This window comes from Periophthalmus magnuspinnatus, chromosome 14 (genome assembly GCF_009829125.3).
Source record: "Periophthalmus magnuspinnatus isolate fPerMag1 chromosome 14, fPerMag1.2.pri, whole genome shotgun sequence".
Taxonomy (NCBI): Eukaryota; Metazoa; Chordata; class Actinopteri; order Gobiiformes; family Gobiidae; genus Periophthalmus; species Periophthalmus magnuspinnatus.
In genome coordinates this window covers 29,531,122-29,600,580 of record NC_047139.1, presented here as the reverse complement: position 1 = coordinate 29,600,580, position 69,459 = coordinate 29,531,122, and the positions used below count along the sequence as shown (strand labels likewise).

Sequence of the window (69,459 nt, the reverse complement as noted above, 5' to 3'; positions counted from 1 at the left end):
CAGCAGTAGTGGTACAAACTGGGATTGAATCACTGGCATTTGGGTTGATGGATGAAATAAGAGTGTCTGATAACTATTTTTTGCGTTGTCATTATGATGGCCAGTGGTATCATCAGCTATTCACATGTGAATTTCAAAAAACGAATATGTACATATGCTCTGTGTTGTGACTTTGATTGTGATTTGTCTTTGTCTATTCAATGTTTGTGTATGGCACTTTGGCCAGCTGTGAAAATTTCAAAGCGCTAACATAAAGTAAATACATACAGGTATGTTCATTTGAGGACTGCCATTCTCACAGCGCGCTCCCTGTTAAAGTGAAGCCAGGAGTGTTTCACAGCTTGGTAGGCTCATGTTAGAGCTGGTCTGACTGACATCAACACTAAACCTCTTCTTATTGTGTCTCTTGTCCTGATATCTCCTTTAAGCGTATATACTCTTAGCTGTACTAAAGTTGTTAATGGCATAGCACCAATAATTATCACATCAAGAAGAATATATTTGTAGAACTTTACAGGCTCAAGTAGCCCATATATCCCTCCACCTACTGGTTGTGTGCAAAAATATTGAAATATTGATATATCGTATTGTTTCATTCAATGATACAGTATTGATACCGTGGGCTGCTGTCTCAATATATCACCAAGAGTTTTTTTTGTATATTTTACTAAATTATTCTATCACAGTGCTACATTTGTGTGGCTTGTTTAGAGAAACTTGTTTATGCAGAACATTTGACACTTGATGTTTGACTTTGATAATTAAAACAGAAATTTTGTATCACAGTTGTGGTTTAGTAAATATGTTGTGATTGTTCAGAGCCGTTAAACTGCACATGTCCCCATTACATGTAAATGTGGAGCTCATATATCACTGTATCGAGATGAGTATCGTATCGTGTCCTGTGTATCAAGGTTTGTATCGTGTCAGCAACTTCTCAATGATACCCAGCCCTAGTCATAAATTAATTCAAAATATGACGACAATAATAGATTTGTGAGATTAAGTGTGCTGCTCATATTTTCAGTGTGTACAGAGTGTAGTATTCCAGATTGACCTATGAAACTGTGAGAAGCACCTCTTCACCACTGCCATGGTAAAGGGCATAAGTAGGAAATGTTTAACTGTTACAGAAACATCCATTTAGACATTTGAATTTGCTAATTTGCTTATTTATTTAGAATGCAGGACCTGTGACCTCTGAAACAAGTCAAGATACACAGACACAGGTTAAGAAGGGGTTGGGTTCAGCCTGGAGGGTGATTTACTGCCAGCAGATAAACCTCCTCCTCCTCTTCTTCTTGTTCTTCTTGTCTACCGCGGCTTGGAGCTCCTCCACTATGACCTTTGTCTGCTGCAGCTGATCACCTGACTCCTTCAGAGACATCTGCAGCTCCTCACATCTGAGGAGGGCAGATGTCCTCTCCTCCTCGCTGTGGTTCAAAGCTGTGCTCAGCTCCTTGATGGTCTTCTGGTGGAGTGAGTTCTCCTCCACCATGGCCTTTTGGGTGGAGTGACATTGTTCCAGCACAACTGTAAAAGTCATCTTCTGTGAGTCCAAGTCCTTTTGGAGTATTTGAACTCTGTTGCGTCCAGTGTTCAGGCTCTCATCCAGCTTCTGTGACTTGTTCTGGGCTTCTTCAGCTGTTTGCCTCTGCTCAGTGAGAGCAGACTCCAGGGAGAGGACCTGTTTGTTCCAGGCCTCCTCAGCTGCCTGCCTCTCTGCTGCATGGGCAGACTCCAGGCTGAGAAGCTGCTTGTTCAGGACCTCTTTAGCAGCCTGCCGCTCTGTTGCAATGGTAGATTCAAGGGTGAGGACTTGTGCGTTCAGGGCCTCTTCAGCTGTTCGCCTCTGCTCAGTGAGGGCAGACTCCAGGATGGTGATTTTCCTCTGCAGAACCTGCTTCTCCTCCTGTTCCTTCTGGAGCTCCTGTTGGGTGCTGACCAGAAGCTTGTCCTTGCTCTGTGCCACCTCAGTGGTCTCATGTAGTGTGGACTCCAGAGCCCTTTTCTCTTCCTTATGCAGCTCTAGTTTCTGGGACATTTTCATCATGGTGGCTTTCTGTTTCCAGGAGAAGACCATGTGTCCTCCTGCTCAGGAGGTGTTTTTGGTTCAGGTCCAGGTGGGAAGTTGTCTCTGGTTTCAGATGTTGTCAGGTTACAGGTCTTGTAGTTAATGGAAAACAGTCTCTAAATGGTAACACCTGTTTTCACACAATTCAGTTTTGAAAAATAAACTAAATTTGTAATATTCCCCCTTTGACACATTTATATATGTGTATATATACATGTGTACATTGTGGCTTAGTTGTCTTCTGCTGCAAGAGAACACTTAAATTGCTGTTCTGAAAGAAAAATTTTGTGTAGCCCAAAACTGTTATTGGTTAGTTGTTAGTGTTGTTAGTGTGTGATTATTTCATAGGAACATGAAAAGAAAAAGAAGAGAAATTATGCAGCATCAGCATCTCCTGTAACAAAAAAAAACAAAAAAAAAAAAAACATTAACGAAATCGTAGGCACTTAGTTGTCAGGGATGGTCAAGTCAGTCAAGTCAGTTTGGATTTGTGATCACTACTAGCTTTGATTAGGCCTTCATTTTGTTTTTAAGAGAGCTCATTAAAATTTTTGGGGATTCGTGAAAGAATTCGGTTTCTTCTTTCCGATTACACTTGAGGAGGGTTTTTGGTTCCAGCTGGACTCTTCTCAGGACATGCATGTCATTAAATTCACTGCAATGATGAGGCAAAAATACAAAACAAATAAAACATCTACAAAAAGAAATATTTACATAAAAACAATTCAATCTAGAAATTGAGTGGATCTATTAAAACTGCATCTATTCATTTTCTTGGTGATTGTTTACAAAGGCTCAAATGTTAAATACATATTTTTCTGATAACGCACAATTTACCCCACACAGTTTGACTGATCAGGTCTAAGGACACACAAACGTACAGTTGACTTCTGGTGTCACACTCTGTACTTAACCTTTTTTTTTTCTTTCTTTTTTTTTTCTTTTTTCTTTTTTCTTCACACTTAACATTGTGAATGATTTAGAGCATAGTGTTGGCATTACATAAATTTACATTTGTCTGCATTTTGCAATTTAATAATATTTCCTTTCTTAGACCTGATGAAGGTGCACTGCTGAATTTACTCTCCCTCGTGAAAAAAAATTCAGCCGTCCTTGCGCTCAACTACACAGGGACTTTCACTCTTTTGCCTTTTACCAGTTAGTAGCCCTAGATAGGAGTTTCACCTAGTGACTATTCGCTTTATAGCAGGGACTTCCACCCGTTTGACTGTTTACTAGCTAGTTACAACTGGAAGGGAATTTCACCCATGACTGTTTGGTAGTTAACTGTAATGACTCCTAAACCTCACTCTGGAGAATAAATTCAAGTATGTCCCAATACTAGATATTATACAAAGCAAAAAGTAGCACAACTAAACCCGTGCACCTTTAAAATGCAGAGGGCTTGTGGCGTAGAGGGCACTCCCGTCTCCAATGTCCAGCTTGACAACAGATGAAGCAAGGTTCATTGGAAATCTTCTCTTGTTCTTTTGATGGCTTCTCCTCCCATATTTGCTCTGCTTACATGTTGGTTGATGAGTCTGTAGTTGTCTATGTAAGTGTGAATGCAGTCAGTGATTTTCATGTTGTTGGGTCTTATTGTACATAGTCACTGCTGCCATATGCAGCTCTTTCTGCATTCTTTCTTGCTTCATTATTTTCTTTCTGTTTAGCTGTTCATATGCATGTGTGGCGTGTCTTTTCAGTTCAGCCAATGCAGGGTTTCTTCATAGCTGAAGAAACGTCTGTTTTTAGTCCATTAATGAAATAGTTACACAAGTATGTTTCCCAAACATCACGAGTCACACCTATGTGATCAGGTCTTGTAAATCCACTGTGGGTGTTATATACTTCTGTTCAACGTGTGAGAAACTCTTCAGGGTCCTCAGTGTCTCTTTGTTTGCAGGATTGGATTTTGTCAGTATCGATAGAGGCAGGAAAGGCTTTTGTGATAGCTGTGCAGATGTTATTCACAGCTTCTCGATACAAAGCATTGGAGTCATGTTTCCAGTCAACATGATTGCATCACAGTTCAGTGTTTTGAAGTTGATCAGCTATTTTGTGCCATTCAGTAGGTTTCATTTTCAGGATCAATACTCTCCTTAGTTCACTCATAGTAGGTTTGAAATCTTGACAAAAAGTGATAAGTTCTTTAGCAAAAGTCTGACCTGATGCTGTAGCATTGGGCAGATGTTGAGATGCTGCAGATATTTCAGAAGAAATCCATGGACGGAAAACTAATGTTGAACCTTGTGGACCAGAGACTTTAACTATTGGCATAGTGTACATTGTGTCTTCCTCAGCACGGCTCACCTTGCTTGTTTCCATCTGTATTTTCACGTGTCCATTACTGTCCCGTGTTGTAGAGTTATTTCATGAAGGATCAGACAGACAGGTTGGATGGGGGTTGTTCAGATCTGGGTCAAACTTCAGTACAGTCAACTGTTGACACAAAGAGTTCTGCAAGTGGGGCGGTTTCAGTTCACACATTTGCATCTTCAAAGAGAAGAGGCTTGTGCATAGTTTTTCTGATTTTGACTTCAGCTTTGTCTTTTCACATTTTTAAACATTCCTTGTAATTTTCAATGTTTTCTATTTTTTTTTTTTTTTAATCAAAAATGTTACTTTTTTCTCATTTCAACTTCAATTTCACATAATTTGTTTTCCAGTACATGAACATTTTTTAAACTGAATGTACCAAATTCTGAAGACTTCTTATCTCCATGTTTTCTTCTAATAAAATCAACAATGGGGCGTCCTGGAGGGGAGTACCCCCTTGAAGTTTTGCTCCCCATTTTTGATGTTTTAGCACTCATAACTTCCAATAGTTCCAAGAGTGAGGAAAACAGGAGTGGTGGAGGGCCATTGTTGTTGGTACAGTATGAGCAGCATGTTGTTAGGGCAGCGTGGTGTACACACATGAGATTTTGGAGCCAAAAAGACTGAAAAGTTGTGAGATGAATCAAAAATTGTATAGGATCAGAACTATGGCTGTTAGGTATGTTTAGTTAAGCATTTTTCATTTCCAAAATACATTCTCCTTTGATTTACCAGTCTTTATAGATGAAGATTTCCTTTTCAAATGGAAAGAAGTCTGTATTGCAAAAGCTCACCAAGTAAACCTTGTTCGAATCTAGCGGTGGTGATCCAGGACAGAAACCAATGTCCATCCATGTTCTTCTTTGAAAGCTCCATGCATCAGGACAGAAACCAAAAGGAAGACAAAATTCTATCTTCACTGTGTTCTGGATGACAACCCGTGGATCCCACTCTTTTGACACCATTATTGTTGTGGAAAAATTACAATTCTGGATGAAAAGTAATTAATTTGCGAAGCTCAGTGAGGTAGTAGCTCCTAGAGGAGTCTGAGGCTGGTACGTACAGCTCCAGTCCTGGTTAACGACCAAACAAGATGACTGGACATAAGCGAACGCAGTCAGACAAAAACAAAAAGATCTAAACATAAAATAATAATTTCTCATCAAATGGCGCAAATGTTGAGCCAACATGCTCCACAAAACAAAGCTAGCACAAATGCAACAGCTGTTTCCTGTTAAAGATACACAGCACTTGCCTATTGACCTCATTCCATCCCGCCCACTTTTGCCATAAATGCAAATAAACTGCACTTTCTTTGTGGTGGAATTTCCGGTTAAGTGGGACTAATGTCAAATGTTCAATGTTTATGCAACAAGTCAAAAATGCATTGATTCTCTGGAAGGCTTTAAAACTGTCTTGTAGTCTGTGTTTCTTGCCAAGATCAGCAGCCCCATGCAAAGTAATAAAACCTGAAAAGCGTCTAATATGAGCCAACCCCAATACATTACATAAAGAGACACTAAAACATTGCGCAGAGGTGCTGAGAAATGAAATTCATGCAGGAAAAGTTGCAGATAAACAGAGAGTATTTGTGTCTTTACACAAATTTTAGCCTTGCCGTACAATGCAACAAATATGGAATTACTAAACATATTTTTGCGAATTGCTGAGATTGTCCATACAGTTGCGAGTATAATTCAGATTTGATTACATTTTTTAAGAAAACGTTACGTTTGGGTGACGTGAGCATGGAAAAGCACCAAACAGACCCACTGCAATGTGACCCCAAGTGAACCGTGCCAGTGGAAAAGAGGCTACAGATCCATGTACAAGATGTATGTGTAGTATATATTCCTCTTCTCATTTCCCTCCTCTCTGCTCCCTTGTTGGTGAGCTCTCCAGTCGTGTTTGCCAAGTGTGTGAGCGATGACTTCTGCCTCAGTGTATCACCAATATCCCTAGTCTCACTCTTCTCCAACAGCTCTGACCGCGTTTCAGACTCAGAGAGTGAGGTGCTTGCTCAAAAATATACACACCAAAAATATGCCCTACTTTTCCAGGTTTTACATTTAAAGACTACTAAAAGAATTCAATTTTCTGGGTGTTGCTAGATTAATTAAGACAATCTGAATCCAAACTAAAATGTAAGCATTCAAATTTTCAATTAAAAGTTTAGTTACATAAATAAAATCTTAATTACCATGTTCCAATCCCCATGTCCTCCACAGCCATGTGTCCTCCATTTGGTTAGTACATGGATAATTTACCATAGATGCATACCATTAAAATTAATATTATAGATCCATGATACATACATGTATCCTCTGCTGCCTTATTACCCATAATGCACCAAGAAAATAGTAGAGGATAAAAAGAGGAGCATGGATCTGTGTGACATTTGAATCAGCTTAAGCTTAACTGAAATAGCCTAAATATTATACTCATTACTAAAGTTTTATTGAAATAAATATTGCAATTATTATTTCAATTAAACTTAAGTTGATTTGAAAGCAATATAGAACCATGGCCTTATTTTCACTTTTAAATGTATTTCTGTGTGTGTGGTGTTTCTGCTCATTCCCTCTGGTTCTGGGCTGAGGCAGGACATGTGCCTTGGATTGGAATCTTCTTCCCACTCCTTTTTTAGCTTAAATTAAAATATATATATATAAAATTGTTAAATGTGTATTAAGTCTACTTGATACATGTGCTTGAAAATAAATAAATAAATGAAAATAAAAAAAAAAGACTGAGGAATTGACTTAGGAATCAAGGTAAGGTACTTTGCATTTGAGGAACAGCCTGTATGATGCTTTGGGGTGAGAGCTTTGGCTGTCCGAGGGCGGTCCGCTCTGCTTCATCTTTCTGTTTGAAAAAGCTGCTCTAAAGCTGCAGTGGCCGAATCATTCATGCATGTGCTAGTGAGGTTTGTGACAACTAGAGCTAGATTAAAAATCAACACAAAATGTACAAATTACCACCCCCCCAAAAAATGCTCAATTATAGTAACTTGAGTATTTATAATTAGCTGTTCTCCACCTCTGGTTATAATCATCACAGATATATTGGATGATAAATATTGGCCTTTTACATTTCAGGTGTGATGGAACAACTGCAGAATACACGCACCACCTACAGACACAGACACACCTTGGTTTTCTCTTTTTTAAAACCCATTACCATGCTTTATCATGCTCCATGGCCCCATTAAATGAGCTCATTAAATAGCTTTGGGATTACAAATCAAAGTAATTGCCAATTAGGATTTACCTAATTGTGTAAAGCTTCTTAGATCAGATGCTTTCTCTGTGAGTTTGTGAGGTCAAAGCTTGTGTTGTTTACCAGCTCAGCTCTGGATGATTGATGCAGACAGCCAGAACCAGACCACATCACAGTCTGATCAATCTCCAGTGGAAATGTGTGGAGCAAACTTTACAGAGAGAAGTCACAGGACAATACAGTAAAAGAGGTTTGGGCTCAAAAGTTTCATTGTGATACAGTAGTGTTTCCTGGTGTCTGGAGTCATTTAAAGGTGCACTGAAAAGCCTGTGCTATTGCTTTGCCTACAATGTATTCCACAGTTTCTATATTTAATGTATTCAATTAAAGGTGTTTTTGTTGTCAAATATAATTGGTTTAGGGGAGTCATCTGCTTGGCTCTTACACAGTGTCCCTTTAAAGACTGAATCAAGACACAAATGTGCTTTGAGATGCAAATTTAGAAGTCATTTATGCTAAACTAAACATCCAAATGAACCTAAACTAACTTATAAATAAAAGTGGTATGCAAAATTTGGTCATCTAAAAAATGAGCAATACACCTCACATGAACCCTGTGTGTAGAGCAGTGACTGCAGCAGACTGCTGGCACATGTACAGTCTTTAATTGCCGGAAGTGTAAAATGCTACTGTCCCTGTTCCTGATCTAGATTTAGCCCAGAAGCAGCTGTGAACACATAGAGCTGAAATATTCAGCCAGGAAGTACAATGGCTTTGTCCTAGATGCATTAAATTGTGCTAAACTCTTAATGCATAATCCATGTTGCTATAGCTGCATATGGACTCCATATTGGTGCCATACAAAAACTGCAAGTATGAAGTTCTCCTGCTAAGGGCACAGCTGAAGGTATTTGCATGTTGCCTCTGGGCCAAACAGATTGCATCCTGGTTATGAACAGAGTCAGTCGGCTTTAAAATGCTCTTAAAATGTTTGTCTATTGTGACACGTAACTCCGCCTCTCCCTGTGATCCTCTGTCCTGTCTCTCTTGATGCGCGGTGCTCTGGGTGCGGACAGACCGATGCTGCAGCAGTTAAGCAGCGCAAGTTTTGATCTAATAATATACAACAGACATGTTTGCACTCAAAAGGCACGTGTACGAAAGATAACCTTATTCATTCAATAGTTTAAGAATGGTAATTATTAAAAAAAAAAAAAAAAAAAAAGTAGAAACTGTGCTCATTTAATAAACAGCGGTTTCATAGTTCATAGTCTTTTTATGTTTAATCTGCTGTGCGTAATAGTGGTCCAGAGCAGCCTCCAGATTCACATCAAACTACAAGAGAAACCCTACGTGCGCTGGACTCGTGCATCTGCTCTCTGGAGATAAAACGGAATCAGCGAATGACGCGCGGGAATGACTTTGTATCACTGTTTTTCGCTTTCATATTTGCAGTGTATGTCTGACTGACCTGTGACACTCACTGGACAGCTGCGGATCAAGGGTTTGTGTGGACTTTACCGTTATAGTACACGGGGGTTGTTGTGCCAAACTGGACTTTTCTAATTATCCTGCCACAAAAAGACATACTGTGGATTTTTCTGTGACGCGGGCAATACAGCGCCCGCTGCTGTCAATGTGTGACCTGCTTTTGCTCATCTATTGGACACTTTTACACGAAAAGAAGGTCCCAGCACCTGCAGGGCTGCGGCTCATGGTGACTACAGTTTATGCACGTGCTGCTGTTGTGACTTAGCCGGTGCCGCCACTCCCGTTACGCGCATGACGCTCAAAACGCGGGTGCGTAGTGCGTCAGTCTCACAGTCTCCTCCCTTTACAGTCTCTTAACTAGCTCGAGGACTTGAGTGTGAGTCTGTGCTCTGTCCTCAGGGTGTTTGAGATGTGCACAGGCAGGACCACTGTAGGAGCCACAGTTTAAAAAGAGACAGACCAGGACTGGAGAGCACTTTTGACTCTACATTGAGTTACACAACCGACAAGGACGTGACTGTCTCTCTTTCCATAATTAGAACTTAAGCGATTTGTACAATAACAAGTTGCAAACTTGTTCGCACCTTTTGTATTGTATTTTTCATCAGAATTTAATATAAGAGGAGAGGGAGTCCTCTTAAACAAAAGACCACGCTGTAAACTTGCCCTGTCTCTTTAAGTTCATGCTTGATGTGTTTAACATGATACTGTAGAAGATTCTAGACAAAGCAGTAACACTGAAATAAGATGTTTGCTGCCCGTCTACATGTGTCAAACACGTGTCAAACTGGCATGTCGCTGTATGTGGCCGTGGGTCATTTAAAAGGTATGAGTGTGATAAAATGTGCGTTTATCAGGAGATACACTCTTACACAGCCATCACTTTACATCATGTATCTGATCTGCGTTCTACCTCTGATAAGTACAGTGTCAAGAATCACATCAAAAAGAAACATGAACATCGTAATTGTACGAGTCATTTACACAGCAACTGACGTTAATTTTGTTCTAAAAGTACTGAGTGTTGTCCTTTGAAAACAGCAGCGTCAGGCCCCGCTCTTGGGTGCCCTCCAGCTCCAGGCTTTACCATGGCAGTGGTAATAGAGCCATAAAGGGACTGGATGTGATGACAGAGTCATAACAGCAGATTTAGACTGTGGCAGAGCAGCCCCATAATGACTAATACAAATGCATGTCTGGGAGAGAGCAGATTAGGGGTCAATAATCAGGACTATTGTTTATCGCCATCATAATGTGCCAACAACACAGGATATTTATAACATTGATCATTGTGTGGACTCTGGATATATTTGTGTAAGAAGAACCAACACAAAAGAAAAGCCTACACAAGTAAATGTCTAAACAATACATGCATTCAGTAAATTCCAGGATGCATAAAATGTCAGATTATACAGATAAATTGGAGAGCCAGTTTATTTTCTAGAATTGTTCAATCGTACTTATTTTTCATGTGGATAATAAGATGCTAAGACTTAATTGACACTGTACCATAGACAGATATTTGAGCAAAAGTCCATATCAAGTCAATGATTGGGTAACAGGCTGTGTCTTTGGGAAACAGACTCTAGATGAATACTGTAATGGACAATAAGTAAAATAATAAAATACTATTGACAAACAAAGGCAAATGTGAATCATCTCTAGGACAAATATATTTAGTTAGTTTATTATCTTAGCAGGGGAGGGGTACGTTGTCTCGGGCCCAGGGTCTAAGGGGCCTCAAACTGGACCCTCTTCATATTCATTTATATTAGAGAGAGGCCATTGGTGGTTTCTTACCCCGAGCCCCAGAATTTCTGTCTGTGGTTGACTTTTTTTTTCGGCTCTCATCCTGCCCAAGTCTCTGCATAAGTGGGTGTGAAAAACTAAAAGATAAAAACATGCATACAGTAAAACAGCGATTTGTCTGTGTATAATGAGGACTGGTGTTTCATAAAAGCGTGAAAACCAGACTTAAATAAATGACTGGAATATTGCATACAGGCAGCAGTTACAACAACGGGAGAGTAACACATTTTATTGCATTTATTCATTTGTTTGTTTATTTCGAGCAATTTAATGAACACAAGAAGAAAGTAAATATACATGTACCGCCTATTTCACAATAATTTAATTGTCTAATTTAAGGTTAAAAAGTAGTGGGAAGACTTCAGCTCGCAACCTGTAGACTATAACAATGTCCATTGGGGTCTTCCAATCTTCCTCAGCTTCTTATTCATTTGTATTAAATTAAAATCTAGGCAACAAGACGCAACAAAATATTAATGCCAATTCCATCTCCAATGTCAGAACACTCAGTGGTTTTGTTGTTGGACAATGCTGCCATCTAGTGGTCATGTTTGACTTACTATTGGACAAAAGGTGGACTGTGTACAATATGTAGTTCAGAGCATTTGCACTATTGTTTAATCAAGCAGATAATGAGCAATAAAATTCAAGGCAGTCCATTATTATTATCTGAACTCATAAGCAAAGGGAATTCTGTGTAAATATTTATGCCCGGTAAACTAATCAATGCCCATTAAAAAGGTCAAGGGCGGATGATGATGGATGTAGGCTGCGGGTATCAATAAAATGAAACTACAGAAATGAATTACAAATGCACAAACACTCCCACTGACACAAGCGGAAAGCAGACAGCTAATGGCAAGGATTCATTCATTGATCATTCTTAATCTGTCATAATTAATTCCATAGGAACAAGATGTGAAGTGCAAGCCTCCATTAAACACATAAATTATTCAGCATGACGAATAGGTGGACCTGAGATAAATGAACACAGGAGACCAGTACCAGCAGACTTCAGTCCGTACCGCTAATTACAGTCTTTTCTTGGAAACTGTCAAAGGTTAATTTACAATAATTGCTATATAGATATACTACAGAACTGTAATTGTGGGCTGAGGTTAACAGAACAGTTGAAAAGAATTCACTTATTAAACGTTAATAAAGTAACTTAAGGTTGATAGCTCAGTTTTCTTTTAAGGCAACGCTGTCAATTTTTTACCAGCGTGGGTGATCCTGCTATTGATGACAAGTCTTACTGCTAATATCTCAAGGACATCAAAGGGCATTTTACAGTCCATGGCATTTCAAATACAGCATAGAATTCTAATGAGCCACTCATCTAATATGTTGCACATTAACCCTTTTAAAGTTAAGTTTTCAAGTTATTATGGCTAATTTGGCATTGGTAAACAAGTATGAGTTAAAACATTGACCTAGAGACACAGAAGTCACATCTGTATTTTATTCTTCTGAATTTAAAGCTTTTTTTTACAGACAAGTGATGTCATTACTCTTTCAGCTCTACTCTGATAAAATAGCACTGGGATTAAAAGAGCCACAAATGTATGACCCCTAACTGTACTGTAGTATAAAGGCATGTCATGAATCAGACAATAGCACGTTACACTCCTAAATATTAGGAACACATATTTGCATTTGAGCATTGAAATCATTGATATATTTTCACCGTTTTGGTTGATATGGCAATGTTCATTTATAGAATGAAAAGACTGGAATACAATAATGAAAAAACTAAGAAAGTCAAAATCATCTAAAACAATGTACACTCAGCTGAACAGTGAACAGCAGTGTGGTCATTAAATGTTCAGTTTAATTCAAATTAAAATCTTGCTTCATGGAGGTCAGACTCATGTACAGTGGTTTAGAAGAAGGTTTCTCTGCACAGGGGGCAGGTGGACTTGTTACTGGATGTGAACCATTTGTACTGTGGGCAGAGGAAAAGCAGTTCAACGTTAGCTCTTTGGTGCTATAGTACCAGTATGTGTCATATTGTGCATTACTATTCTCTCACCAGACAGGCTGAGTGGAACTTCTTTTTGCAGGTGCGGCAGGCCTTTTTGGGCAGAGAGTAGTTGGAGCCGTGGATGACAGAGAAGCAGATCATGCAGTCCTCTATTCCCTCAAAGCGTTTGTCCACATTATTCTTCCACAGCGCCAGCCCCTCCATTATACTGCCATTCTGAAAGACATGCATTTACACTTGACTAAACTGCCGCACTCTGGCTTTTCCATTTCAATCCCTGAAGCGAAGTCTGTACTCTTCTCAAAATTCAAATCTGTTGTTTCAACCCTTTGGTCTGCAGCCATGGAGCTAGCTCGATAATATAGATTTACCATAGACAGATGACTTCCCTCAGCGCATCAGCCTACAAGTATTGTGCATAAACAGTGCAGTGTTGTTGTTTACCTGGTGTGTAAGGTAAGTGCTGAGTTGCAGCATCCAGTTCCTCCACTGCTGCACAGATACGCCCACGCGCTTCCCACTCTCCACAGTGATGGAGCCCAGAGGGTAGTTCTGTGGGAGCTGAATCACCAGCTCAATGCAGATATCGTCCACCGAATAGGTAGCAATCACCTCCCGCGCAGCCGAGCGAGCTTTAACCTGCAGCCATCAAACTATAAAAACACTGCCCAACCATTCATCGAGTGTTCCACATTCAGACCTACAAAGAAATCCCTGAAAGGCTGCCATTAAAATGTGGCATTGTAGTGACACCTAGTGGAAAATGTGCACCTCAAATTTTTAGAGCTTTGTGTGTAAACCAAGACATTTAAAAACACCACCAGAAATTGTGCTGTGCAGAATCTGTGATAATGAACATTAAATCAGATACTTACGGTCATGTTATCAAATAACTGAGTACTGGAGTGCACAGAGGAGATCTCTTGAGCTGACAGAACTGGACTGACATATTTAATGGTGAACTTTTCCACTGCTGCGCTCACTCTCTTCTCCTGACTGTTCCACCATAGCCGCACCATAGCAGGTAAGTCCTGTAATGTGCTGTAGTACACGTTGCAAGCCAGATGGGGGAGCTCCCACTCAGAAATGTGGCTTTCTGCCAATAAAATACCAGAGTGTAGTAATGTGTTTACACTTCACATTAGCTGGCATAAACACAGTACTCACTGTCCACAGCCAGAGAGAGACTCTCTGTGAAGAAGGTTCTCGCCTCTCTGGTCTCGCCCCCCGACCCCCCCGGGTAGACAGGGCTCTCAGGCATCAGTTTGAAAAGGTGCCAAAGAAGTTTACTCAGTGAGGAGCTTTGTTTCAGAAACTGGGCGTAATGTGCTCGCAGCTGTGAGGATACAATATATAACAGTTTAACTTTCTGCATTACTTGCCATCACAGTTTAAGAAGTGCATTTCAGTTGCCTGCTTACATGGGAAGGTGCAGATCTAAAAAACGTCAGAAGCAGTTTCCAGGCCAGCAGGTATCCAAGGATACAAGAGTACTCCACACTCAGAGGCTGAACCACAGCAAACTCCCCCACCTGAACTCCTGTCAGGATGTTTTCACAGAGGTCCTCACATGCCGAGAGGATGGCCATCAGTGATGCTGGAGGAGATCTAAATGTAAAATATAGACAGAATAACCAGTCTGAACCAGTGTAGGAAAACATGCATGTATGTTTTTGCTGTACTAACAGACAGGGCTCATCTTTGCCATCATCAGCTTTGCTGTTGTCTCCTTCTCCATCACATTCAGGTAGGTTTGGCATAATCCTGCAGTGACAGGGCATTTTAAGCTCTCCTCTAAAACATAAAAAAGTATAGTTTCTGCCTTACACAAAAAACTCCAACTTACTTATCTAACAAGTAGTAGACCGTGATCTGCAAGGGCCTGGCTTTGAACAACAGCAGAGGACAGAGTGTGTTGAGAAGCGTCTGGAGGTTTTCAGGCAGATTTGTCTTTTGGTCAGCAATGAATCGAGGCTGGAGAGAATTATCAGTGAGTTGTTTTAGGGGCACAAATGTTAGAGCTTCCCCAATGGACTGAAAAACCTGCAGTGGAAACACAGAGTCCTCTGGCTCAGGGAAAGAATCTGCAGCAAGAAGACATAAAAGTCACTGCTACTGGAGAGATGTGTGATTTATAAAGATAAGCTTATTCCTATTCCTAAAAATGCTAAAATGCCAATTGATGCATTTATTTGCTAAATCTCTCTATCCAGGCTCTGACATTACATCCATTGGTTGCCATACCATCTAGAGATAGTAGTCTGAATACTGCGCTTTTATCTGGGATACAGCCATTGTCAGTATTCAAACAAAACTAAATCCTACGCAACCAACGAGTGCTTAACTGGTAAGAGAAAGACTTGCACACCTGTGATTTTGGTGGGCAGAGGCAGCAGCAGACTGTATAATCCATCTACAAAGAAGTCTGTCCATTCATTTGTTAGCTCCTTTGGCAGCTCCGTCTCGATCCCCGGTGGAGGGGAGGTAAAGAACTGGTTCAGTTTCACTATGAGCACAGCATTCTCACACACAAACAGCTGCACCCAAGGGTTCCACAAATGAGCCACGTTTTCACTGGCCGCCTGGGAGCGAGAACATTGTTAAAGTCATCCATAGTTGAGTTTTATAGATGGTGTATAATAATGAATCTCACCTCTAACCAGGCTAGCATTGAGCAGAGTATGAAATCCCACTGGCTGCCTTTGAGAACAGATGGGAAGTGTGCGACTACCCATGAAAGGAAACGCATTATCTCTACTGTCAGGTTCAATTCCTCTGATGAAACTTTGGAAAATTCACTAGGGAGATATTTGAACGTTACTTTAGGTTAACTTTTTACTTAGACAGCTTATCCCACTTGTGATACAATTTCAACAGTTTACCTGTGAAAGAGGAACCAATCCTCCTTACAGTTTCTCCACTGCATTAAAATGTCCAGAATTTGGAGCACAATCTCATTGTCTACTGGAGTCTGAGCTTTAAGACAATACAGCAACACTGCCATACACCCAGACACATCTGCAACTGTTTCATTCATAAATTGATGTTTGTTGTTAAAGGTTTATATTTGTGTTTACTGGCCTTCTACTCACGCCTACTCTCCTGCCAGCTGATGAGTCCTGCAGTTGCAAGAGCTACAAGAGAATCTCTGTCTTCTATGGTCATATATTGAGTAATTACTTGTAGAGTGCTCAGTTTAGCATCAGATAAAGGGAATAAACTATAACAAACACAAAATCGTAAACGTAAGTTGAGACAATAAGCAAGACTATTACTACATTTGCGACAATAAATGACCAACCATTCTGCAGTATTGTAAAGCTTCTTCAGAAGTGAACTTTGATTTGTTGCAATATTTCCAATTAGGATATAATTTTCTAAAACCAAAGACCACAGCCCTCCTTCTTCTATTGATCTAAAAATGAAATATTGTAAAGACAGAATTAAACATTTAAAAAGTACCTCTACAATGGAAATGGGTCAAAACATCACCACATGACTAAATGCTAGGTGTATCTTACCTGTGGTAGAGAGTTTGAAGCATCTCGTTTCCAGGGATCATACAATTAAGTCCTTCTAATAACCCATATTCCACCAGTAAACTGTGATATACAGTCACTATAGCGGGACTGTACTCTACCTCTTTACACCACTGAAGAGCATAAAGCAGTTCCGCAGCTACAAAAACAAACTATATTAGCAAGCATAATAAAATCGGTGTTTTACTAATGAACATTTAATTCCAAACATACTACCTGCAGGCTGAAGAGTTGGAAAAGATAAGTTTTCTTTTCCACTTTGGTTTAAAGACTTAGCCACCTTTCCTAACAAGGCACAGACACAAAGGTGGGCTGGTAGTTTGGTCAAACCTCTGAACTTCCACATGTCCACTGAGGGCTTCTCACAAATGGCTCGCAGGTGACCAGACAGTAATGGCAACTTAACCCACTGTAAGGGACAGGAAAACATTCAAATTAGACAAGATTGATGATGTAATTCATATTGTATTTGACAACTGTTGTACAGGTGTCACAGAGCCATGGGTGCCTTCTTTGGAAACTTTACATATGTAATTTGGACTTCTCCCTGGTCCTGGTCCAATGCTTGAGTTTAGTTTCACACCTGGCTTTATCCATGTCATTTATTTATGAATTTAGCAACACACATTAACACAGGGTCGGTCATTCTTAGGTGGTCGGCAATGTGCAATATGTTGATACATGCACACGTTTGCATAGAAAGAGCTTGGCTACCTGGGGAGGCAAGGCTTGGCGTATTCTTGTCCAGTCATTCTCACTGGGAGACAGCAGATTGAAGATTTGGATAAAGAGAGCAGTGTCTTGGTTGGAGTCTATGATCATTGCTTCCACCAGGCCTTGCATAGCCACAATAAGAACCTGCAAACTGAAGATATGAAAACAGAAACAATTTAGTTAAGACATAAACAAATCAACAAACTACTTATGATCCTTGTAAGTGCAATTTCTTTCAAACCTTTTATTGTCCAAGTTGACTGTGAGTAATTGGTTCTTCACCCAAAGTATAGCACTCCGCAAGAAGCCATTTTCCCTGATCTCATGTTTAGAGAACTGGACCAATGATTGAACACCAGCGACACAGACTTTTTTGAGTTTAGCTACAGAAGAGTCTATCAAAGCAAAACATTCATTCTTTGAATTACTGTATAATGTAAAATGTGTAAGTATTTGTTGAAAGAAAACCCACCAGAAAGATGAGTATGAGTTTGATCTTGAGCAGTTAGCTTAAAGACCGTGAATAGAAGTTCTTCTGCTGACTCGAGCAGGAGACAGTCTTGTACAGAAGAGAAAAACGTTGAGGCCACGTCACAAACAAATGAAATCAGTGGCTCCATGTTGCCGGCATCGGAAAGACTCTTGGTTTCAGACAGAGTGTTGTGCAACCTCTCAAGAATCTTTTCCATGTACACCTCTCCAATCAAGGGAACTGGGAATGAAAAGACAAGAGTGCTATTCATAATCAAGTAAAAAGCAAAAATGAAAGAGTCAAATATGTCTCATATTACCATTGTTGTGGTGCTGCGATAGGACCAGGCTGATCAGAGTCCAACTATGGCTGCTGGGTGAAGTATTTGATGGTGTGGGTTGAACGTTGCAGAGTTCCTCAGTCAACCCTAAAAGAGTGTCACCCAGCACTGAGCCTTTGAGCCACTCATTACAGTCTTTAAGTGTTTCTGAATCTGCACAAGCCTGTACAAAACAGAAGAGAAGTTTAAAATAAAGAACTTAATGTAAAAATAAGATTATATCAGAGATGTAGGATTCAGAATCTGGACTCAAACATCCTCATGACCCATGATTCAGGCAGGAATATGATTGTGGATCAAGGATATGGACATGGACTTAACTAGTTATAGCTCTCAATTATGGTTTACATTCAAATATAGGTTAACTATGACAATTCGTAATAGAACCCAGTGAGTGATCACTGTCAGTAAAATAATAATTAAAAAATGGAGTGGACTTGAGACTAGAGTCCAAGTTGGGTCATTATTATTTAAAATCAACTACAATCCTGGATTACAATCCATAGATCTTACCCTCTGTATAAATTGAAGAGTAATACCCCACGGTAAATTCATCTAAGAAACACATGAAAACAAAAACATGTGAGTTATATAAACATTATACACATGAGGCAGGGGGACATAGAACATTACCATTGTGATGTTGTTGAGAATGCGAGTAGTCTCTTGCTGACTGCAGCACTGAAGTGAACTGAAAACCATTTCCACAAGATGCTCAGTATCTGCCCGACCCTCCTCTGACAGCCACACCACCACCCGCTCTAACAGGAAATGCATGGCTGGGTTCTTTATGTTCACTGAGTGCTTGGTCTCATTATCATCTTGTACTTTTTGCTTGTCTAATTCAAGCAATGTCTGGAAATATACATCCAAGTATTAAAAAGTGTGTCTGAAGTGGCATTCTATCCAAAATAAGTGAACAATATGTAACAACGCAGTATAAAGCTTCAGTGTTCTGTCAAACAACGTGACAACTCACAGTAAAGACTTTGGGTGTGTGGAAGGACCGCAGAAGCCGTGATAAAAAAACAAGATGTCTCTCAGAGTGTTTTTCATTGACATGTACCAGGCACAGTTGAGCCAGTTGGCACACCACATCCTCAAAATACTGTGTCTGCAGGGGTTCACATGACTTGTCACTGCAGTGTGCTGGTCCTGTCTTCACACTTCCCTCAGAATCATCTCCCTCGACAGTTTTATCTTCCTCTTCTGAACTGGAGAAACAAATCTTGACAGATTTCTTCTTCTGTGTCTGCTTTCTGCACATTTTTTCAGGATGCCGCATTACCTTCAGAGGTGCAACAGTTTATTTTCACTTTTGTTCGAAGGGGAGTTACATTATCAGCTCCAAGTTTGTCTGAACTGTTAGCTGTACTTACCTGCAACAAAGTGGCCATTCCTTCAAAGGCCCCTGGGCTGGTTTCCTCACTGTCAACATAACGCACAAAGAGCAAGGCCAGTCCCTCCCAGAAGTCAGTCACAAGTTCTTTAAAGACATCACTGTTGTCGTGAGATTCAATGATGCCGTGTAGTCCTGCTCTCTTTTCCCAGGAGACAAGCATTTCAGTGACTAAAAGGAAAAGAGGGCCCTTCTGAAGGGATGGACTTGCAAGAGCAGTCTCCAACAATGGCAGAAGCTGAAAAGGAAAACAATAGATGTCAAAATCAGTGAGCCGTTTTATTTATTTGTATTTATTGTGAAAAAGTCTAACCTGCTGTGATATAAGCATGGTCACAAGATTTTTCTTGTGCTCATCTTCTTGTGCATTCTGTAAAATGCAGTATCTCAAACATTCCACAGCAGAGGTAACTATTACTGCACTTTCCGACAGACTGGAAGCGGCACGCTCACTGGAGAGACTGAAACAAGTTACTGGAATGATTCAAATGTTCTATTTCCATAGGATTTGTGTAAAAATGCATATTTAATTATACCCATTGAGGAGTGATGTAAAAAAGGTGTTTAAAAAGTCAATTTGTGGGTCAGTAATGTGTTCAGGGAGTTTACTTAGAAGTGGCATCAGATTGGGATGAAGTGCTTTAGCTAAGCCTTTGCCACCATCTTTTAACAGAGTCCACAATTTAGGCAAGAAGCCCTTCTTTGCATTTACATGTGTCCAGCAGTCCTGGCATAGAACAGAAAACACAATAAATGTAACCATGTTCCTATATACATTACCATAACATGCATGCAATTTTACTGTGCTCTTACAGGAATGGTAGACACCACATGGAGAACTGCCTCCCACACAGGAGCGAGCACTAAAGGATCTGCATCATCAATGTTCAAGAGTACAGCAGGACATAGGCGGGCAGCTTCAGCCTGGGCCAGGGCAGGGGTCAACTCACACAGGGCACAAACCAGCTCAAAAAAGGCTCCTCGCACCTGTATGTGATAACAATCAACATATTTTCAATATAATGAATCAGTTTATGCACTTTTGTTTCATTTTAATTACCTGGGGTGTTTTGTGTTTGCTGTACTTCCAGAATTTCCCAGAACTAATCAAATCTGCTAGCTTAGTTTCTAGAGCTGTTCGGTCAGCTTGAGGTAATAGAGACAAGAGTCTCTTCACACCAAGAAGAGAACTGGTCAACATGCGCACATATTTAGCTTCCCTTTCTTCCTCAGTCACAGCTCTGGAAAAAATAATTTATTATTGTCAATTTAAAATCTAGTACAAAAGAGAAAACCAGAACTATGAGTCCAGGGGTTACTTACTGTGGGTCACTTAAAGTGTTTGCAGTCTCCTTTAACAGAATGTCTTGAAGTACCTAAAATGGTAAAACAAAGAAACAGCTTAGGGATTTCACTTTTCCAGTGGCATTATCATCTCATGCTCTTACATTGAGAATCTCATCCTTGCAAAAGCTTAGGGCCTCGGGTTGTTTTGTAGGTGAGAATGCAGCTTCGAAAGCCCGCCAAGCTGCTGATGCTGCAGGTGTATATGTGTCACATTGAGACAAAATCCAATGTCCCATCAAACTCTTCAAAAATGGAGCCAAGTTACGTCGTACTTTCAACACCAGTTGCTCAAAGGCTATCTGAGTTGCTTCTCTTATTCGCCGATCATAATCCTGACAAAATGCGAGTAAACATTATTTTTTGGACGTTAGAGGGGTATGAGTGAGATGTTGTGCATCTTACCACTGATATTTTGCAGTAAATTCTCGGCCAATATGGCAAAACCCCTTTAACATCCTCAGCCTCACGTTCCTGACACATGGCCCCGAAGTCTTGTACCGCCTGAGACAAAATCCCCCCGTTAAGTTTTCATCAATGATCATTTCTTGATCAAAACAAAGATGCATTTTGTGTAATGTGGATAATTTGCACACCTTTAATCTTGTAACATTGTCTCTTTTGGAGAGTTTGCGAAGCACCAGGCGAAAATCAGCATCCACCAGATTGTCGATCTCCTCAGCCCCGTGCACAGCTGGGACATAACTCAGCTCAGAGGTGACTGTGGCGTCAAAGCCTACAAACCCGGGAATGACGCCACCTTCACGGGCAAGGACCTCGGCAGCACGGCCGCTGCTAGACGGCTGATGGAAAATGAAAATGTGCCGTAAATCTTCTGTACATTTGGAAATAAGTACTACATTTTTACAGGTATTGAACATCTGTGTAGATTCAAACTGTAGGCACACTTTAGCAGCAGCGCATGTTAGCATCAAAGAGAGCCAATTACTCCAGCTTTATTACTATAAACTGTCTCAATTATACTTACCCGAACATTTCCTTTAGTTCGCTGTTTATTCTTACCCCCCATTATAAAGACTGTACATGTAAAAACTGTGCGTTACTCTAATGTTAAAAACAGGTGACACAAGAGTTTGTGGTCAGTAAACAGGACCTTCTACTTCCTTGTTCCTGTAACGGTCTTTCAAAATAATTTTAAGTAATTTACATTTGGCACATTTTATCACTATTTGTGGAACACTACGCATTTCATAATCTAATTAATATGTATAACTTATTGTTGACAGCAACAAGCAGATGCCAGTTACGGCTGCAGGCCAGTGGAGGATATGAAATACTTTTACTTTGAAATGTTGAAACTTAGATTAAGAAAAAACAGGAAGAAAATCACTGAATAGCCATATCAATTAGTAATCAAAAATGTTTAATACAACATTTAATAGACATCCTTTGACAGTATGTGTGGATATTAACATCACATTTTAGGGTAGTATCATACACGGTTTATGAGTAATATAATGTATAATGTATAATAAATACACTGCATTTACAACAATGGCTTCTGGTATGGAGGTAAAGTGTGTCTAAAGCTGAAAATATTCTGTTGATTTACTGTAAACAAATTATCCATACATAATTCAGGTGAGATATGTGTAAACATATTTAGTGATTTAGCCATAACTGGAATGAACACACCATCTGAACTACACCTGAATTAGGCATTATATCTATTAGAGAATAACTGCTGTTAATGATTACAACTGAAATATAATAGAAATAAGCAAAAACACATGTATGCACTTCTTTTGTCCACTATGTAGAACATCTAAACCATTTGAGTAGAGATATTAAGTTCAGTGTTCCCAAATATTGCACTCTTAACTCTTTTATCCTTATTTAGTAATTCAGAAGTCTTTTCAGTCATAGTTTATGCAACCTTATGAAGTACTTCAGAATTTGAAACATTAACTGTAATTCCTAAGGTAATAAACAGTTACAAATAAAATGTCTAGCAAATTAAGAGCCAATAGAAAAGAAAACACCCTTTCCCCATATTTAAGTTTGGTCATTATGTCTATTCTAAGACCTCAAATTTATCAACTGAATTTGTAATTTGTATTATACTTTTTACCCACAGACATATGGTGATAACTATTATATAACTTTATTGTCTATTAAAATAAAAAAAAAAAAAAAATCAGAAATGCCAACAATTTTAACACTTGAGGTTTTTGTCATAGTCTATTAATCTCCCAAATTAATGCTAGTGTTTATTTTAGAAATGCTACATTATCCAAGTACAAGTGTTACACTGGATTTTTTGCTTTAAGCAGTCTTGGACTTTTACCACAATTCCTAAAATATATATTCACACTGACAAAATGTTTAGTGAGTAATTTGAAACCAAGCTGTCAGGTTTAAGAAAAACTGAAAAGGTAGGTTCCTCGTCATCCCAGCTGAATGTCGTCTCCTGGGGGAAGTAATTGGCTGGGGATGGTGGTGTACCTTGGGTCCAATTTGGGAACAAAACCTTTAAAGTCTTGGGAAGCTTGAGTCCCAAACACATCCAACACTTGGCGGTTCATCAAAGCAAACCTAGAAGCAATCACCCATGTCAATAATTATATACAATAACAAATAACAGTTATACAAATACATGTCACTCATACCTCCCTTTTGTCAAACGAAGCAGAAACTTCCAGTACGATGGCCTGAGGTTCTGTACTTCCATAACAGCCTTTAATAAGAAGATAATTAGTTAACATATATAGAAAGGTCAATTTGACCAATAATGTATTTCTTACAGCTTGGAAACAGATGGCTGTGGAGATGGCGTACAAGACTGTATCTGCATGAGGGAAGTAAGGGAACTGGCCTGCCTCAATGCCCTTGAAGTACATGGTCTGGTGGCAGGAAAGGATATGATTTATGGGTAATGCAGACTTGATCCATTGTTTAAATATTTAAAATGTTAATATTAAGTATTTCTTTTACCTCGACCAGCTTTGAGAAGAGGTACATTGATATTGTTGTGCTCTTGTAAAAGAACATAGACATTCCAGCCAAAAAGCCTGAAGGGCAGAAAAATAAATATTATATATTATATATACACATAATTTCAGTGATTGTAAGTTAGTCAAGTTGACCTTACCTGCTATAAGGGCATGAAGCTCATCGTCAATATTACGTAACCAGCGTAATAGGCAGCTTGTTCCCTGAAAGTGGGCAAAAGGATATGATAAAAATATTCATACATCACACAAAATGTTGATCAGAAATTAAAACTTAAATAAGATTTGAAGATAAAAGATACCTTGTAAATACTAACAAAAGAGCCCAGAAAAGCTCCAAGCTGAAAGTTTTCCTTGTTGTAGAAAAGAGATGGTAGACGTGATGGTTTGGAGAACAACTGTCTGAAGGCGGAGGGCACTTTTAAACAACATTGAATCAAATATCCAACGCTGAACATCCTAATGAAACCCTTGGGTGGCATAGAAAAAAATACATCACATATTTTTTGTTTTCAATCAAATGTGATATTTGTAACCTTACTTTGACACAATAGGAGATGCAGTTATCATGGTGATGCCTGCAACATCTGTGTCTTGGGCCCTGTTTGCATCTGTAGAAGCCCAATCACAATACAGTCTTTAAGTCCTAAATAATTATACCATTTTACCAGGGTGTGTCTTCATACATTAAATCTAGCAGTTCCCTTGTGTAGGCAACCAGACTTCTCCTCCTGGAGATGGCTCTTTGTGCTGACGGCTGTGGATCCACTGCTTCTATGGCAGCTGGTCTTTCCTGTGGTCTTGGGTGACTATGGTCACCTGTGGCTGGGTTTGATGGGATCTCCTCCTTCCCAATGATGAATCTATCAAATAAACACTTTTGTTTTCTTTGGCATCTATTAACATTCATCTCATATTCAAGGGGATAGTTTTTAATGGGTTGATAAATAAAATAGCGCAAGTCTTTGGTTAGACTTTATGTTACATAAAACTACATTGGAGACTGCATATGAACTAAGTGGGAAACAAACTGTGATGAAATAAAGTGTAATTGAACATTTTTAAGAAAATATGGGAACATGTGGCACTACAAAAAGTGTCATTACATATTTGATTATATTAATGCTTTTATATATAGATTTAGATTAACTCACTTTAATGCTGAAAAAGCGAAGCCTTTAAGACCGTCTTTCCTCCTATAAACACAAAATATATCTAGTGATTATTTGTAGATAACTAAAAAGAGTATATGCTGAACATTTTTCTGTTCCTGACCTGAAGAAGAACATATACAGAGATGCCGTTAAGCAGAACAAAAGCACCTAAGCAAACAAACATAGGTCTTCAAAATAAGTGAATTTTGTCTTTTTATCAAGTAGGGCTTTTGCACTTACTTCTCCATGTTTGATGGGTTTCACAATGCCTCTAGTTACTGCCATACGAAACAGTGCCTCTGTGGCCTGGTAATAAGAAAACAGTTATATTCTGCAGACCAATTTTAGGGGGGAAAAAACAACCAGAAAGTGCTTACAAGATTTGCCATGTATATTGTCAGAAGCCCTCTCCTTAAAAGGAAAGAATAAAAAAAAAATTTATGAAAAGTAGAAACAGGTTATTTAAAAAATGTGTGTGTGTGGGGGTGTGTGTGTGTGTGTGTGTGTGTGTGTGTGTAAAACAAGGATGTTACCTGCTCTTGCGTTCTAGGAGAATGGCAATGTATGAGGCAGGTAGAGCTGAGCCAAAACCAGCTGACCATGAGTAAAAACCACCCAACAACTTCCTAAAGTTAAGCAAGGACAGATATTTTCTATTGACCTTAAATTAGATTAGTTTTGTGAAATTAAGTGTTTAAAAGGCAACATTGGACTTTGACCATCTGCAAAATCTGCATTGTATTTGGAGTTAATAATGATGCAATAACTCTTACCTGAGGACACAAAAGAAGACTATGTAGAGACCACCATTGGCAGTGAGGAAAGAGGTAGACTGCAGTATCTCTGGAATAAGTCTTTTAAAATAGTAATCCTTTTTCCTTCTCCTCAACACAGCTGCTGCCTGCAAAACAATCACAAGTATCTACGATATTTGCAACAAGCAGATAGTTGAACACTGGGCACATTATGTGAGCCCACATGTGTCAGAGACAATACATTATTACATTAATACAGGACTGTGTCAGTAACATGAACGGCCTGAGTCAATTTGAACCTGTAGGCCTGTCCTAAATGAAACTTATCGACTGATCAGCTAATCTTTAACGTACCAAGGGTTGTTGAAGTAGGTGTCCTGGTGAGTTAGCTCGCTGTGCTAACCACATGAGTTACTCATTAAATGTAAAACTTACCAAGTAAAGCGGGGCGTAGATCTTAAAGGACACTTCCAGCGCTCCTCTAGTCACATCCACCGCAGAACGCACACAGGACGGCTCCCAAGTGTGGCCGATTTCATAGCAGTTATGAGGAATCTTACTGAAGGCAGCCATGACTGAAAGAGAGGCGGGGGCGCGCCTGCGTGCGCCTGCGTGCGCGCTCACGTACAAGGGGGGGACCAACCGTCTCCAGACAGTGTCCAAACTGTGTCCAAACTGCTCACGTACAGAGAGGGGACGACAGTCTCCTGACGGTGTCCAAACTGCGTCCAAACTGCTCACGTACAGAGAGGGGACGACAGTCTCCTGACGGTGTCCAAACTGCTCACGTACAGAGAGGGGACGACAGTCTCCAGACGGTGTCCAAACTGCGTCCAAACTGTGTCCAAACTGTACCCAAACTGTGTCCAAACTGTACCCAAACAGTGTCCGAACTGTGGCCAAACTGTGTCCAAACTGTACCCAAACAGTGTCCAAACTGTGTCCAAGCTGTATCCAAGCCAACTGAGCCAAAAGCATATTTATGGTAATTTATTTTTCCCCATTTTGATTAGGCTGGGCAGTTTAAGGAATACTTAACCTACAGTCCTACACCTTTTCATTTGATTTCCACAAAAGTGAATTAGGTTTGTTAGTTATTATGATAAATGTCTTGCAGCATATCCATTGATTAAAAACACAAAATAACCCTGGTATAGGCAGATGTTAGTCTAATCCTTCTAACGACCACGGGGGTCAAATGAGCATCCATGACACGAAGCCTTTCAGTCAGGTTTGTCTAACACTGATAGATGGGTTGAAGCTTAAAAGATATGTTTCTGTCTTACTGTTAACACACTGCTGTGCTGGTGGGCAATCATCCTTGTCCCTGGAGACAAACGAGCAACAATTAAAGGTGCTACCTTTTTTTTTTTTTTTTTTTTTTTTTAAAAGGGACAACGATTACTTTAATTTCCCATGGGGCATTTCAGAAACATGTCCTACAACAATTGGCACGGGTGGATTGAGCGGTCATTATCCCTTCTCGTCTGGTTCCACAGGAGGCGGTAGTCACTGTGAATGGGCCGACTGTTTTGCTTAGTTTCATAAGTGCCGTGGGTTGCCTTTTTGTCGTTACGCGCAGCCCTTCTCCATTTACGCATGGGGAAGTTCACGGGAGGTGTTGTGTTTGGTTGTTTTTCTTGAGTGTGGTCATCTCGGAGCACATTCCTCTGAAATATGGCAGTGACAGTGATGGTCTTGCGGACGTGTTTGCTGTTTCAGCTCGTGTGCGCAGCGGCCGGGCACAGCAGCAGGCAGAGGGTGTACTATGTGGGGATCGTGGAGGACTATTGGGATTATGCTCCAAGTGGAAGAAACCTGCTCAATGGCCAGACCATCGACAGGGATGAGTAAGTGGTGATTGACTTTTATTTGGTTGCCTCAACTTGAACTTCCTACCAAAATAAATATTTTTTAGGTTGTTTATGTTATAGATCACCTCAAATCACCTAGACCTCTGACCATTTTTGGATTTCTGGCAGACTCGAGTACAATCCTGGGAAGCTACATTTAAGCAATATACAGCATAAACTGATCAGTACTTTTTACACAGTTTATTGAGACCAAAGTTGCAATTGAACTTTGAGACTTTTACAATTTGTCTTGACTGGTTTAATGACTCATCTGTAAAACTTTTATTTCTGGAACACAAACATGACCACACTAAATACACATATTATATTTTGTAATAATGAAGAAAAATAGATGATAATCTCAGCATGCTTTCATGTTAGATATGCTGTGGTACTTGTCCTTGTCTTGCCTGCCTGGACTGAATGAACTGCACTGCCTCTTCCAGTCTCTGACACTTCAGCACTTTGCTCCAGTAGCAGGTCATTAGTGAACACAGCCTGTAATCTGTTGTCTAATTGTCACACAGCATCAACATGATGCAATTTGTTTTACACCTTCAGTATATAATTACAAAGACCATTATACAACCACATTTCCCAAAAAGTAAACAAACATCTAAAATATGGTCAAATAAAATAATACAACAGTATATGTTTAAAGTGACAACTGGAAGTATTCTTCATCCATGTAAAGATTTGAGTGTAGAATAACATTACAGGATAGTAATAATAGTGCTATTCAAATGTAGCAGCTATGAGGCATTGCAGATGTGGAGAACAAAAATATATGTTTTAAAGTGAATTTTATTGTTCTTTATTTGCAATATGTGACAGGATACTGTCTTACATCTTTTTGTGTTTTAGGTTTGCATCCGTGTTTCTCACAGCAGCTCCTGATCGTATTGGCAGAGTTTATAAGAAAGCTATGTACAGAGAGTTCACAGACGGCACATTTAAGCAGCTCGCTCCTCGTCCTCGATGGCTGGGCTATCTGGGTCCTGTACTCAGAGCTGAAGTGGGTGACGTGATGGTGGTGCATCTGAAGAACTTTGCAACAAGGAGCTACTCAATCCACCCACATGGAGTCTTCTACGAGAAAGATGCAGAAGGTGTATGTTTTTATTTTATTACACGCATATTTACTACTGCAGTAAGTGGCACAGAAGTGAGTCAGTAAAACTGACCTAATCATGTAAATAACATTCTTCTGAGCAATACATGCATTTTTTGTGAGCAATACTTTTAACCGCACCAGTTCTTAAATTTACAAAAATAAAAGGTTTTCTACTTTATTTTACAAACACCCTTAGGCAATATTAGGCTTTACACAATTTTACAAGGGATTTTCCAAAGTTTTAGCCAAGACAGGAAAGAACTGTGTGTGAGTATGTCTCTGTGGAACAAAGGTCTTGTGCAACGTCCGGAAGTCTTATCAGAGAATTAAGGTTGCATAGAAGCTAGGGATAGTAAGAAATACCGGTAGATAGAATTGTCATTATTTGCAGTCAGAATTTTATATGCAAATATATAAAGTTGCCCGTCACCTGATTATTATTGTGGGGGTTGTGATTTAAAAAGGTTGAGAACCACTGGTATACTGGACACACTTTATTTCAGTTGGTTTAAAAAAATATACTTTATGTGACAGATTTACATTTTGCATTACAATTGTAGTAATAACTAGTGATATGTTTTTCAGGAGCATTGTATCCAGATGGTTCTTCAGGAAGGTTGAAGCAGGATGACATGGTGCAGCCTGGAGGCAATTACACATATCGCTGGGAGGTCAGACCTGAGTTTGCACCTACAGATGAAGATGCTAACTGCCTGACTTGGGTTTACCACTCCCACATAGATGCTCCCAAAGAAATTAACTCAGGGTTGATTGGAGCTCTTCTCACCTGCAAGAAAGGTATGATGCAATGATATAGGAGACTTCCATAACTGACTAGTAATAACATTGCAAACTTTCTTCAATCTTACAGGAATCTTAAAAGATGGTATGTCCCGGAGTGATGTCGACCAGGATGTTATTTTAATGTTCCATATTGTGGATGAAAATAATAGCTGGTACCTGAAGAGCAACATGCTCAATCTAACCGAACCACCAGATGTAAAGGATAAAGACTTTATTGAGTCAAATTTGATGCATGGTGAGCATTGTACTTATGGGGTTTAACTTAAATAGAGCTTAATAAGTGAATAAATATTTTCAATATATTTAAATTAAGGCTGTAATCCCCTTGTCTTTTAGTTGATTAATCAGTCACTGGTGTCTTAGTTGAGCAAAATTTGTATTAGTCGAATTTAGATTATATGGATTTATATGGGAAAACAGTACGAAGAAGAAATGAGTAAATTAGCTGAACATTTGGTATTTTTTGTATTTATCAGTAAAATGGCAGATTAAACAGGTTAAATTTAGTCTGTCTTTATATTGCTTCCTAGTACTTTCCTCTGTGTAAATAGTTGTTTTTACAGGTGTGGTGTTGTGAGTGCAGTTTGGGTCAGATACATAGAGATACATAATAGTTTTGAAAGCTTTTGCCACGCCTCCTTTTAGTCGACTCACCGATTTGCAGGACATGTGTTCAGTCAACCAAGAATTTACAGCCCTAATTTAAATATATTTTTTAAGTACTGCTGTGTAGAAATATGTGGCTTCTGCTTGACCATCACTTATCTCTTTCTCCCATCTCAGCTATTAATGGTTATATGTTTGGTAACTTGCCCACTATCGATTTGTGCCAACACCGGACTGTGGCTTGGCATCTTTTTGGGATGGGCAACGAGAATGACATCCACTCTGTCTTCTTCCATGGCAACACAATCATGGACCGTGGACATCGGACAGATGTCCTCAGTCTGTTTCCTGCCACTTTTGCAACAGCTGAGATGGTCCCTAAGGCCGAAGGAAAATGGCTTCTGGCTTGCCAGGTCAATGACCACTTGCAGGGTAGGGCATATCACCTTTGACCTTAATGTGACCTCTGAATTCTTCACTAGGTGGTTGGTCTATTTGTTCTTAGAAGCTGAAACTGTTGTGCTGAGTTGTTAAAAGGGAAGTATGCATTTTTTTTTCCCCACAGTTTACCGTGTTTCCTGAACACATCACAACTTGTAATTTCTGTTCAAAGTTCACACTGGACACTGTTCTTGATAATTCATGCTGACTTTTGAAATTCTTTTGTCATATGGTACATTTAGACACTTTTAGAAATTTCAGCAAAAATACAATACCATTTTTAATACTATTTGGGTATATTCAACTTCAACAGCTAAAGGTATTGTAGATAAAGCAAATAACCTACAACTTTATGGGAAAAATAAATAGATTAAATGGTAAAAGAATATTTGTTGTTGATATCATTCTACTCAGAAAAATCCAAACAACTCATAATCACCATCGATCTAAACCTTGGTGTTAACCTGGACTACATTAATATGTCGTTTTTGCTACAACTGTAACTATACTGTACACTATATATATATATATATATATATATATATATATATATATATATATATATATATATATATATATATATATATATATATATATATATATATATATATATATATATATATATTCTTTTTCTAATCATTTTACTCATTGGTGCAGAGAATCTGTTATCTAGTAAATGTCAATTTTTCCCTCTGTTTCAGCTGGAATGCAGGGCTTTTATGAGGTGAAGTCTTGTGGCAGTGATGTGAGATCCACTCCAAACACTGGGGTGGTGCGGACATATTACCTGGCTGCAGAGAAGGAGCTTTGGAATTATGGGCCCTCAGGAAGAGATGTCATCACTGATGTCTCTTTGACTGAATCTGATAGGTACGAATTTATTTCATGCAATACCAAAGGTAGAAAAATAGAAGAGGTCATGTGAATTGAATTAAGTTAAAATACAGGACAAATTACTATGTCTGTATTTACTGTATGTGTGGACCAGTGCTTCATGTATGCACCAGTGCATCATTGTAAAGCAGTTAGCAAGGCTATGACATTGATTCTCTGGCAATTGCACGCCCACTCTCTTATTTATTTGTCTTACCTTTGTTACCAGGCGAGACATGACGTGGTGATGAATTATTTTTTCTCCACAGTAAAATTATTTTTTGCATCTAAGTTCATAGTTTCCAGAGTTTGCACTAGTGGTCAGTGTCTGGAGAAAGTCATTGGTTTGTGGTAACTCTGAGTGAGAATAAACAGTGACATGATTCAATTGTTGCTGTGTTTTTGTTTTGTCTGAAGAGAACTTTCTGCTTTATTTTATTATTCATCATTTCAAATCTTTTTACTTTTCAGTGACTGTGAGGTGTTCTTTGGCAGAGGAGAGGGTAGAATTGGTGGACAGTACATTAAGGTGCTATACAAAGAATACACAGATGACAGCTTCACCACGAAAAAAACACAATCTTCTGGACACAGACATTTGGGAATCCTGGGTAAGCATGTTATTTCTGTTGGTTTGCTGTGAGTTAGCCACTACTATTTGCTCATCTTAATGTGTGCCTTGGTTCAGGTCCTGTTCTGAGAGCCGAAGAAGGAGACACACTTGAAGTTGTATTCAAGAATAAGGCTGATAGAAATTACAGCATCCAACCTCACGGCCTCCACTATAACAAACGCTTTCAAGGCGCTAGCTACATAGATGGTAAAACACACAACTAGAGGTGGGAGATATGTAAAAAAATGAATAATATAGCAATTGTTGTTGTGGAGATATGCAAACTTGAATATTGAGTATATGGTCTATAATTACAAATGAGAAATGACAGCAAAAAGAGCAAATCAAAAATAAACTAGTCAGAAACATCTAGTGTAATCTTCCAAACAAGGGTATAAAGTCATATTTCTGCCCTTTTGTGATCCATTCACATTTAATGTTTCTTGAACTCTGCTAAGATACACAGGCAGATAGACGGGCACAGTTTAGAACATGAATATCATTATCGAGATGTGAAAAAATATACGTATTGAGATTTTCAAAGACTGACAGGGAAGTTGCAAGCAATTTCAAATAGAAATGTCTAAATTGCATAGAATAGACAATATGGGGGAACAAACATGGCAGTGTGTTTCTTCTATAATGATTAAGTGCATTTCTCTACTGAAGGAGTGGACAAGCCTGGTTCTCACGTTAGTCCAGGGGAGAGTTTCACCTACACTTGGCAGGTTTTGGAAGGTCCCTCAGTGTCAGACCCTCCATGTATCCCATATCTGTATTACTCTGCAACGGACCCATCCAGAGACACCAGCTCTGGGCTTGTGGGACCTCTGCTTGTGTGTAGGAAAGGCGCCCTGACAGAAAGTGGAACCCAGGTGAACTTTTTAAAATGTATTTTTCTAATTAAATGTGAACTCGAAAAATACACATTATTATACATACATTAAATACATGCCAAAAAAGAGCCAATATGTTATTAAAGTAAGCATGTTGCATGGGACATAAGCATTAAGTTGTATGTAAAAGCCTATTCTTTACTGTTTACACTGTTTGGTGTGGATACTTGTGACTGATTTGATGTTTTGTATAATTTTTGCCTTAAGTAGTGGAATAGACATGTTTTGGGTTTGTAACATATTCTTTCCTTAACAGGTGGGCGTGGACAAGGAGTTCTTTTTTCTCTTCTCTGTCATGGATGAAAACATGAGCTGGTATTTGAATGAAAATATAGAGCGTTATGGCAACAGACAGACTAATCCTGACGATGAGGATTTTGTTGAAAGCAATAAAATGCATGGTAACTTTTATTTTGGGGATTTTCATGTTTTGGGTAAATTGTTGTTGACTATAATAATGGTATTATTTCATACAGTTTTTTGACACAGTTATTGCATGTGTGTCATATTGTATTACTCTACATTTCATTTGTAATTGTTTACCATATATTCAATTTTCTTTTTGATATGCAGCTATAAATGGACGGATGTATGGGAATCTGCAAGGTGTGGAAATGTGCGCTGGGGACAGGGTCAGATGGTACACATTTGGCCTGGGCACAGAGGTGGATCTCCATGGAGTTTATTTTGAAGGGAACACTTTTGAGAAGCAGAGCACCACTCGAGACACTGTGAGCCTATTTCCTCATACCACCACAACCGTCGACATGCAACCAACCAGCCCTGGTCAGTACAGTTATGCAAGCATGCACCCACACAATCACAGGTCAGACATATTTCATAAATTGTTTGAAAGAAGGTCTGAAAATGTCACCCAGATAACCCTGTAAGGCACACAACAGGAAACAGATCAAGGTCAGAGCTTATGTTATTTACAGTGACTTTAGACATATTTATAAGATTTATGAGAACTGTTTCAAGAGGATAGTGTAGGAGTTGATGCCTTAATAGTTGATGATCTTAAATAACAAGGCAACATACTGTACATATTTGAAAGTTTACATTATTTTAAAATAGTATTCAATTTTTAAAAATCTATTAATTGGTTTCAGTTTTCTATTTATAGTCACCATTTTGATAACTTTTGACCATTCAGACCATACACACTGGTTTGATTGTAAATTGCCATGCCCAAGTTTTTTTTTATCACTCTTGAACCTATGAATAGAAAATGGGAAAACATAACTTTCCAATAGATTCTAAGATGTGGCATAATAGCCTTAGCAATATACATATATACTACCTCTACTTTGAATATTCCAGGTGTTTTTGAAATGAGCTGCAGAGTAACGGACCACTACTCGGCTGGGATGAGGCAGCAGTATGAAGTCAAACAGTGCAGTGGACACAACTTCAGTGCTACTGAGGATAAACCAAAGAAAACTGTGGAATATTTTATCAGTGCAGAAGAAATGGTGTGGAACTACTCTCCAAAGAGACAATGGGAGCTGGAGAAACATGGCACAGGAAAAAACAGGTGCATAACAACAAGTAGGAGCATTAGAAGTGGGGAGAGTACACATATAGAGCCTGATAAACTGGATAGTAGAATTTAAAAGTGGACAGTTAACATAAATTCTAGTTGGATTGAAAACCACCAACCCATTGGTCAGAGAACAACCAGTTTATCATCTAGTATCAAATAGCAAATGGAAGTAAGAAAACTGAAGTTACTTTCTACCCACTTGTGAGCAGCTTATGTAAATTGTGAAATATAATTTATTGTTCAACAAAAAACTGCATATAACTTGTTTGTGTTAATGCCTAGCCCTAGTAATATATTTGTGGAACAAGGGAAGAACATGATTGGTTCCCGCTACAAGAAGGTGGTTTACAGAGAGTACACCGATGAGACTTTTCATTTCAAGAAGAGCAGGTCCCCCAGCCAAAAGCACCTGGAAATACTGGGTGAGATGCATTCATTTTAGTTCACTTTGTTTATATAGTGCATACATTTAGTTATGCTGGAAAGGCTAAAGTGATAAAACATGTTCATGGGTCATTTTTTGTTTTAACTAGGCCCCATTATCAAAGCTGAAGTTGGTGAACAAATTATTGTTACGTTCAAGAATAAAGCCACAAGACCCTATTCACTAACAGCACAGGGGATCAGATCAAGTGGGTCCCATGTCCATGTACAACCAGGTAAATGTCAACAATTCAGAATCTGAAGGACTTAACACATTCTGAGACCCACCAATCTTATGTATAATGAAGAAATCGATAGCTAGCAACTCAGAACAATTATTGTAAGTTTAAAATCTCTGCTAGGTGCATATCACTTAATATCAAGGAATCATTCACCTCTTCTATTCTACTTTATTCTGCCTTTGCAATAGTGAATGCAGATTGAATGCAAAGTAGACTCAACATGAGTATGCATTAGTGGGAGCTGGACTGAACTAACAACCTTTCTGTTAGTGGGCGGACATTCTTCAAACTGAGCCACGGCCACTCCAAGTTGTTGTGTTTCTCTCACAGGGTATGTCCTTCAGCTGACCTGGGACATTCCTCCAAGTGCTGGTCCAGGAGATTCTGATCCTGATTGTATCACTTATGCCTACTATTCAACTGTAGATTTTATTAAGGTAACTATTACTATTTTATTAAGGTAACTAATAAGGTCACTAAAATCAGGGACATATTCAGGATAGAGGTGTTTAAGTGAACATTTCAATAAACTCAGATTTGAAGTGAAAGACTCTAATGACCCATGGGAAGTAATGTGAAACTTTAGTTGTACTTTTGGAAAACTGAACTCCAGAAATTAGAGAAAGCAAACCTCTATAATCGTGTTATTTTATGTTTCTTTTTAGGACATGTACAGTGGTCTCCTGGGACCCCTGGTGGTGTGTCGTCCTGGGACGCTAACATCAGACAGAAAGATTGTGAATGTGGACAAAGAATTTGCTCTTCTATTTATGGTTTATGACGAAAACCAATCCTGGTATTTGGATGAAAACATCAGAACGTACCTGGGAGTTGACCCTGACAACGTCACAGATGATGCAGATTTTATGGAGAGCAACATGATGCACGGTAAGAGCTTTGAAGAAAGGAGAGACAGGCACAGAGGGGGTTAATATCTGATCTACCCTGGAATGTTACATTCACTGATCCTTGTGAGAAAAGTGGACTTAGGAGAGAAAAGCACTTGAGCTAATCCTTAAGTGGTCAACAGAAACATAAATATCAAGGGATCAAGATAAACAAAATGGCCATTTCTATTAACTTTATACTGTTTTATATATAATCATCTACTAAATCAGTACATATCAGGCCATTTTGGTGAGTGTTACAGGAATTCATGAGACTTTTTCTGCCTAATTATATCAGTTACTATGTAAACTCATAATCCACTTGGTCAACTTTTTGTTAAAGTCAGATATTTGCATTGTTCCAAATCATTTGGTATACATACTGTGTTTTTAACACATGAAATAGTACTTTTACAAAACCTTTTTTGTTATTGAAATATGTTTTACATTTTGCACATTTTTACAGAGCTACACTTAAACATTTAGACAGTTGCAGAAATATGAACAAAACTGCTCCCAAAACTCCAAAACGTAACAATTGAACTGGATATTGTTGTGCTCATTCAGCTGGCATTGCACTGTATAATAAAACAGACTTTGCATGTTTTAAAGGGATCAATGGTAAAGTGTATGGGAACCTCCAGGGCCTGGTGATGACCGAGGGCCAGAGGGTCAACTGGTATCTGCTGGGAATGGGCAATGAGGTGGACATGCACACAGTCCACTTCCACGCTCAGACATTCACATACAGGGTAAACCCAACAAGACAATCATAATGTCTTTTCAGAATGTGAAACATATATTTAGAGACAATACTGAAACTAACCCAGGAATTAACCCAGGACTAAAGTGGACGAAAGCAGGATTAAATCACATTTAAAATAAGAACAAGATTTTAACTGAGCTAAGAGTAAACTTTGGTGTGTTTGCACTTGGAATAGTAACTAAAGTGGTACTAAACCTGGAACTAAACCTGGATTTAATCTGGACTGGACCAGGACCATACCAGTTCTACATCAGGACTAAACTGGGCTCAAACTCAGACTAAACCAGGGCAATGCATAGATGCAAAATGTATATGTGAAAATCTAAATCAGAATAGGACTGTACAATCAGATTAGGGCAAAACTACCAAAAATCAGAATAGTTTGAGAACCACTTCTGTAATCTATTTTAACATCTTCTGGACATTCTTAACTCACAGCTTCCTGTTCTCTGTACTTTTTGGCCAGACCGACCGTGTGCACCGTGCTGATGTGTTTGACCTCTTTCCGGGGACCTTTCAGACAATAGAGATGGTGGCACAGAGCCCAGGCACATGGCTACTGCACTGTCATGTAAGCGACCATATACACGCAGGCATGGAGACCGTCTATACTATTCAAGGTATTTTTCATCTAACACAATGTATGTATTATTTAGTTGTACATATAATTATTTCAAGTGTTTCTCTGTTTCTTACAGAGCTCTCCTCGCAAGGTAAGATAACAAAATATTAAATAATAAACCCCATATATTACCAAGCATTTTCTAAGTCTAAATATATAAATAACATATTGAGTACTGGTGCACAGCTTTACTTTACTGAGCATTGTCATTTTTGTAATTTGTAATAGTTACTCAGAAAGTAGGTGTGATGTTTACATTAGTTCATTTATTTTGGGCATTACTTCCCTTAACTTTTTAACTAACTTTTCCTGTGTCTTATGTAGCCCCGGGCACAGGATGCAGTTTGGATGGCTGTGTGGTGACGCTGCTGTTGGGGCTAGGACTTCTGAGTGTATCCAGACTTTACTAAATAAGGGGAAAACCACAATGAGCCACTATTAATGCACTCAAGCCTAAAGAGTCACACATGTTGCTTTTTTGGCTTTATCAAATACGTGTCTATAATGTGTGATTTTTTTATTTTTATTATTTTGTACCTATGAACTGCTGCTTTGAATTTGTGCATTGTAATGTATTTATATGGCCCTAAAAACAAAGTATCTGACCAAATATCAAGTTGCAGAATGTGCAATAAAATGTGTTTTTGTGTTGTAGACAATGGCTTTTGTTCAAAACATTTTGTCCACACGGGGGCGTGTTTTTACACAAAATTACCAACGTAATCAGACACTCTGAGGTGGATAAGTAAAATGGTACAACATTTTTATAGTCAGCTATCTTCACTCTTCGTTCAACAACGGTCAACAACAGCCGAATAAAAAGTCATGAGCAGGGTAAATGTTTGGATAGGCTCCTGTAACGCGTTTGATCAATAAATGTTTGGATAGGCTCCTGTAACGCGTTTGATTAATAAATGTTTCGATAGTGGACTGAGTTGTCTGCGTTTGTTTGAATTTGTATAATTCACCATCAGTATCTTTCTCTATCTTGCACTATCTGAGTTAATCAATTGTGTTTCCATAACAAACAGGCGGTATGTCACTGATCACAGCGCACATCTCCATATGATGGAGTTCAGATGGCACCAGTGATGTCTCTAATTGATTTGCATATTGATAATAAAGCCTATGACTAACCTGCAGCAGCATTCCTCTGTAGTGTCAGTGTGTCTCACTTCTGTTAAATGAACTTTTACAAACCAGGTCAGCCTTCCTCTTTGTAAACAATCAATAAATGGTGTTGTTTTCCAGGCACAGTCCTGCGCTGCTAAAATAATTATTGCAGTTGGAATTCTCCCGCAAAAATAGTATGTTTTATTTAGTTGTTTAGTAGTGTAAATTTACATTACATTCACACGTGACTGAAGGCCATAGAGAGCTCAGAGCGAGTCATCTTTATTCAGTGTTTACATTATTATCAGTCTTTTCAAAGTGTCTATAATAGGCTTTACTCTTGGTGTTTATCTAGTAATGTATGACTTTCTATATGTTTGATCAAAATTAACAATCATTTGATTTCACTTAACCGTTTTAAACTATTTGATTTAGTAGTTACAGTGTCATGCAATAGTGTGGATTGTCAGCAGATGGCGCTCTGTCGTCTCATGACTGACCCAACTCATGGGTATATAAATGTGGCCCTTTTGCAGAAAAGTGCCCATTTACTGACATCAAGAGGAGCCCACGCTGTTGGACACAATCTGGAGGTCAGATAACATGTTATTTTAATACAATGTAGGTGCTGTGCTTTTCTGCTGAATTTGTCCAGACTGCATTGTCTCCAAAATGATATTCATAGACTGTGTTATAATAAATGTGTATACGTTAGATGTGTTTTTATTGTATTTAAATGTTAGCAGGGTAATGTTGATGGGTTGTTGTTTGGTTAGATACACCAGAGAAGTGATGAGTTGCGCTTGGATGACTCTATTTGGATCTGGAGGGGTTGTGGGACATAGACAGTTCAGAGAGGGAGAGAAAGAGGGGCATCCATGTGAGAGGAAGAGCCCCATTTTCACAGTCCAGTTCAGACCAGTTTGATTTAGACATCAAACAACAGAAACCCTTACATCACAGATTAATGTACCTATTATGTAATTTCATATTAGTCAAAGTTGAGTTGGGAATTGTTCAGGTTGAAGAGGTTTGAAGTTTTTTTTTTTTTTTTTTTTTTTTTTTTTATTCTTACAACTATTCAGTCAGCTAGCTAGTTATCTTAGGTTCAAAGTTAATCATGTTTATCTCACAAAGCTGAACCTTCCTGCAGTCATGTGACCTGAATGGTAGGTGTAGCTATAAAACCACTGATTGCACTCGCTTCTTTCTCTTTGCAGAGGTGGCCATAGCAGCATCACCTAGGGCAGGCCTGCATCTAACACCCAAGCCCTCATTCTTTTCCTGCTCATTTGACTGTTCTTGGGTTAGACCATGGCACCTACTCTGACCACAGCGTTCGCCAGGCGGTGGTGGATGGCTGTCACTGCCATCATTGAAAACCTGCTGTTCTCTGCAGTGCTGCTGGGGTGGGGGTCCCTGCTCATCATGCTGAAGTCTGAGGGCTTCTACTCATACCTTTGCACTGATGAGGGTAAGTAGATGTAGACATACATTTTATGGTTTACTTGTCCTCCTAACTCCTTCTTGCAGTAACCCATTACTTAACAATATTGAGGGACTAGTGACTATGTCACTTGTGAATTTGATAAACAACATAACTGATCAAAGTAAAACATGTTTTAGATTAACATATGTCTAGGTATCTTGCTTATATTGTCAGCCTTCTTCCTTATCTGACTGATAATGTGTGTAGGAGGGAAAGAGCACCAGATCAGCTTTTTGTAGACTGTGATATGAAACACAGACATTGACAGTGGCTTTATTACTGCCATTGTGGATGTTGAAAGTCCACTGATTGATTGTAAATGACAGAGTGTGATAGTAAGTGATAGCAAAACTAGAAAACAAAAAAAAAACTTGTCAAAATTAAACAGATGATGGTCCACTGTTAGTTCTGCTAATTCAGCAGAAATAACGCCATAGTCATAGTCTACAAGGTTTTGCAGAAGCAGCTGTTTTTATAGAATAATCTCAACAGCATGTGGTTTGTTAAACTGGACGAGTTTGGACTTAAACTGAAATGTCATCAATTAGATAAACCACAATTGGACATGTCATGCTTGACAAAAAAAACTGTACATGCTGTATGTATATTGCTTCTGCTAGAGTTTTTATTTACTTTGCATGCAAAATAAAAAGCCTATTTACTCATATTCACTCAGATAATCTCCTTACACATAATGGTGGGAAATAATGCCAAAAATGACCCATGAAAAGTATCACAATAAAAATATTCAGACAATATTAAGCCAGTCTAACAGAAATATGTAGCTAAAATGCATTAGTTGTTTAAGAATCAGACAGATTTAGCACAAAATGGCTACTGCAGTTTGTTATCAAGGTACAATACAAATGTTTTACACAGTAATATTTTTACATACAGGAAACCACACCAGCTCTACAAACCTGTCCCTGCCCACCCCGTCCACTGATGAGTATGCAGACTACTATATGATGCTTGAGAGTGAGACGGGTGTGGTGGGCTTGGGGGATGGGGTGGAGATGAAACCTCTACTGCCCCCCAATGGCCCTCTGAAAATGAACGGCTGGCTCATCTGTAAGGAGCAGGACGAGATGCTCAACTTGGCCTTCACAGTGGGTTCTTTCCTGCTTTCAGCCATCACTTTGCCACTGGGGATCGTCATGGACAAATACGGGCCACGCAAGCTCCGACTTTTGGGAAGGTAAAGAGAATATCATAGGTTTAGTCACTTTATCCAGGCTTGGAACCATCACAAATTAATTCTTAAAGATGTCATGTCTTTGGCTGGTGTAAATCTAAATAAACAAGAAGCCAGCACATGGTCTTAGTGCTGTCAGCTAAGATATGCTATATGGCTAAATTGTTTTCCAAGTGCAAAACACAAATCTGCTGTAGGAATATATACATATGTATAAATATATATATATACACAAACACATACATTTTCTTATTCCTTGCAGCACCTGCTTTGGACTGTCCTGTCTAATGATTGCATATGGAGCTTATAAACCAAATGGTAAGTCCACATACTTATATTCCTGTCATTTGCTACAACCATCCATCTACTTCTATTTATATCGCCAACCTCTTATATCACATCAGCTCACTTTCCTCTTTCACTGCATTTAAAAATCTTCCTGGCTAAAGTGGTGAATGATATGCTAAAAATATTATAATCAATATATAATACATAACGTCATCTACTGCTTCTAAGACCTGATTGTGACTAGTTATATCCACCTGTCACTCACTCGGAGCATAACAGAGCTTGACCAATAAGAGGAGTGGGTAGGGAAAAAACTATGAGTACAGGTCTGCATTAAATTAAATTTCTATAATTAAATAGACTGAACCACGATATGATGATTTCACTAAAATAGCACATTGTCAGCGATATCACCACCTAGCTGCCACCAAGCCAAACTCAAACTGAGGTGGATTGGACCTAGGTCCAAATCCATCTCAGTCTGACCTTTTTCCCTTATTTAAGAACAAAATATCTAACATCAGCTATCCCTATAACATGCTGACCCATTATAACATTTACCATAATGACGCCACAAAAGTTCCTTCACATTTTCAGCAAGCAACTTCCAGCAATACAACAAGTCTTCTCCTTGGCCTCTTTGTACTTCATTATGTGTGTCCTCCACAGAACTCTCTGTCCTCATCTTCATCGCCCTCACATTTAATGGCTTTGGGGGCATGTGTATGACCTTCACCTCTCTCACAGTAAGTTTGTTTGTCCAGATGTAAATGTTCTAGTATTTCAAGAGTTCCCCCATTGATTCATTATAGTTTGTGTGTAATAACCCTGGAGCGCCCTCCCCCTTTGTCCTGGCATTCCTGACTGTCTCTCATTTGCCGTGTTTTGGCTTTGGCAACACTGAGCTCTGTGTTTTTGAGGACAACAGCTTTAATTAGTAAGATGCATCTTTCTGTACTGAGGGGATATTTGACCACAGAGTTGTCCATGAATCCAACCATATGCAACAAACTAAATTGTTCATGGAAAGCATTATACACACTTCCAACTTATAGCTGTAAAAGTGACCCAACGTGAGTTTGACAAAAGAAAGGGAAAGGCCAGAGGGTAACTGTTACTCATTATATACAACAATTCTAAAACTGTTAGGCTTTCAGGTGTTTTTATTGCTATGGGCAGTTCTTTCAGCATACTTTGGACTTTGAAGCAACTATTATAAAGCTACAATAAATCCAGAATTTCAATTAACAAAAAGCAACAACAACCACAAGGTGCTTTCTCCATTGTACATGCTAAAACCCATAAACAATATGTTCTAATGGGGGTATAAACAGAAACACTGAGTTCAAAGAGCACCCTTATATCATTCCTTCTCCTTCACTCCCCTGCAGTTCATCAGACTACAATTCCTCCCCAAATTCTCTGAGCAGAGTGCAACCCTGCTCCATGGTAATGCAGTTCCTCGAAAGGGCCTCGAGGCATCAATCTTACAATAAAATGTCTTAATTCTAAGCCTCCATTGGCAATCTTTTTACTTTTTAAGAATGTGTGACTCAATCCTACCTTATATCACCACCAGCAGCAGCCTTAGCTTTAATGTTAGTGCTTATTTAAGGTAAGTTTTAACTCAAGGGGTTATCAGAGTGTGTGTATAAAAACATGTTTTCCATCTTTGCTTGTGGACCTTTATTTTGTTGCTGGGTTAATCATTGACCAGAGCAGTCTCCTTGATCATGACTTTTTCCAGGCGTTTTACTTTCCAAAGCTATAAAGGAACTCTCAGATCACCATGGCTTCTTTTTGAAGGCTCGGCACTTTCCTAAGCACCACTAGTGTGACCCCAATTTGTCTCCAGTGTACCACATAATAAATACTTATTTTCACATAAAATGTACTTATAAAACACGCATTGTATCAAGTATAACATTAATATGGACACTTTCCTTTTAGGTGATGTTAACGTCATTTGCCTTTTGCAGACTAGCACATCCCAACAGAACCTTGTCCTTAAATGTGTCCTGACCTAACTCACCATTACCTCACAGCTGTATGAGTCAGTTTTTTTTCAGATTTTATCTGAAATCATGTTTGTTTGTTGCCAAACTGTCTTCACCTTAGATCCTCAAACATTATTTAAGTTGTAATCTCATACGAGTTCTTGTATTTAATGTTTGGACATGATTTATTTTATTTTATTTATTTTTTCTTCAGCTACCTAATATGTTTGGGGACCTTCGCTCCACATTTATTGCCCTCATGATTGGTTCTTACGCCTCCTCAGCTGTCACCTTCCCAGGAGTCAAGGTACTAACAACAAACCAGTACATCAGTACATCAGTCCATCAGCATCAACAAACACAAATACCACTGCTGCTTCTGTAAATTTAATTATGGTCATATTCAGGTTTATGACAATTGTTTTGGTGACCACAGGTGATTTACGATTTGAACATATCTTTCATCACCATCTTGGTTGTCTGGGCAGCCTGTGCTGGTCTGGTTTTTCTCAACTGCTTCTTCAACTGGCCCCTTGAGCCCTTTCCTGGGCCAGAGGATATGGACTACTCGTGAGTGTCTCATGTTGTGTAAACTGCATCAATCTACAATGTAAAATAGTTTTAAAAAGAAAAAGAAAAGGATCTTGTAGAATGTATAGTTAAGCCAAGGTGCTGGTCCTACGGTAAAGATACAGGGCCCACCTGGACAACCATATTTTATGTCTGTATTATCTATCATCTGTATTTTCATATTCCCTTAGTGTGAAGATTAAGTTCAGTTGGATGGGCTTTGACCACAAAATTACCGGAAAGCAGTTTTATCGCCAAGTGACCACCATTGGGCGCCGTCTCAGTGTGGGAACAAGCCTGAAGACTGATGATATGCCCACCAAAGAGGGCCAAAAGCTCTGCCTGTCCACCACAGACCTGGAGATGGAGTCTAAGGCACAAGTAGAGAGTAAGACATTACAGCGCTACAGCACTCTATGAGCTCACAGGCTGAAGATGATGGAGCATGACATGACCCCACAGCAATGTGCAAAAATAATTAAACCACTGAAAAGCTCAGATTTAATATTAAGTAAATTATTCTATACACATTTTTTTATGATGTTATTTAAATTTACAAGTGACATTTTACAGTAGAGTGGAAATATGATATGATGTGGATGATGTGTTGGAAAAAGACATATTTATGATTTTTTAAGCTAAAGAAATTTTGTATAATTTTCCATATTGTAATATAACATATAACATAACATTATTCATGTTTTGTCCTGTCACTGCAGCCCAGTCATTCTTGAAGAGTGTGGTCAGCCCCATCTTTCTGCTCAGTGCGGTCACTATGTCGGTCACTCAGCTGCGTCTGCTCTTTTACATGGGAGCCATGAACAGTGTGCTGGAGTCACTCACTGATGACCTCAACACAGGTCAGCAACTTTATCCCCAACAAACACATTTAATATACATTTGTTTGTATTTACATGCTGCATTATCTATTTGATACTGTTTCAGTACCCATAACTTTGATTAAATACGTTAAAACAGCTGAACTTACAAATATCCATGGGCTTTTCAGTTGAGAGAATGGAAGTCGGTAAGATTAGCACAATCTGTAGATTACTTAACCTAAATTTTGACTTTAACAATAACCTTAAAACCACACAATCATTAACTCAATAGCAACACCATTAGAAGTAGTAAATACACCTTTTACTGTGTGGAAAAAAATGTATTATTTTCCTGCTGATGCATAATAGTACAATACTGATTCAAGCATGTTTAGTAGAAAAGTATATTAGAAAACTACTATCTGTAGAGCCATGTGTAGTGATACTTTTGAATAGGCCTACCTGTTGATGCATGCAGTTTCCTCCAACACACCAGTTAATGATTACCTGCCCCAATGTATTGTAGTAGTTATTAACAAGTACAAGGTCACTCTAGTCTTGTCCTTTATAGATGTACTATGTAACTTTTTGAGTGGAAAATCCACCACCTGTTGGTCTCTGTCTAGAATGTACCGCAACATGGCATTAAACTTATCTATCTTGCATTTATTCAATTATAGACTCAAAAATATCCTGAAAGATGAGGGCGTCTTTCCACAGATCTGACCTTTAACTTGCACTAGAGGTGTCATCTGCTTGTCTATATGGAAATAGATATAATTACTGCCATTTTGTAGGACTTTCAAAAACAGAGCCAAAAACATCTCTGTGGAGGCAAGCGAGTGGCAGACATTTCAGCAGAAAGTTACATAGTGCGCATTTAAATTGTAATTTATTTGATTATTCCTCACAGTGAGTTTGTATTCGTCCATCTTTGGCGTGCTGCAGCTGCTCTGTCTGATGACCACCCCAGTGATTGGTCAGATCATGGACTGGAAGTTGAAAGAGTGTGACGATGGAGATGGGGAGAAACAGATCTCCAGCACGTATGTCTTTACCTTTCGGTTTTGTGCTTATTTGTTAAAATACTAACATTAACTTTATTTTGTCGTGACGTTGTGTCCACAGAGGAGAGAAGAAGAAACGCAGGGACAGAAAGACACAGAAAGTGACCAATGCCTTGAGAGCATTTGTGCTCACAAACGTCCTGCTGGTGGGATTTGGTATTACATGCATAATCCCTAATTTGCACCTTCAGGTAAGTGGTGGAAGATATTCAAAAGATATAATATTTAGTTTTGCATTGTTAATTGCTATGGCAACTGTCCAAAGTTTTGGTCATTCTGAAACCCAGTTATATGGATGAAAAACTGATTTTCTTTTACAACAGGGACATTAAGCCTGAGCCTGAACAATGTTAGTTGCATAGTTACAGGAGATTGTACTGCACTGTCCATTTCTGAAGCATTAACCTTTAATCTTGTGTTTGCACAGATTGTGTCATTTGTTTTACACACTGTGGTCAGAGGGTTCATCCACTCAGCTGTTGGTGGTCTGTATGCTGCTGTGTAAGTACTATAAAATCATAAACCAGTACAAACTATCTAGTCATAGAGTCTGTTGTCTATGGTAACTGCTGAAGATAAAACTCAAATGGCATTAATAGCTGTCACAATAATTACCCTATCTACTGCCTTCAATAAATGAAAGATGGAACAATCATTTATAGGGTCAGTATTTATTGTCAGTAACTTATATTCCCTGAGTCACTTTAGAAAGAGTCTAACTTAAGTCTTTCATTCTGCCATGTATTTATTGCAGCTCATGTTTTATTGTACATTTATATTGTTTATAATTAAAATTTTCAAAATTTGTTATTATGATAGGCCTAATGATTTTTTTTTCTCTGCAAATCATCTGTAATATTAAGTCCTAACCTGCTTCCTGTTGTGCAGGTATCCCTCGTCCCAGTTCGGCAGTCTGACAGGGATGCAGTCTCTGATCAGTGCAGTGTTTGCTCTCCTGCAGCAGCCTCTGTTTTTGGCCATGATGGGTCCACTACAGGGAGATCCATTTTGGGTATGTATACAAACAATTATTCACTCCAACATGTGTTTACAGGGCAGGGGTAAATATGACTTTGTCCTTCAGGTGAACATCGGACTGCTGGTTCTCAGTATGCTGGGATTTCTCCTTCCTCTCTATCTGATCTGCTACAGACGAGTACTCAACAAGGAACAAATGGAGAGAGAAGAGAACGCCAAGATCTACATCAAAATCAACGGCTCTGACATCCCAGAAGCACTAGTTTAATAAACTGTGAAAAATCATCAACACAACATTCACTGACTGAAAGGACACCTTAGCAGATTTCAAAGATAGATATAAAAAATATTATATCTGGATGAGATCTGACCTCATCCACACATCAAACTGTTGGACCACGACAGGACAAGGAGGAAGAGGAAAAGGGGATGAAGAAGCAGTGAGAGGAAAGACTGTGAAAGGAGGAGGTTCTGACCTCTGTATCCCCCAAAACCTCTCAGCCTCATTTTCTCCTGCTTTAGTCATGTTATATTTAATGTATGAGTGGAACATTTAACACAGCCACAGTTATGTATTATAATCTGTGATATTAGTATATTTTTTATTTTTGTTATTAAATCATTTACCATTAAAAAATAGCTCTTTATTTTACATGTGTCATATAAAGAAGTAAATGCTACACCATTCTTCTGTAGTTTTAGATATATTTTTGACATATCATTAAGTATAATCTAGTTTTATATATTCTCCATCTGAAAGGGAATAAAAACTGTCATTTGTAATACATTTAGTATTTTTATTACCTTCTATTTGCTCTTGTACGTTATTTATCCCATAGCTTGCCTCTAGCTGTGCCTAATGTGCTTTATGCATATGTGCAAAAGTGGATTTAGACAATTTAGATAATAAATAGACATTTTCCACCTGCATTTTCAGCACTTTATCCACATATATTCAGCTCGCCATTGTCAGCCCCTGGGATAAACTAATTATAATTCCAAGAGTGTGTGTTCTAGATGTGGCATATGTTAATATTGTGCTAAATAAAGATGTTTCAGTCATGATTCCAATGCTGGTTTGTAGCTGTAATAAAATTGTCACAGATTAAGTCAGACCTAACAACTCAGCCTTCCCATCTCTTCTCTGTAGAGGTCGCTAAACTCTATATTTTAATGCACTCAATCTAGGCCTATACATACATGTGTAATAAAGCCATCTATCCAAAATATGCACATGTAAACCATGAAGCAAAAACACAAATAAAAAGCATTTGTCTTAAACTTGTCTGTAGTGTCGGTTACAGACACTTATGTACATAGATCACTGATTGTTATAGACAAGATAGCCCTATAATAAAAGATGATAAAAGTGCCTGTTCGCCATCTTTCCCGTGAGCCTTCTCTCCCCACTCTTGGTTCAGCAGTCTGCTCTGATACTCTGCTCGTGTGTCTGATACTTGACTCTCACAGATGGCTATCACTTGACACTCTGCTTCTCGTCACCAGAGAGATGAGAGAGAGGTCGGTGTGCTGTGACCAACACTGAGGGCTCAGGGTAGCACTGTACCAGGTCCATCCAGGCACCCATGGCACCAGTGACAGAGGTCAAATGTTTCTTAAGGTCACGTGTAATAACTCAGGCCTGATACCTCACGTGTTACATCTAACGGGGCTCGCAGTGGTCACGGAAAAATATCTTGTTCAATATTTGTGGATTTTATAGTCTAAAGGTTAAATGACCTACAAAACAATCACCTAAAACTCAGCTGTGAAGTATGTCAGCCTTTACACTCCACTGCACTCTGTGAAATAGTCATACAAACAAATTAAATGAACTTGATAAATGACTTTATGAGAGCCAAAATGTAAACTCTATGGGACTGGCACGCACAAGCACTGGCTCACAGACCTGAGCTGTGACAGTGGGATAAGCGATCTGATGCTGGCAGGCAGATGCACTAAAAATACAGCAACAGAACGACATTACATAATTTCAGACACGGTCTCGCGCGCGCGCACGAAGTTGCAATCTCCGAGATGTGGCGCGATGAGGCTGGATTAGGACCTGCGCCTTTCGTCATCACATCACGTGCAGCTCAGATTGAGAGGGTATAGTGTAGAAGTAGTCCTTGGAAATATGTGACTTTTTCCACTGGTGGCGTTAACAATCAGACAGGAAGCGTCACGATTTGGAGACGGCGAGTTCCTGTGATTCTCCAGAGATGTGCGGGCGCAGCTGAAGGGGCTTAAGTGAAACAGATGACGTAGAGTGCGCCTGTGCCACGAGTGGTGGTCCCCGCATCATTCCCATAGATACTGCCACGGAGAATAACCACGCTTCTACGTCATCACGACTGGGATGACGCAGAGCTCGCGCCAGAGGGAACGCTTCAGAGATTTGAAAGAGAATTAATTTAACTGCCACAACGACTACTGGTCCACTACACGTATGTATTTGGTAATTGTTTGTGTAGTCCTGTTATGATGTACTCTTTATATGTAGGTTTGGTTATTTCGTTCATTTTAAATGAAATGTCAAATTTACTATATGAATCGTTAAAATGCTAAATCTGAGCACATTTTGAGGAACATACATTTGAATGGGATGGTTACAGTAGACCATATGAGCTGTGAGTCCTTGCTTTCCTCCGCACAGGCCTCGCTCCCTTCTGCGCGCAACAGCAACGCCTCGCCGCGGCCCCGATCAGGAAGTGAATGTGAAGGAAATAAGCCACCGTGTGGAGGTAGAATGACATAGAGGGAAGAGGTGGGAGAGCAGCGCGCGGAGAAAAGAAGAGACTATACCGGTGGAGCGAGCCTGTTTCGGGGAGCTGTACTTCGGCGGTTCGCTCATCTGGGTCATAGGCAATCTACAAAGCTGCTGCACCGCCAAACATGCTCATAAAGGAATTGTAAGTAGCAGTGTATGCGCGTGCTGTGAACTCGTTTCATCGTTGACATTGTGGCCAGTATCTCGGGGTTTCAGGCATGTTATTGCAAGAGTCGCTGTCCATAAGTGGTGCTGATCTGTCCTATCCATCGCTCACGCCCGTCATTATGATATTGTAGCGAGAGCGCATCATCTCTCCACTCTGCATCTGACAGGAGAGGCAGGCTCGAGTTGCATCCGCAGCAGCCGGATAGCATGGCTGTGCCCTTCACACAGTAGACACCGCTAGGAAGTGCAAACCAAGGGGCGGAATAGAGGAATTATCTCCCTGGGTGTAAAATAAAAATGGTGTAGCAACGCAAGAGCAATAGGCTGTGTTTAAGCCCCATCTGGTAGAAAGCTCTGCGGCTTCTGTGGCCATGTTATTGATGCGCGGTGAAGGTGAAACGGTTGCTGGTGGCGGTGCGCTCCGGCATTCAAGTCCGTAGGAATGGAGCGAGGTGCAGCCATGGACAGGCACGGTCAAGGTGGGGGATGCGCTGGAGATGAATGAATTATAACGTGCCCTGTAGAGGATGTGGGCTCAACTGCAAAATGTCAAAAGAATCAAGGCTTGAATTAATAGTTTGGTGATTCAAGATGGTCACCTGATAAATGCATGTTGAATGTAGGTTAACCACTGTATGGCTGTGGCTAGCTGCTGAGTTACTTAGCTTTAGGCCTAGAAATGGTCTAGTGCATTGAAACTAGTGGAGATGAATGGTCCATAATATATGGTTTTGATGTTTTGAAATAAGCCCGCTCAATATACTCTCTCTGTAGAAATAAGAAAAGTGATATAGGCCTGCTGATATTATAATGTCAAAAATATTACTATGTCCATTTGAAGAATTACACCAGCGACCTCAGCAACCTTTGTAAAGCTATATGCTCGCACTGGGTGAATGTAATGTAAAAATGCCAAATTGTGCCAAGAGTCTGTATAAATAATAGACAAATATCAGTGCATTGCTTTCAGTTGTGGCTCACATAGCACTATAAATACTAGCACCTAAAAATAGCCTCTGCTCTTGAATACCACATGTATCAGCTGGATTTCCCTAACATGATTTAATCAATAAATGCCCTGGGAAGAGGGTGAATGCACAGCCAAAGTGATTAGGGAGAGTTTGCAGCTTTAATTAAACTACCTAGACTATGATTAAACATTACATGCTGCAGACAGCCTGTACTAATACATTGAAATGGTATCAATTCATTTTATCAAGCAAGAAATCAACACCATCGTAAAGTAGGTCAAGTCTAAAAAATCAGAAAAAGTAAATAATACTTACAATACTGGTACTTCATCTCCAACAGCACTGCTATTATTCATTACAGCTTGTACCATTACTGCTATTATTACTACTTCAACTATGTGTACTTGTTAAAGAGAGCTGCATCCTGGGTTGACATTTGGGTGTTTGGGATCACAGGTGTCTATAGATGTGAGAGAATACATAGTACAAAGGGTTTGGATGAGAAGACAAGAGGGGCAGGGATGTGATGGGATTTGTGTTCCCAAGTATAACTAAAATGAATGCATTTCTTCCCAAGGATTTCTCAATTCTCATGTTTGAAATGTATAGAAGACGCTATCTACATTATACATACAATATCCTGCTATCTGATGCCTGCCCTCAAAAGAAAAGGAGAGGAGAGCATTGTGTGGGAGGTGAAGGATTATGTGAATTTGAGTGTTCTGTATAAGAGCTGTTTTATCAGAGTGAAAATGATACAAACACTATACAATTAAGATATTTATCCAAAATACCCAATACACCTATGGTCAACAAATATCTCTTTACAAAATGTAGGCTGTAGGAGGCTTTCCAGATTTGTGATACATTAAATACATGTCAATAATGAATGCAACAAAGTCACTATGCAAAAAATGTATGACAAAATTGACTCTTGTTGGAATGCTGTTACCTTCCCAAAACATACCTCGAGTTGTGTTTTGTTTCATTCACACATTTTTCAGTAAACCTTTATTATTAGTCTGTCTACATCTCCAAAGCTCAAAATGCTCTGTTCCACCTTGTGATGTCATGAAGCGGTAGTTTTCACGTTAAGAGTTACCATTTACCCTTTGTTCAGTAGAGATTGGAAATTTCAGGGCTGAAATTATCCAAATGATTGTAGTGACGCTATATAGAGTTAAAAATCACAAAGTGGAACTGACTGCTTTCTGTTGGAGAGAAGAACTCAGCCTACATGTGCATGGTTTGTGTGTTAAACATGTGTGAATGAAACAAAACACACCTCCAGGTCTGTTTGTGACGAGGAAACAACATTATAACATAGATATGGGCTCTTTAAAGAAACATTGCAAGAAAGTACAGTTCACACCGTCTCAGTACGATCTAACTCACAAATTCACCAAAGTCATGTGTCTGAAGCCCATGAACAGTAGGACAGACTGTTCTGGTATAAATGCTATCGTTCCAAAGTAACTTCCTTTTTCTTCTCTTCCAGTCGAGTGATTCTTCCCATATCAGTGGAAGAGGTAAGCTACATTTAGTTGTATTTCTGTTTCTGTTCACAAAATTGCTGATGTTTCTCATTCAGTGTGTCATCAATGGCTATCTTCTGTCATTGATAGCCGGGGCGACAGTGGCTCAGTGGTTAGAGTGTTGGTCCCCCAACCCGAAGGTCGGAGGAGGCCGATGGCGCAGATTGGCAGCCTCGCTTCCATCAGTCTGCCCCAGGGCAGCTGTGGCTACAGTAGTAGCTTACCATCACCAAGTGTGGAAATGAATGAATAATGTGGAAATGAATGAATACTGACTATAGTGTAGCGCTTTGAGAGCGCTACACTATATATATATATGTATATATATATATATATATATACATTTACAAGCGTAAGCCATTATTATTGATAGTACAGCGTATAAGTCACGGCATAGCATGATTATATGAGCAATGAACATGTTTTGTTGAAGAAAAAAACTGAGAAAAATGTGCATTTTTCTAAATTACAATAGACTGGAATGATACTGTGTTGCATGCATTCTTATGGTGCAGCAGTGTCCATGGCCAGAGTCAGTGTCACTATTACACATAAGACATTAGCAGAGGAGAGGGACTCTGATGTGACCCACAGAAAAGGCCTGCAGACAGTTGAGTAATGGTGGCTGTCAGGGGAAGTACACAGCCTCCTCTGCCCTTGACTGCATGGCCCTCCAGAGTAGTACAACTATATATGGAGCTTCAGTATATCAGAGTGTCTCATGTTGTGGTAAGTAGACTACTAGAGTATGGGATTATTCCAGTGATTTTTAGAAACATGGTGAAAACTACTGCTTTGTTTGGCTTTGTATAGATGCATGTTGCTATTTAGTTGTTTCTTCTGGTGTTGATTGATTGGGGAAAATATTTAATGTAACTTTGTGAAGGACTTTTGAGGCTTTGTTGTTTCATACCTTTTCACCTGCAGTTGTAACTTATTTGCTTTTTCTAACATAATTTTATTGTAATTTTGCCATGTCTTAGGAGGCTGAATGACCTTTTTTAATTCACACAAAAGTCTAAATGTCAAATGTTTTGAGGGCATGTCCTAACCCTGGATAGTCACCAGTGAACTCATGACATTAACCTGCAGTAGCGTACTATAAATACTATTGTGTGAAGCTAAACAGGAAAGAAAGTGTTTGGAAAGATCTCTTCATTTTAAACTATGTTTATACTTACTGTAAACTAGGTGGAAAAGCCATGTTTCTATACCTGCCTCAAAATAAGAGTAGTACCATCCATAATACAATCACACACTGGTAACGGTTGATGAGTTCGACTATTATACCAACTATTGTGCTAGAGGTGCTTAAAATAAAAGTACATTATGTTTGTGACCTTTGGTTATATTTTGTGTTACAGTATCAGGTGGGCCAGCTGTACTCAGTAGCTGAGGCCAGTAAGAATGAGACAGGAGGTGGAGAGGGAGTGGAGGTGTTAAAAAACGAGCCCTACGAGAAAGACGGAGAGAAGGGACAGTACACACACAAAATATACCATTTGCAGAGGTAAGCAACATGTTCTTCTACCATTACTGCAGTTTTGAGTGTAAGGTTGCACAAAATATTACAATCTACTTTAAATTACATTATGGGTTTACACATTATCACAAATGTTGCATTTATTTAGATAATCGAATGTCCTCTGCAAAGAACAATGTTTTTGTTTTGTTTTAATGTATTTAGTAATTTAGACCTTGACAAACATGTTCTGTAAACCATGGGATTTACCAGTTCATCTTTCAGTCTTTGCTCGAATGTTAAAATTCCTGCAGTTGCTTACAACGTGCACTTTGAATAGAATCTTACTTTTTAAACATATATCACAAATGAAAGTGGTGTGGTTTGTGACATTACCAGAATCACCTGCCAATATCACCAGCTGCAGTCTATAAATCTGACTTTACTGAATGAATCCCAGTGCTATTTAGTTTCTGTCTGTTATAGCGTTGTAAAACTGTATATTTCAAAAGTATGTTTGATATATATTCAAGCAGTATTTTAATGTGATTTTTCATGTAGTAAAGTGCCATCATTTGTCCGAATGTTGGCTCCTGCATCGGCTCTCAACATTCATGAGAAAGCCTGGAACGCATACCCGTACTGTCGCACAGGTAAACAAACCCCACTGCTCATGTATTACTTATTTACAGTAACTATTATTTATTTTAATCAAAAGCATTTATACATATATTTTAATACTGCTCTTCTGGATATGCCAAAGCCATTCGCAAATCAATAGTATATGTGTGAAATATGTACTTTTTGTATTGATAAAATACTGACATGAAACTAGCAAAAACAAGCGTTTTATCACACATTTTGCCTCTCTCGGAGTGTTTCTGCCTCCCTCCCTCAGCCCTCTCCCTCTCTCTCTTTTCTCTCTCCCTCTCTTTCCTTTCTCTCTTTCCTCTCTCTCTTTCTCTCTCTCTGTCTCTCTCTCTTTCCTCTCTCCCTCTCTTCCCTTTCTCTCTCTTTCCTCTCTCCCTCTCTTTCCTTTCTCTCTCTCTCTCTCTCTCTCTCTCTTTCCTCTCTCCCTCTCTTTCCTTTCTCTCTCTTTCCTCTCTCTTTTTCTCTCTCTTTCCTCTCTCTTTCTCTCTCTCTTTCCTCTCTCCCTATCTTACCTTTCTCTCTTTCCTCTCTCTCTTTCTCTCTCTCTGTCTCTCTCTCTTTCCTCTCTCCCTCTCTTCCCTTTCTCTCTCTTTCCTCTCTCTTTCTCTCTCTCTTTCCTCTCTCTTTCTCTCTCTCTTTCCTCTCTCCCTCTCTTACCTTTCTCTCTCTTTCCTCTCTCTCTTTCTCTCTCTCTCTTTCCTCTCTCCCTCTTTTTCCTCTCTCTTTCTCTCTCCCTCTCTCTTTCCTCTCTCCCTCTCTTTCCTTTCTCTCTCTTTCCTCTCTCTCTTTCTCTCTCTCTCTTTCCTCTCTCCCTCTCTTTCCTTTCTCTGTCTTCCCTTTCTCTCTCTCTCTCTCCCTCTCTCTCTCTAGTTCCTCTCTGTCTTTCCTCTTTCTGTCTTTCTTCTCTCTGCCTCTCACTGTCACCTTGAAGGAGTGTTTGAATAATTTAGTGACTCCAGTGAGAAGAGGCATGCATCACTCGAGACTTCACCTCGGGATCACACAGTGTCAGCTGCCAAACACAGACAGGGCACATTATCTCATCTTTAAAATACACTATTATATTATTATTATATATAGTGTATATATATATATATATATATTATACCAGGCACTTCTATTAATTTTCAAACTGTTGATCCCATGTGTCGTGTTTATTGTGATTCAACTAAAACCTTATTTCTCCTCTTTTCACGCCACAACATGCATCTGCAGTCATCACTGTAAGTTTACGTTTTATGTTAAAAATAAAAATCACATGCTTATTTATCCAAAATTACACTGAAAAGTCAAAATAAGCTACAGGTGGAGATAGAAACTGTCTGGGCTAAAAACACTTTTGTGTGTTAATTTAACACCTGTTCACATTATCTCATCATTTTTGTCCTCTTCCAACAGAATGAGTACATGAAAGATAACTTCCTGATCAAAATTGAGACGTGGCATAAACCTGACATGGGGCACCTTGAAAATGTGAGTGCTTTAAAAATACTCAGTACTATATATGTTCTAGTATAGCATTTTCAAAACAGTATATATAAAATGCTATAAATAATTTGTTTATATAAATAAATAAGCTAAGGCTGGATTAGGGGGTGTGTGCTGATTGGTCAGTGCTTTCCATACCAGGACTGAATAAGACTAGACGAAGATAGAGATTAAAGGATTATTTAAACATGCAGTAATGAAACAAAACACAACGCCCTAATAATATGTTTGCATCTTTATCATTCTAACAGACTAAATGCCCTAAAATGAGTTGCTCTCATTAGATTGTTGTTCAGTGGTTATATAATGTGGACTGTGGACTATAAACACTAAAATGCCTCTTTACCTTTTGAGTAATATTCCTGTGTTTGTCTTGTGTGTGTGATCAGGTGCATGGGCTGGATCCTGAGACCTGGAAGAAGGTGGATGTAGTCTATATTGATATTGCAGACAGAAGCCAAGTAGAACCTAAGGTTGGCATTTTCCACAGTGAACATCAGTGTCACTCTGCACATGTGTCATACCTCTGTCTTCCTGCAGGATTACAAGCCAGACGAGGATCCCTGCAGGTTTAAATCAGTGAAGACAGGAAGAGGTCCCCTAGGCCCAGACTGGAAGGTACAAAAGGTGTTTAAGTTTTGACATTAACAACCTGTAAAAACACATGTGTTGTATTGTGTGTGTTTTGATCTTTGCAGAAGGAGCTTCCCAACAAGAAAGACTGCCCACATATGTGTGCCTACAAACTGGTCACTGTCAAATTCAAATGGTGGGGGCTGCAAAACAAGGTGGAGAACTTTATTCAAAAGGTTTGTAAACAGCTATATAAGTCTTGTTATTATCATCGCCTGATTGCACAATTTCCCAAAACACAACACATAAATCACTTAAAAGCATCAGATCAATAAACTGGAAAAAGTGTTTCCATCAACCTCTAGTGGTCAAAATCTATAATGCAAGTGAGGCTTGTGCACTTCCAAAACACCTAAAGGGAGAGAGTTTAGTTAAGAGTGGAATTATTTGCAGGTTGACAAATGAATTTATTTGCTGTCTTTGACTTTTGGAGTTTTTTTTAGCTTCCTTTTGGCTGAATTTATTTATGAAACAACTGGGTGATACGTACATTTAACAGTAATCCAAATTTTCTCGTCTCAGCAAGAGAAGCGTCTGTTCACTAACTTCCACCGTCAGCTGTTCTGCTGGATCGACCACTGGATTGAGTTGACTATGGAAGACATCCGGCGCATGGAAGAAGACACACGGAAGGAGTTAGACGAGGTCAGTCCAAACAGTGAGACAGTACGATTTAAATAAATGATTCAAAATGATTAAAACAGCTTTTCCATATGGTCCAGATGAGAGTTAAAGACCCAGTGAAAGGCATGGTGGCACTAGAGGACTGAGGTTGTGTTCAACTGTGAATGCTGCTGCTCATCAGGTATGGAAGTCACTCACAAACAATTTAAAGTGGTTTTCTTTTTTTTAATGTGGTGTATGGTTTTTCCTTTGGATTTGAGTCATAAAGTAATAGTGATAATAATGATAGTGATAGTAATGAAGTGCTAAATATTCACAAAAACACAAAAAACAAATGCATTCTCTAGAAACTTAAGCAGTTTTAACTTTTTACTACAAAAATGGCAGCTCTAAATGTTTAACTTAATTTTTCTTTCTGTCTATTACATATTTTAAGAATTTTGAATACACTTTGCATGCATAATAATATATAAAGTCTATGGGTAAAAATATAAACACTAAATATAGGTTCTCTTGTAATCTGCAGACAAGTACACCCAGACACCAGCGGATTCACATCCCTCTGTTCATACAGCGTGCAGTGGTCCGGTCCCATCTCTCCTCTCCTGGGATCATCAGGTTTTCAGGAATTCTGGACCTAGTAAAATCCTGTTTCAATGATGATATTTTTCTCCTCTCTTCTCATTCTCTTCATTTGTTTTTGTTTTTTGTTTTTTTTTTCATCTGTCTGTGTGGTTTTCTGAGACCTCCAGTAGCAACACAATTAATTCAACTCTCAACAAAATTAGGTTTTATTTCTGACAACGATATCCTGTTGGTGTATATACTGGGAATAACTGTATTAAAATATATACTATATATAAATATATATAACAGGGTTTTTAAAAAAGGTTTTGTCTGTAGTTTTATCTGTGAGTGTTTCTTTTCAGATTGTATTTCTTCAGTGCTGCGTTTTAAAGTTGTGATTTTTTATGTCTGCTTATTTGTTCTTGTTACACCTCTCTGCAGTGTTTCCTTTTGTTGTCAGAAATCCATTTTGAAATCTAAAAGTGAAGCCGTCTGACTGAGAAAGTTAGTCTTTCTTCTCCTGTTTAAAACTATGGAGACATTTGCTTTCTGGGTTAGTGTGTGTGTATAAATGTGAGTTTGGCCTTTTTTGTATTTTTTCCTCCTTAAAGTTTATTTAAATTAAACAAGTCTTGACAGAATACTTAAGATGATAAAATATACTAATCAGGCATAGCATGATAGAGACACTTGTGACATGGCAGTTGTTTTTAAAGAAGAAAACATTTGGCTTATGTGTTGAATGTGGGCTGTGAAGGTAAACCTGACATTGTACTGCTCAAAGTTAGCAGCAGCAAGTGTCTGAATGCCCAGTGCATTGTTGTTAGCTGTGTATTGGGCTCCATACATCATAATATACACAAATCAAAAACAAGTGGTCACAATGACATGCCTGATCAGTTGTACACATATACAGAGACCTGGCAATAGGATTTAGTGCACAACCACAGCATAAGAGCTATTTATTACTTTTTCTTCCCACTGCTCATTAAGAATTGCAGCTTAATGAGAAGGTTGTCTTTGTCACTGCAAAGACAGAGTAGGATGGATAGGGTTCGATTGATTCCAAGATCCCTTGACTGACCTTAATCTAAAGGAACAAAAATAATGTGCTTTGTATCATGCCCTACCAGCCATGCTCACCCACTGTGGATAATACTCTTATCCAGTGATAGCAATAAATACCATCTAATTCTGCAAATGTTGCGAACCAGAAGCTTGAGATTGAGTTGTTTCTAATTTGTTAGTTGAGATCTGTTTGTTGGGGTGTTTCTAGGTGTATGCATGGGTGATGTAAAGTTGTGTGTCTTGTGATCATTAGTGGAAGTGGAAAGAATGGCTGAAGCTGAAGGAGCACTGTCAGCACTACACTTCAACCCTCACTGTATGCCAGCTTTTCACACCTTCATTTTGGTCACGATTTTAAAGAGGATGCAACACAGTACAAAGACAAATACCCTAACAACAAGGCAATCCCGCGCTGCTCTGGTGGGTTTTGTTAGTTTTATAAAGACTCTAGTGGACTGCTAAATTATGAAGTGTCGCTGTGTAGATTAGAGGATAGTTAAGCACAAAAGACAAAGGGGCCTTGTAATTTAGTTACTTTTACATCCAGCACAACTGCCCATCAGTTGCTTCTACATCCGATATGGCCACTGAAAATTTTTTAGACCGCATTGATTTCGCTTTAGCAGACATGAGCATTTTCCACTATCTTGCATTCTCTTCAAAATCACCTTGTTTTTCTTGATACAATTCCCCCTTACACATGTACTGTCTGTGATGGGGCTACAAACTGAACCATGGAGATTTATGGATGTACTGTATGTATTGACATTGTAAATAGCAAATCAACTTAAGTAGATGAACACACTTATATATAGATGACTATCCTGCCAAACAACTGCTTACACACTCACAACTTTGAGTCCTTGACAGACAGTAGGGGTAATGAAGAAGAAATCAGCATCTTACAGCTACAGTATATTTTCTGCAGAGTTCATGATGCTCCAATAATGCAATAACAAGCTTAATTTGCTAAACCAGAAATATTTAAGCAACCACCGCAGCTTGTCCAAAGTCCATGGCTTATCATGTGTCATTGGTAGGACAGTGTATAGATATATATTTTTGTTCTAAATGTTGTACCTCTTGTTGTCGGTCTCTGAAATACAATGAATTCTCTCACAGGCAAGTGGCAGTAAAAGTACACTGGCAGCCTCCCTCATTTACCGCAGCACCATGGCATTTCTTAGGTGAAATACAAATGTGGAAACAAAGGAACTTTTCTGGCAGGGGTCTGTCAACCACTTCATGGAAATACTTTTAATTTCCTAGGGTTTTCCACAATATAGTATTAAACGCATCTTGCATTCATTAATCACGGATGTTCTTCTCCGTGATAATAGATATGTTTATTGTCATACTGTGGAACATTCAGGCAAAGCAAAAACAGTTCTATAGAGACAGTTGGCAGGCCCTTCACCATCAAAGTTACACATTAGAAGTATTGTATTATTGTGATCCACCACATGGATCTGAAATTGTACTGAAATTCCATCAACATCTTTCAAGTTATAGTTATTTATCTAATGGTGCTGCTGTAACTGGTCCCCATAATTCAACAAGATATCAAAAGTGTAAATTCAGGTGGATTTTAAACACCTGGGGATATCTGCCTTTACACAAAAAATTGATAATACGGTTAAGACAATCTCACACATATGGTGTTAAATTGTGCTCATTTCTAATGTGAATATTAAACCAAAATCTCCAAAATGTTTTCTTTTTAAATCTCTCTTCTCTCTATATCTTCCTCCTGTTAAACTGTCTCCTGTTTTTTTCTTTCTTTTATTGTGAATTTGTGCCTTTTGTCATCCTATCTTCCAATAACACTACTGTACATTGGAGATGTAAAGAAACAAATAAAGACAAGTAAAAAAATGTTCGCCAACATGTTTTTGCCTATTTTAGTCCATTGTATTCTTAGAAACCAAGAAAAACTAAAAATGTAATTCAATCAAATAGTATTTAAAGATATGCATAACTTAAACTGCTGTAGATCAAGTCCCACAGGGTCAAATTGAGAGTTCTCTTAAAAAGAGGCTACATTAATCAGGCTGTGGATGCAAAGATTACTCTAAATCCTGATTACAGGGCAGAGATAGAGGCAGCACCACACACTTTGTAAGACAACGCTCCCAGCTTCAATCTTCAGTGCATTTGCAACTTCAGGCTACAATGTTTGAAGAGTGCATTTGTAAAAACAGATAAATGCCATTTTTAAAACGTTATTGGAGGCTCACAGTCTACTCTTTGTATAGAAATGTTTACAAAAGCCAAATGTATTTTAGGGCAAACTAAAAAGCCTATTACTGTATCCATCCCTCCTTCATCAAATGCACTGTACATTATTGCCATTGATAGCTGTAAAACGGAGACACCTGTTTTGCAATTGAACCTTTCATTTGTCTATTAACTTAATGTGTGAATAATTATGTGTTTAGGGTTAACCTTATTGGTCCCGTGCAACCCTGACATGTTTGGAGCTGTATTTATTTAGGCCTAGTCATATGCGTAATTACGCACAGGCTCTGTGGCAAAGGGAAAGGATTATTTATATACAAAGGGGGCTTTGGTGCAACAAATGCCATGCGTCACGGTGACATAAAATAAACAGACATGACCATTCATGGGGCAGATAATACGGCCCCGAGGTCCGTGAACCGACTTGGGATAAGGCCGCGTGATCCAATGTTCCGCTTAAAGTCCTGAGCAGGTGGCGAGCGCAGGCCCCTGGAGACAGAGCACCACGAGCCGCAGAGAGTCCAATACTCCCCCGGTTAAACAACGGGACTCACCGCTGGAAAACGCCTCCAGCCTCTCGACTCCCCGTCGGAGAACTTTGTGATCTGCCAGCACGGGGTCTGCGGCTTTTTCAGGACGCCACAACAGAGACACACACCCACAGGTAGGAGCTCTAATGACCTACGATCCAAGCGCATGACCGGAGCATCTACCACTCTATATGTAGGCCTAGTTAGGCTCGTTTAAAAATGGCATTTTGGAAATCAAAATAAAATGTGGACCCTAGTTTATGGCAACATTTCATTTTAAAGTTGCGCAGTGTAACTTTTCTGATCAGTGGTCCGCCACCTGCTTGTCTCTGTAGAGAGATTATTATTCTGCCTGGAATATTTCACAGCGTAGATTTAAATTTATCTCCATGGAGCAGGAGCAGGTGACGTCACCAGGCCAAGTAACAGGTTACAAGTAACAAGTGACTCAAACAAAACAAAACACATACAGGTCATGAACATACAGGAAGGTAAATATTAGACTCAAAGTGGTGCAAAGGAAGCTGCATAAGTTTGGAAGAACTAAAATGTACTTAATATTAATAAGAAGCTAATTAGTTTCATAGTTTCCCTTAAAAAAAAAAAAAAAAAAGAGGGTGCTGATGAAAAAGAGAGTCCTGCACTCTCTTTGGGCCATTCCCTATACACAAGACAAAATGAAAAATTATACTCTATTCACTGTTGAGAATTGAAATAGATTCAGTATACAGCAATTTGGGCCTACTTGATAATGTTTACTGCAAAAGAGCTAAATTGAGTTATCATTTCAAATGAAAAAGTGCATTGATTATGTCATGTATCTTGTTCAAGGGGAGATCATGAGTACTGGAAGAACGCAAAAAGTGGGGGACAAGTGCAGGTAAGAAGCCTCTTAGAAATTTGTGTAAGCTAATCGTACCATTATGAAATCAAAAATACCCAAGCCTAAGGAACATTCAGGTTGTGGGGGGTTTGGGCTTTGCACCTCTCATAAACCAAAAATAGCTCCTTTTCTTCATTTTTCGCTGGAGGGGGTGACCCCTTTGGTGATCCACTTAACACCTCTGGCTTCTGAAGAATGTGCTGTAAGTCCCTCCATGTGACTGTTTTATGTGAACTAAAAATGGGACACATTTCTTTGAGTGTTCCCATTTTCATTTGAGATAAAAATAAAAATTAAAATTAAAAAAAACACAACTATGGGATTTTTTTATTGTTTTGAATTCATGACTCTTGCTTAAGTCATATCCACAAAATTCCACAAACTACCAGGAGGGATGAAGAGGCAAAAACATTTAGTACATTTTCCTTAAGTTCAGTGTACAGTTGTGAATTTCATGTTTGCATAGTAATGATGTGCTTTTAGTTAGATCTGAATAATCAGTTTTGAGGTCTGCAGTCCTGTGGCAGTATGCTGCTTGGAACAGACAAAGTTTGAAGTGGAAGAAAACAGTGGATATTACATGGATATTATTATTATTAGTCTTAAAAGGCACTGGAGTGGAAAGCAGTCAAGCGTTGTTTAAGATAATATTATTTAAAAAGAAACAAAAATGAAAACAAAAATGATAATCATTCCAGGGCATGTCACACAGCATTATTGCATGGATCATATAAAATAATCTTAAATGTGTGATGTTAAATGCAAACATTTTTAATGACATGATATGAAATTCACATTTAGAACAGCAAACAAACTTACTCAATGGAAAAGGACAGTTATAATAGTCTAAAAAGTCAAAATTATCAAAAAATAAATGAATACAACAGTCTCAAGCTTTTTATAACCTGTAGCCATGTGTGAAGATTAGTATTGCAATCAGATGAGATTTTCAACTAAATTCAATATTAATCCCTGAAAGTAATGCAAAACCTTTTATATTATGAATCAAGAAAAGCCTATTCAGTTTTATTCTCCCAGGATAATTGTGCATGTAGACTTGTTAAATGATGTAACACAGGGTTTTGAACGTGTGTAAAAGTGTTCAGTTAACCTAAACTACCGTACTTTGTTTCCATATGTAACCTTTCACCCAAATGAGCTGAAATGGATTGAGGCCAAAAGAAGCTAATGCTATTGTGCCCTGCTCACTAATGCACGGCTGTTATTATGAGAGCTTTGTTCACAATCAGCTGATGCTCGTGTAAACCTCTTAGAGATTTCAACACAAGTGATACAAAAATTCACTCATTGCTAAACACACATAGCCATTCACATGCCTGTCTCCTGCCTAAGATTACACTGCAAATCAAACCCCCTGCCCGAACTGGACCCCAGTGCTGTGCCAATCTCTGCTCCACCGCCGCATGAGTGCACAAGACCGCATTATCCCAGGACAGACCGGAGCAACACATCTTTTCCAGGGATTCCTGAACTTTAACATTTGGATTTTGGAGTAACGTTTTTTTAAATGGCAAAAGTTTGAGCTCCAAGTGGATGTTTCTCTTCTGGATGACACAAAGTTGTTGAAAGTTTGTAAAAATGGAAAACTTGGGTGATTTTGGTCGTGCACGGTCGGACAGCGCTAGCAGTTCAGGCTCCAGGTCAAAGATGATGCTACGGCAGAGAGTGTCCCAGCTGCTCACCTGTATAGAGGACATGAGCTCTGACGATGAGGCCAGTGAGGAGATGTCCCGCTCACTAGACGAGGCCTTTCAGCTGTGCAGCCGCTTCATGCCCACTGACACTTTCAGGTTTGCGCATAGAAAACACAAGGCAATCGAGGAGTATTTGGGACATTACATTTTGAATTTTTTAGAAGGAATATAAAATTATGTTGGAATGATGTAAACTGTATTGCCTGTGTGTATATGTCAGATTGTACATGGTAACGTGGAATGTGGGCACAGCTGAGCCTCCTGAAGATGTCAGTTCTCTGCTGCAACTGGACAACCAACCCCAAAGTGACATATATGTTATTGGGTGAGTTACCACAACTTAAGACTATTAAACTATTCTCTAGTTTGTTAGATATGCTGGTACAAGTATTCTCTGTGTGTGTGGGGGTGTGTGTGTGTGTGTGTTTGTGTGTTTCAGTCTACAGGAAGTGAATGCCACCCCGATCAGGTTCATCTCTGACCTGATCGCTGAAGATTCATGGAGCCATGTTTTTATGGACACACTAGGACCACGTGGGTTTGTCAAGGTGGGAAACTACTATCTTTACGCTCAGATTTGCTACAAAGTGGTAATGAAATCCTTGAACAAAATTGGAAAGAAATACAAGAAAGCTTTTAAAATTATTTTGTCATCTTTATTTCCCAGTAGACAATCAAAATACAGCTGGAGTATGAATGCCATGTATATAGATGTGTGAATGTCATAATGTGTATAATACATTAGTAGTACAAGTATTTTTTGTTGTCCAGGTGACATCAGTGCGGATGCAGGGCCTGTTGCTCTTGGTCTTTGCCAAACATGTCCACCTCCCGTTCATCCGAAATGTCCAGAGCACTTACACCAGGACAGGGATCTTTGGATATTGGGTAAAGTGTTTTCAAAACCCTCAGGAATCTCTTTAGCCTTAGATACTGCACTGGGGTAAAGACTTGAATGGGCCTTTGTTTTTATTTAGTGGTATGACCAGCAGCTTGAACACAATGCACGATACACAATATGAACACAGGGGCAAAACTAGTTCAGGAGGGCAAACACTTACAAAACACATGAATTCATTAGTATTGCAAATTTAATAAAGAATTAAGGAGCTCTAGGTAATATAGCAGGTTTAAAGTCTTTTAGAAGGAACGTGTTGCTAGTGCAGTTTCTGTTAAAACAAAAAGAACTGAAAAAAATCATTATGTCCACGCACCAATAGTGGTTATGTTGTAAATTGGAACTTGAATTGCACCTTTTATTAAGATTATTGACATATCGTTCCAAAGAATTACAAAAATATTTCAAAGATGAATTAAAGAAACCAATAAGCTCTGCGAATCTACCTTTTTTGGACTTATGCAGTAAGATTTCACTATTATTTGTATGTGATGTGTTTCAGGGCAATAAAGGTGGTGTATCAGTTCGGTTCTCTCTTTATGGTCACATGGTGTGCTTCCTCAACTGTCACCTGGCGGCTCACATGAACTACGCCTTGCAGAGGGTCGATGAGTTTGAGTACATCCTGGACACTCAAGACTTCGACATCACTGACACACCACATGTACTGGATCACAAGTATGATCATTTCACATATTTGTAATTTGAAATACATTTATTTCAAAAAACTAAATAACATTCAATATAACTATTAATGAAAAGAGAGATATCCAAGGCATGTCTAGTTTGTGAAGAGCACCTGCTAGACGACAGGCTACTTAGCTTCACTTCTTTTACTTTCTTGGGTGCTTAAAGTGTATATTTTCTGTTTGCCCAAGAGTAACACAAACTTAATGGAAACAGTGTAATAAAAAATGTAAAAAATCACAAAGACACACACATTTTGAGTTGTATGCTTATCAACCAAAAAAGACATTATCTAATGGTTACAAATGTGGTCTCCAAGAGTTGCACCAGAGCAAAATAGTGTTTTATTTATTTTCAGCCAACTATTTTCCTCCATTTTCCCAGTAATATGTTACGTGAACAGTTTGTCATTTAAGATTACTCTGTAAATGTCTTGTCTTTCAGAGTTGTATTTTGGTTTGGGGATCTGAACTTTCGAATCGCTGACCACGGGCTGCACTTTCTGCGCTCTTCCATTGAAGGTGGGCGCTTGAATCTGCTCTGGAGCAAAGACCAGGTTTGGAACAGTGCTACTTGCAGTTTTCACTTAGCTTAAGCTTAACTTTCATTTACTTAATTTACATAATGTAACTTCAGCTCACAATGATGAAAAAGAAAGAAGCTTTTCTACAAGAGTTTGAAGAAGGACAACTAAATTTCCAGCCTACTTACAAGTTCAAGCGTAACTCTGACACTTATGACACCAGGTATGCAACGCAATTAACATATATTTGATTAGCACCGTGTTATTGTCATCACTTAAAACAAATGATTTTTACTTACGTTTAACTTTAAACAGCTGTCTGAAGACATGGTTTGGATTTAAGTAAGGCATTTGCGTGTTGTTTGATTCACTTTGTTGCATTGTCTGTGCACGACCCCTCACAGCATCCTCTCTCACTTAGAAGATTTGATTAAGAATTGTTTGTTAAGTAGGCTAAGTGTGTTATATAAAGTGACAGGAGCCTGTGTGTCTCTCAGAAAGAGCACTTGGGCACTGCCTCTAACCATGTACAGACCGCGGCCCCTGCAGCGCTGTAGCACCACCCTCCTCCTCCTAACCTCCCTGTGCTGGGGGCTGCTTTCTGTCTGGTTGAGGGCGTGGTACAGGGCGCTAGACCCGCCAAGGTGGGTGCCTCCAGAGGTGCAACCTGAACAAACAGACTGAGATCAAATGTGTAAATGATGGGTTAAGAATTTGTGACAATGGGGTAAAGCAGTACTTAAAATATAGGTTTTTCACAGCAGCAACCTTCACTTTGTTTATGTTTATGCTATGTTGATGACTTATTGCACAAAAAAGCTATATGAAACTTTTACAAGCATGTGTTTCATCTCACAGCATGTTTGACTTTCAATGCACTTTAGAGGCACTGGTGTGACACTGTAATGACTTTGTGTAGCTCCATTCAATATAGATTACTAATGAAGACACACTATCTAAACATCCTGCATCTTTTGCATTCACTTTGAAACTATCATGTGATGTTTTACTTTCACTTAAAACAAGGCAAGGCAAGTTTATTTGTATAGCACAAATCGTACACAAGGTAATTCAAAGTGCTTTACAGAATTAAAAAGACATTAAAATCGCAATACAACAAATCAAAACATAAATAACCCCAAATAATCATCATAAGATTAACATTAAAGGAGAAAAGTGCAGTCATATGCACAGTTAACCAGAACAGCCTGGAGAGCTGTAAGATATTGTTAAAGTACAATAAAGAGTGAGAAGTTCACATCAAACCAGGGACTGAAGATACAATATGTCAGGGATATTTAGAAAAAATACAAAAAGACTACTAACATCTTCTTTAACATCCCAGTGGTAAGAAGAGGAAGCCCGCCTGGACTGATCGGGTTTTATGGCGCATCAAACCCAGAAGCCTTCCACCAGAGGAGGATGACGAGAGAGCATCCACTTCTACTGATGAAGGGCCAGACGAGTTCCCCATCCTGGTCACTCAGGACAGATACAGCTGTGACATGAGCTATGGAGTCAGTGACCACAAACCAGTCATTGCTACTTTCAACATTGAGGTGCAAAGAAGAACATTTTTAAGTCTAATAAATGCTTTTGGGGTAAATATTGCCACTATGCTAGCCTGCCACCTTGGCTGATTACTAATTAGTAGATTCACTTTTTCATCTTGCTTTTTCATCTTGTTTTTTTTATTATTATTATTATTTTTAATACCCAGTATTATTTTTAAAATTTATGAGATAAATTTTGGTCTGTATTTGGGTTACACTACATATAGAGCCAAAGACACAATGAGAACATGTAAATGTTATATGTATCAATTTTATACAGATTAAAATGTATACATTTGTCCCCCGCAGCTCAGAAAGCACTTTGACACTCCACTGGTGCATGTCTGTGCGGAGGGCATGTGGAGCGCAGACCAGGACGCAGTAATGACTTACACAGTGCAGGAGGACTTCATGTCCTCCACATGGGACTGGATTGGACTGTTCAAGGTACCACTGCTTAAAGTAGTGTCAACATAATGATCTATGAACATACCATATGTTTATTTTCTGATACAGGTGGGATTTAAAAGTGCTATGGATTATGAGACTTTTGTTTGGGTGCGTGAGAATGAATTGCCTGAAGTTGATGAACTCATTCAGGTAAGACACACTTAAATATCCATGATCCATAATTACTCTTGTATACTGAGAATACCTGTTTGGGCAGCTCCCTGTGGACAAAGATACTATTCCCCTGCTTGGTGGGCAGTATGTGTTAGGGTACTACAGTACAAACATGCAAACCATTGTTGGCCTCAGTGAAACCTTTCAGGTGAGTTACAATATTACATTTTATGACATATTCCTTGTTTGAATAATTTAACAACACAATATTTATCACTTTGCTTTTTTTCAGATTTTGGAGTCAAAGCGTGCAGTCATGGAAGGCCTTGTTCCTGAGAATGCCAATGGCCTTAAATAAAATGAAAAACAGTGCCAGTGTCTCTTCCATTCAGAATGTTTCAGTAATTATTCTACATTAACAGATGATCAAGTTCTTCCACTGGTTTGGATGATCCAGACATAATTCTACTGAACACCATTTTGTCCCATTAAAATGTTCTCCTGTTTACTACATGTCTGTTATATCTATGAATATTGTTATGTAGCCACATATTTGATGAGAAAATCTGTGGATTTTAGTCTATTGAAGGATGTGACATCCAAAGACTATGTAGTTCACAAATGCTTTGCAAAACAATTGAACCAGGTGGCAGCAGAAAATGTCACAACCAAAACTTAAGTCCAAGAAATACTGTTACTGAAAACTGATCAAATAAAATGCCTTAAACATACCTGGCTAGTAGTGTATGTTTGTTTTGTTGACTTTCCAGATTATTATAATATTAATTCTTTATTATAAGTATTTAGACTGAGGAAAAACACATGAATAAGGGAAAAGTGCAGACTACTACAATAGATAGATACATTGGAGATTTGCATTTGACGGCCTTCAAGTAAATATTATATCGAATTTAAACAGATTAGGTAAGAATAGATAAGCTGTCTAATAAGAATAAATACATGAAAATAAATAAATTATTAAAGCCGTAAGCTGCATCGAACGGCCCTCCAGGCCGAGCTTCGCACTGGGGTGACCCAGCACTCCCTAAGTGTGGCGCTAATGTGCAGCTTGTGTATGTGTTATTGTGGCTTTGGGCTGTACTTGTCACTAAATGAACAACACACATTAGAAGCGCTGATGC

The 69,459-nt window shown here is 38.9% G+C and overlaps 6 protein-coding genes across 9 annotated transcripts; 4 read left to right on the top strand and 2 right to left on the bottom strand.

Moving 5' to 3' along the window:
- Positions 1-11,920: 11,920 nt before the first annotated feature.
- Positions 11,921-21,839, bottom strand: ltn1 (listerin E3 ubiquitin protein ligase 1). 2 transcript variants are annotated; one of them, XM_033978083.2, is made up of 32 exons: positions 21,693-21,839; positions 21,301-21,507; positions 21,110-21,208; positions 20,809-21,039; positions 20,684-20,736; positions 20,421-20,601; positions 20,174-20,347; positions 19,897-20,087; positions 19,674-19,821; positions 19,341-19,598; positions 18,941-19,249; positions 18,595-18,816; positions 18,475-18,516; positions 17,941-18,124; positions 17,622-17,861; positions 17,391-17,544; positions 17,150-17,300; positions 16,652-16,844; positions 16,418-16,574; positions 16,198-16,311; positions 15,989-16,116; positions 15,779-15,920; positions 15,550-15,694; positions 15,265-15,478; positions 14,743-14,980; positions 14,583-14,660; positions 14,318-14,504; positions 14,064-14,232; positions 13,772-13,992; positions 13,341-13,535; positions 12,945-13,112; positions 11,921-12,857 (listed from the first exon to the last, which is right to left on the bottom strand). In XM_033978083.2, the coding sequence occupies exons 1-32, from the start codon at positions 21,732-21,734 to the stop codon at positions 12,795-12,797; spliced, it is 5,298 nt and encodes a 1,765-aa protein (XP_033833974.1). In that variant the 5' UTR covers positions 21,735-21,839; the 3' UTR covers positions 11,921-12,794. The 2 variants fall into 2 exon arrangements, with proteins under 2 accessions (XP_033833974.1, XP_055082399.1); XM_055226424.1 differs by having other exon boundaries at positions 12,467-12,857; positions 15,779-15,914; positions 21,693-21,808.
- Positions 21,840-22,878: 1,039 nt separating this feature from the next.
- On the bottom strand, positions 22,879-26,181 carry tmem135 (transmembrane protein 135). The gene is made up of 15 exons (XM_033978893.2): positions 26,021-26,181; positions 25,604-25,731; positions 25,364-25,456; positions 25,208-25,241; positions 25,071-25,136; positions 24,952-24,998; positions 24,831-24,872; positions 24,363-24,539; positions 24,218-24,287; positions 23,979-24,146; positions 23,817-23,880; positions 23,660-23,736; positions 23,470-23,568; positions 23,335-23,402; positions 22,879-23,260 (listed from the first exon to the last, which is right to left on the bottom strand). The coding sequence occupies exons 1-15, from the start codon at positions 26,156-26,158 to the stop codon at positions 23,113-23,115; spliced, it is 1,419 nt and encodes a 472-aa protein (XP_033834784.1). The 5' UTR covers positions 26,159-26,181; the 3' UTR covers positions 22,879-23,112.
- A 974-nt stretch (positions 26,182-27,155) lies between these two features.
- Positions 27,156-38,411, top strand: hephl1b (hephaestin-like 1b). Of its 2 annotated transcripts, XM_033977911.2 has the most exons (20): positions 27,156-27,435; positions 28,303-28,547; positions 29,138-29,350; positions 29,424-29,591; positions 30,140-30,394; positions 31,105-31,273; positions 31,748-31,887; positions 31,965-32,096; positions 32,559-32,764; positions 33,042-33,186; positions 33,359-33,571; positions 34,109-34,322; positions 34,614-34,753; positions 34,865-34,990; positions 35,327-35,433; positions 35,662-35,884; positions 36,496-36,635; positions 37,116-37,269; positions 37,348-37,362; positions 37,596-37,879. In XM_033977911.2, exons 1-20 carry the CDS (start codon positions 27,263-27,265, stop codon positions 37,679-37,681), a joined length of 3,264 nt encoding a protein of 1,087 aa, XP_033833802.1. In that variant the 5' UTR covers positions 27,156-27,262; the 3' UTR covers positions 37,682-37,879. The 2 variants fall into 2 exon arrangements, with proteins under 2 accessions (XP_033833802.1, XP_055082473.1); XM_055226498.1 differs by lacking the exon at positions 37,348-37,362 and having other exon boundaries at positions 37,116-37,290; positions 37,596-38,411.
- A 1,193-nt stretch (positions 38,412-39,604) lies between these two features.
- slc43a2b (solute carrier family 43 member 2b) lies at positions 39,605-48,004 on the top strand. The gene is made up of 13 exons (XM_033977912.2): positions 39,605-39,858; positions 40,771-41,071; positions 41,331-41,386; positions 42,026-42,102; positions 43,568-43,660; positions 43,790-43,923; positions 44,115-44,311; positions 44,643-44,783; positions 45,658-45,790; positions 45,873-46,002; positions 46,239-46,312; positions 46,700-46,823; positions 46,896-48,004. The coding sequence occupies exons 1-13, from the start codon at positions 39,699-39,701 to the stop codon at positions 47,055-47,057; spliced, it is 1,782 nt and encodes a 593-aa protein (XP_033833803.1). The 5' UTR covers positions 39,605-39,698; the 3' UTR covers positions 47,058-48,004.
- Positions 48,005-49,457: 1,453 nt separating this feature from the next.
- Positions 49,458-60,566, top strand: pitpnab (phosphatidylinositol transfer protein, alpha b). Its single transcript, XM_033977913.2, has 12 exons — positions 49,458-49,701; positions 52,197-52,227; positions 53,598-53,743; positions 54,257-54,348; positions 55,562-55,569; positions 55,745-55,819; positions 56,224-56,307; positions 56,375-56,452; positions 56,533-56,643; positions 56,990-57,112; positions 57,190-57,272; positions 57,618-60,566. Exons 1-11 carry the CDS (start codon positions 49,685-49,687, stop codon positions 57,235-57,237), a joined length of 813 nt encoding a protein of 270 aa, XP_033833804.1. The 5' UTR covers positions 49,458-49,684; the 3' UTR covers positions 57,238-57,272; positions 57,618-60,566.
- A 3,283-nt stretch (positions 60,567-63,849) lies between these two features.
- inpp5kb (inositol polyphosphate-5-phosphatase Kb) lies at positions 63,850-68,768 on the top strand. Of its 2 annotated transcripts, XM_055226520.1 has the most exons (13): positions 63,850-64,188; positions 64,313-64,417; positions 64,532-64,640; positions 64,864-64,980; positions 65,493-65,668; positions 66,122-66,233; positions 66,314-66,423; positions 66,516-66,542; positions 67,546-67,759; positions 68,063-68,200; positions 68,270-68,353; positions 68,421-68,525; positions 68,610-68,768. In XM_055226520.1, the coding sequence occupies exons 1-13, from the start codon at positions 63,977-63,979 to the stop codon at positions 68,673-68,675; spliced, it is 1,575 nt and encodes a 524-aa protein (XP_055082495.1). In that variant the 5' UTR covers positions 63,850-63,976; the 3' UTR covers positions 68,676-68,768. The 2 variants fall into 2 exon arrangements, with proteins under 2 accessions (XP_055082495.1, XP_055082496.1); XM_055226521.1 differs by lacking the exon at positions 66,516-66,542 and having other exon boundaries at positions 68,610-68,766.
- The last annotated feature ends 691 nt before the right edge of the window (positions 68,769-69,459 follow it).

What these genes read in the sequence shown, in the direction of transcription:
- ltn1 (XM_033978083.2), bottom strand. Translation starts at nt 21,734, where the DNA reads ATGGGGGGTAAGAATAAACAGCGAACTAAAGGAAATGTTCGG. An exon ending in ACAATGTTACAAGATTAAAG is followed by an intron (nt 21,209 to 21,300) that starts GTGTGCAAATTA and finishes ATTTTGTCTCAG; the next exon opens with GCGGTACAAGACTTCGGGGC. An exon ending in AACACTTTAAGTGACCCACA is followed by an intron (nt 20,602 to 20,683) that starts GTAAGTAACCCC and finishes TATTTTTTCCAG; the next exon opens with AGCTGTGACTGAGGAAGAAA.
- tmem135 (XM_033978893.2), bottom strand. Translation starts at nt 26,158, where the DNA reads ATGGCTGCCTTCAGTAAGATTCCTCATAACTGCTATGAAATCGGCCAC. An exon ending in GCATCTCCTATTGTGTCAAA is followed by an intron (nt 24,147 to 24,217) that starts GTAAGGTTACAA and finishes ATGCCACCCAAG; the next exon opens with GGTTTCATTAGGATGTTCAG. An exon ending in TCTTCTCAAAGCTGGTCGAG is followed by an intron (nt 23,569 to 23,659) that starts GTAAAAGAAATA and finishes TCCTGCCACCAG; the next exon opens with ACCATGTACTTCAAGGGCAT.
- hephl1b (XM_055226498.1), top strand. Translation starts at nt 27,263, where the DNA reads ATGGCAGTGACAGTGATGGTCTTGCGGACGTGTTTGCTGTTTCAGCTC. An exon ending in GGTCAATGACCACTTGCAGG is followed by an intron (nt 30,395 to 31,104) that starts GTAGGGCATATC and finishes CCTCTGTTTCAG; the next exon opens with CTGGAATGCAGGGCTTTTAT. An exon ending in CAACTGTAGATTTTATTAAG is followed by an intron (nt 35,434 to 35,661) that starts GTAACTATTACT and finishes GTTTCTTTTTAG; the next exon opens with GACATGTACAGTGGTCTCCT.
- slc43a2b (XM_033977912.2), top strand. Translation starts at nt 39,699, where the DNA reads ATGGCACCTACTCTGACCACAGCGTTCGCCAGGCGGTGGTGGATGGCT. An exon ending in TGACCTTCACCTCTCTCACA is followed by an intron (nt 42,103 to 43,567) that starts GTAAGTTTGTTT and finishes TTTTTTCTTCAG; the next exon opens with CTACCTAATATGTTTGGGGA. An exon ending in CCAGAGGATATGGACTACTC is followed by an intron (nt 43,924 to 44,114) that starts GTGAGTGTCTCA and finishes ATATTCCCTTAG; the next exon opens with TGTGAAGATTAAGTTCAGTT.
- pitpnab (XM_033977913.2), top strand. An exon ending in ACATGGGGCACCTTGAAAAT is followed by an intron (nt 55,820 to 56,223) that starts GTGAGTGCTTTA and finishes GTGTGTGATCAG; the next exon opens with GTGCATGGGCTGGATCCTGA. An exon ending in CACGGAAGGAGTTAGACGAG is followed by an intron (nt 57,113 to 57,189) that starts GTCAGTCCAAAC and finishes CATATGGTCCAG; the next exon opens with ATGAGAGTTAAAGACCCAGT.
- inpp5kb (XM_055226520.1), top strand. Translation starts at nt 63,977, where the DNA reads ATGGAAAACTTGGGTGATTTTGGTCGTGCACGGTCGGACAGCGCTAGC. An exon ending in ACTGGATTGGACTGTTCAAG is followed by an intron (nt 68,201 to 68,269) that starts GTACCACTGCTT and finishes TTTCTGATACAG; the next exon opens with GTGGGATTTAAAAGTGCTAT. An exon ending in AAGTTGATGAACTCATTCAG is followed by an intron (nt 68,354 to 68,420) that starts GTAAGACACACT and finishes CTGTTTGGGCAG; the next exon opens with CTCCCTGTGGACAAAGATAC.